The sequence below is a fragment of the Adiantum capillus-veneris genome, chromosome 1 (genome assembly GCF_014529385.1).
Source record: "Adiantum capillus-veneris isolate H3 chromosome 1, ASM1452938v2, whole genome shotgun sequence".
In the NCBI taxonomy this organism is placed as follows: domain Eukaryota; kingdom Viridiplantae; phylum Streptophyta; class Polypodiopsida; order Polypodiales; family Pteridaceae; genus Adiantum; species Adiantum capillus-veneris.
This window is the reverse complement of record NC_140931.1, coordinates 50,871,334-50,943,422: the sequence shown is the minus strand read 5'-3', so window position 1 is coordinate 50,943,422 and position 72,089 is coordinate 50,871,334. Positions and strand designations below refer to the sequence as shown.

At 41.5% G+C, this 72,089-nt stretch overlaps 1 pseudogene; it reads left to right on the top strand.

Moving 5' to 3' along the window:
• The first annotated feature begins 30,386 nt into the window (after positions 1 to 30,386).
• LOC147464718 (uncharacterized) lies at positions 30,387 to 55,672 on the top strand (annotated as a pseudogene).
• The last annotated feature ends 16,417 nt before the right edge of the window (positions 55,673 to 72,089 follow it).

Genomic DNA, 72,089 nt, shown 5'->3' with positions numbered 1-72,089 from the left:
ACTGATCGCAAAGAGCACCTATTTCTATATGACCAGTATTCAGGCTAGGTATCTGGTTTTGTGCTATCCCCATAGCTGATAACCCTATTTCGAACTCATACTCAGATTCATCATCTGTCTCACCCATAACCCTTAGCATGTAGTAGGGGACTATGTCATTCCCATTCTCATCGCAAAATTTTGTTGGCGTGGTCTCATTAACACAGACATCCAAAGTAGCCAATATCCGAGTCCACTCTAGCGGTTCTAATGCCTCTTCCGGAAAAGGTTCTCTTATGTAAGCATCATCTTCTAAGACCCTCTCTAAGGAATTCTCATTTCTCCCAAAGTCACTACACTCCGATGCTCCGCACATCCAGATTTCTTTCTTTTTGCCCATCCACAGATGGTCTGTTGATCCACTTTGTGTTGCAGAATCAAAATCTTCCACGGGCGTTCTAGTTACATCTTGGTAACTATGATTTCTCATATTTACACGTGTTGTGGTCTCAGCTGTTAAGTATGGAGCCTGATTTACCCTTGTAATTTTCTGTGGTAAAAGCGCACATTTGTAAGGCCCCCATTATGAGGAGAAGCCATCTTGCGTGAAGGAAAATCAATCACCGGAAACCAAAATTTTCATGGACAAGAATCAGGGGCAACTTTAGAGGCCCTCCGCCCCCGAGACTTTTTTTTGCCGGAATATTATGGCCCGGACAGCGGCCGGAAAGTGGTCGGAAAACAACCGGTCGGTTGGCCAGTGGCCGGTAGTCAATGGCTGATGGCCAGTGGTCGGAAGTCAATGGCCGGCGGTCGGTGGTCGGAAGTCAATGGCCGGTGGTCGGTAGTCAATGGCCGATGGCCGGTGGTCGGAAGTCAATGGCCGGTGGCCGGTGGCCGAATTCAAAAGCGGACTTGTCTTCTCAAGGGCGGCCACACATGGGCGGATTGGAGGGTCCGATTTGGACTTATTCGCACAAGGGCGGCTACACATGGCTGTCTCTCATAAGAGAGGGCAGCCCTTTTGGCCTATAAAAGGAGGCCATTTCTACACACATTTTATAGTGTGAAGTTGATGCAACAAGGTGAGTGTGAGGTGGTGAGAGTGAAGCAAGGCGGGAGCTCTATTAAGGGTTTAATCCCTTTGTAAACTACTTCTTCTTTTGAAGTGCTAAAGCCATTGAGTGGCTGCTTTCCCGTGGACGTAGCCCACATTGGGTGAACCACGTATATCGTGTGTACTCTCTCTCTCTCTACTCTATAATCTCTTGTGTGTGAAATCTATCTCTCTCCATTAAGTAATCTACTCAAATATCTATTTAGCTACGTCTTATTTCCTAACATCAGCATGTCTCAAGTATAGATAATCATAACCCCAATCTTGTACCATCTTGAGTTGCCTCATGAATGGTCTTCCAAGGATGATTTCATAGTTATTTTTCTTGCCAAAGTCAACTATGGCAAAAGTATGCGCATACTCTATACCACAAGAAGACACCACTATAGCTTCTAGCAATCCCATGGGTCTTTCCACATGCCCATCAGCTAACTGTAATTTTATTCTGGTTGTTCTAAAGGCGGGCCTATCCCATTTCTCCCATATTCGTTTTGTTGCTATGGCAATTCCTGCTCCACTGTCAAGTATAGCTTTTGTTTCAATCCCATTGTACTCGACAGGCAAAGTGGCATTACCATCTTCTCCTTCACAGTACTCTCCTACTTTGTTCAGAGGTACTAGTCTTACATTTGATCTAGGCTTCTCGATCTCATCGAGCTCTTTTTCCAGGAACCTTAACGGGCTTTTGATCCCAATTTTTTCCAAGCATTTTCCTATATCCGTCCACATACTTGGCCTGATTTTTAAAAGTTCTACCAACGTAATTGTGCACTTCACTGGCGTGGATAGCAAGTCAGTCAAAATTTTTGTGTCCAATTCTTTTGTCCCTCCTAGCCTCTGTGATGGAACTCTCACAGTCTAAGACTTTGCCTCAAAATCTCCCATGTACTGTGGCAAAGTTCTTAACGATGCAGGTCTACTGTCTTCGGAGGCTATAGATCCTATGTCACCATGATATGACCTCGCATCAACACTCATTTGTGGTCTATCTAATGTGATTTCAGGAAATGGGTGCTGGTCCAGCATCCTCTTCTCTTTTTTGGGCATCTCAAACAGCCTTCCATAACTCCTCTGGCCACTGCTCCTCAACTATAGGAACATAGGGTGGGAAATCCCTCATTGATTCATCTGTTGTATTTTGGACAACCCTCGAGTCTTGCGACCTTGGCAGTGGTTCTTCCCTATGATCCACCTCTTCTCTAGGAAATTCGTCTACTTTAATGCTCTCGTCTTTGTGCACTGGGGTGACTATCCTATCCTTCAATTCTGGTGGAGGTGGTTCTAGCAATGCTTGAGCAATTTCAATGAGCTGCTTACACATTTCTAGCCTCTGCTTCTCTAGTTCAAGATAAGGATAAGTCATCCATCTTTGTTCTAAGGTCTGTCTATTTGCCAATCTAGCCTCATAAGCCTGTAAAATCGTGTCTAAAGGCTCATTCACTTTGTCCACTAGGACAGATCCTCCTGAACTAGCACTCTTGGGTGCTTTAGCTGGTTTAAGGTTTTCAGCTTCCCTTTGCTGTGTCTGTTGCTCTTGAGTTGTTTCCAACTCAGTTGTAACAGCCTTTTCTTCTCCTTTTTCCCTATCTAGTCTCGCTTTCATTCTAGTCCTTCTTGCTCGTCTAGAGTTTCTATGGCTTTTGGAACTCTTACTAGTCTCTCCATCTGTAGGCTTCTGCTCTTGTACTTTTGCTTGTGCTCTTGTGACAACGTTTAGTGGAGAAACTTGCTTACTTTCATCTTCTTGTTGTTTAAGCACCTGTTATTTTGCAATTGTTTCTTGCTCTGTTGTTGTTGTCGTCTCTCCTTTTGTTGCGGCTCGTTCTTTCTCTGATTTGCTGGTAGAAGGAAAGGTAACATGTGGTTGCATTTTACCTTTCTTTCTTGGATTCTTAGGACAATCCAAAATCATATGTGTGATTGCACACTCATTACAATATACATTTATCATGATATCATGGTGTAGACAATCCTTAATCAAGTGATCACGACTACCACATCTGTCACATGGACGTATTGGTTGTTGTGGCAATACTTGATATTGACCTTGAAGTGGCCCCTGATCTACCACATTTCTTTCTATTTGAAGCTCATGACTCACATATGCATTTCTAGCAGCTATGGGTCTTTCACTTAAGAACACTTGTTCCGCTACAGGATGATATCTAGGCGGTTGAGACATAACATGCTCAAACCCTGGTGGAGTCTTAGGTCTATAGTCAGGACAATGTTGCGTCGGATGGTCCCCTCCACATGTCATGCACCTTCGTTGTTGAGGAATTCTATAGGCTGGTACTCTGTCAGAGTGGTTGATGCGTTGCATCACATTCTCTATGATTTTCTCCTCAACATTTACTTGGTTTTGTCCTAGATTCCCTCTTTGATCCTCAAGATCAGCGGTTTTCTTTTTCTCACTCGCATCATTCATCTTCTTCTGACTATCTGCATAGAATTCAAAATTGTCAACTAGGTCAACTGCCGCTTTGGTCACCTCCTTCAAGGTTTGGTATCTTTTCATGTATAGGTCCTTTTGGAGATTCTCATTCCTAAGCCCTCTGATGAAGCATAGGATCTGACGTTCTGGCGTGGGTAACTCTTGGGTAGGACATATAGCAACATATTGCTTGAAACGCAGTATTGCATGTCGCAATGTTTCTGTTTCTCCTTGTTTAAATTCCTGAATCTTAGGAAGGGTGTTATGTTTTGTGCCTCTCTTGGTGAATTCTTGAACAAATTCATCCAACATTTTCTCAATGGTTGTGAACTCTCTCCGGTTCAATAGTTCAAACCATGCTTGTGCATTGTCCTCCAATGTAAGTCCAAAACCCTCATACTGCGTGTGGAAGTCCTCTACTTGTTCTGCTCGTAGGACTTGCTTGAAAGCCGAGACATGGGTGTATGGGTCTCCTATGCCATTGTACTTTCTATTTACCTATTTTCTTAGTTGAGATGGTCTTATACTTTGGGGTGTAAAGCATGGAACCATACTCCTCTCTGGTATCGTTTCATCTCTCGTTATCGCTCTAGGGGGAAATCCAGGTGGTGGTCCCCTCTTTGGAATTCTCTTAGAGGTTCTTGTGTTTAGTGGATGTATCTGAGGTCGTTCATTGACCAAATATCCACTCATCTCTAATTTGGTTCGTGGATTTGTGCTTTCTACAGCTCTATATTCTCGTCCATACTTGTCAACAAATAAAGATGTCCATTGTCGGTCGACCTCGTATGTATAGACATATAAGAGCTTGTACTCTGTCAGCTCATCTAGGTAAGGCTCTAAGCAACTGTAAAGGTTGAATTGATCTCCATTAACATACCTATATATTCCTTCACTCTCATGGTTATACGTCCAAACTCTCTCCACAAAATTGGTCTTTATGTACTGTAGGTTTGGAAGATCTATTCTGGGCGGGTGCTCATCTATCCCTGCAATCCATGTGCTTGTATAAGCTGAGTCTGAGTCTGATGTAGACATGACTTCTAGGTTTAACAGATCTAGCTTGTTGTAGTAATACCTCTCTCAGTGTGTTCAAGTGTTTTGGTCAAGGAAAATCCAAAACTATGTCCAAAACCGTGAGCGTTTTCTCATAATTCTCTCAAATTGTCGGTTTTAGACACCCCTGACTTCCGGATGCATTTTGAGGTCATTTTACTCTAAGATCTGTAGTGCTGCTCTCAAGCTACGTTTTGATAAAAAAAGTTTTGGAATCGGAGTCCGTATGTGAAAGTTATGACCAAAACAGTGAGATGTAATTTGGAAAGTTGCTCTATCTGATGTTTTTGCAAGTGGTTAGTTTGAGCCCAAAATTGGTGTGTGCACTCCTTAGGCAATGATAAACCCAGTGGTATACTTGGTTTCAAAAAATTTCTCAAAATTTTTTCCTCAGTTGTCTATTGCGATAGACTCACCAAGTACCCCTTGCAGATGTCCAAATGCACTCAAACTTTGTGTACAGGGTATAATGGGCCTTTTGAACCCAAATATGAGGTCAGATTTGAATTTTGATTTTTCTAGTAAATTTTTGAGCCTATCGCGATAGACTCACAAGAATGTTACTGGGATACAGTTTTTCAACTGTTTTCATAGATTTGAGTTCCCCCTTCTCTTGAGATACTACTCACCAAGTTTCAACCAATTTGGAATACTTTTCCTTTGTAACTTGCATCAAACAACAGTCTCTTTTCTGATCTTGCGAATTAATCCTCTTAGATGCACTTACAATACTCCAAATTTACTCAAATTTTAACCATAGGCTCACAACAACATGTAGAACAAGGACCTAAGGTCAATTTTCAAAAATTTCAATTTTTGTGAAAAAACCGTTGTCTATCGCGATAGACTCAGCAAATTCTTCAGTTTTGAAAATTTTCCAGATTTCTCTTCACCACTGTGTTCCCTATGCTCTGTACACCTTGCTCACCAATTTTCACTTGTTTTGGACTTTTTCTTAGGTCTCTAACTTCAACTCTAGAATTCTAAGTCTATCTGATCACTAGAAAATAGACATAGGATGACTTCCCAATGTCCAAAATCCACCAAATTTTGTGTGTAACCTCCTGAGAGGCTAAACAAGCTATGCTCTAGAGGGTTTAAAAAATTCAGTTTCTTTGGCCCTGCTTTGAGTCTATCGCGATAGACTCAGCAAGTACCCCTTTTATAGGTCAAACTTGAACTTTGACTATACCACTGTGTTCCAACACCTCTCCTTAGTCCTCCTGCCAATTTTCAAGTGGTTTGGACTTTTACTTTGTCAGTTAGACCAGATCTGCCTAGTCTATCGCGATAGACTGATGAATTGGAGATAGACTCACAATCAGGCAAAACCCCTCATACCACATGTAAAACACATCAATACAAGGCTGCTCCCAAAAATTGAGTGTACTTGGACACCTACTTGACCACCAAACCTCAAGTGTGGTGTTTAGAGTCTAAGTTCAGAGACACCACACACACACACACACAGGAAAAGTCAACTCAAAATTGTGACTTCACTTTTAGATTCCCTTACTCTCTTGTGTCTATCCCTCAAATTTCATGCAATTTGGACACTTGGTTTGTGTTTTGGGCCATTTTTAGTGTTTTTGTCAGAACCTGAATCTCTATCTGGGCTTTAGATTCACTTCTAGTGATCCAAACACCTTGAAATTTGGTGTGTATGCTATGTAGGCTCTGCTTAAGCTATCCCTAGAATGGATTTGCAAAATAAGTTCCACAGCTAAATATCCCCAACCTATCGCGATAGGCTCATAAAGTTTCCCAGTTTTGGTCTTTTTACAAAGTTCTCTTCACAACTAGTTTCCTTATCCTCTGTATAGTGAATACACAAAGTTGTGCAATGTTTGGACTATTGGTCAAGGTCTTTTTACCAATGTGTCTCTGAACTTAGACTCTAAACACCACACTTGAGGTTTGGTGGTCAAGCAGGTGTCCAAGTACACTCAATTTTTGGGAGCAGCCTTGTATTGATGTGATTTACATGTGGTATGAGGGGTTTTGCCTGATTGTGAGTCTATCTCCAATTCATCAGTCTATCGCGATAGACTAGGCAGAGAGCCACTGGAAAGTATTTTTTTCTCTGTTTTTGGATAGTTTATCTCCAATTCATCACTCTATCTCCAATTCATCAGTCTATCGCGTTAGACTAGGCAGAGAGCCACTGGAAAGTATTTTTTTTCTCTGACCAATATAGAGCCAAGGATGGAAGAAGAAAAGGGCTTACAGACAGAAGACGACAGCATGGAGGAGATGTTGGATGCCTTCTTCCAGACAAGCGAGGAGAATGCTAACGAAGCAGCACCAGAAGTCGTGCGCGTATCTCCTGAAGACATGTTGAGGAAGTTGGCACATCAACCAATCTATGAAGGCACCAAAATATCTGTGCTTCGTACTTGTCTGGCTTTTTTGAATCTTCAGTCAGTGTATGGGTGGTTAGATGCAAGCATCACTGCTTTGTTTAGGTACGTAATTTACAAAAGAGATTTTCCGATTGCAATGGTGACGTGCTTAGGGAGATTTTTAATTTAATGTGGCTTAAATAGGTTGTTGCAGGAGAAACTTCTCCCGGCTGGCAATGAAATGCCCCCCTCCAGGCCAGACGCAAAGCAACTATTGACCTCAGTTGGCTTGGACTACAACAAGATTCATGCATGTCCAAATGATTGCATTCTTTTTTGCAATGAATTCGCAGATTTTTTGTCGTGTCCTAAGTGCGGAGCAATGCGCTACAAACAAGATGCGGTTGGCGAGACACTGCCAGCTAAAGTGTTGCGGCATTTCCCTATTATTCCTAGGATAAAAAGCATGTTTCGTTGTGGTTCCATTGCAAAGTTGATGCAGTGGCATTCTACGAATAGATCCACTGATGCAACATTTAGGGTGCCTGTTGATTCAAAGGCTTGGAGGCACATTGAAGATACCTGGCCACATTTTAAGAGTGAACCACGCAATTTGTGTTTGGACATGGCAATGGATGGAGTCAATCCATTTGGCTTGAGAAGATCGTCATGGAGCACTTGGCCTGTGTGTCTTATCAATTACAACCTCCCGCGGTGGCTTGCCATCAAGAAGGGTCATTTGATATTAAGCTTGATTGTACCTGTTAAGTTCAAGGCAAAAAACATGGATGTTTATCTAGCTCCACTAGTTGACGAGCTCCAGGAGTTATGGCATGGGATCGACATAGCAAATGCGGTTGAACCTATAGGACAAGAGCATGCAAAGATCCATGGACTTCTTGTGTGGACTATGCATGATTGTCTAGATACGGAGAAGCTTCTGGTAATGGTTCTTGATTTACAAAATTCTCGCTATTCGCAAGCACTTTGCCTTGGCCTAAATCATGCTTTAATATATGCAGGGCTTACAACTTCGGGATACAATGCATGTCCAATTTGCAGGCCGTATTTGGATGTGCGCTATTCTGCCTCGCTTCGAAATACAATTTATCAAGGCCACCACCGTTATCTTCCAGATGGCCATCACTTTCGCGAAGGTCAGCTTGGTCACTTCGAATGTCGTCCTATGCATGTACAAGAGTGGCGTCGCCGATGGGAGCAACATGAGGGGCAACCTATTCTAGGAATGAAACGTTTGTCCATTCTCCATACGTTGCCGTACTGGGGTGATCTACTAATCAACCATTTGTTGGATTCAATGCACATATTCAAGAATGTGGGAGAGCTCCTCTGGAAGACAATCATGGGAATGAAAGACAATCGAGCTTCACGAGATGATTTGCAGTCAGTTGGAAAGATGCCAAAGATGTGGCCTTTCACCAATGCAGCTGGCCAAGCAAAGCTTCCAAGAGCGCCATGGGTATTGCTAAAAAGCGAGGAGCCACAAGTTAAAAGGGTGATTTCAGAGTTCAAGACGCCAACATGATATATGTGATGTCTCAAGATAGCATTCACCGTGTGACGATCAACTGTCAGGACTGAAATCGCACGACTGGCATAAGTTCTTGCAATTCATTCTTCCAGTTGCAATCAAGGGGTGTTTAATGGAGGAAGTGCGGACCTGCATATACACAATTTCAGAGCTAGTGCAGTGGATCTCTTCCAAGGAGATACGAGAGGAATCTATTGCAGTCGCAAGGGCTAACTCCATTGAGGTAGTTTGCATGATTGAGAAGTATCTACCCACGAGCTGCCTAACTATCCAAATGCACTTGCTCGTCCATGTAGAGGTTGCAGTGGCAGGTACAGTCCACAGTCGTTGGATGTTCTTTCTAGAGCGGTTCATGAAAATACTTAAGGGTTTTGTTCGCCAAAAAGTGCGTCCAAAGGGGAGCATGGCAGAAGGATGGCTGGTGCAAGAGTCTCTTGTCTTGACGACCAAATTTCTATCCGTTTCTGACCCAGAAATGCCTCGATTGTGGAGCGATGAGGAGGATACAAGACTGGTGGGAGAGGAGCCACAAGGGCAAGGGGTGCCAAAGAAAATGAACGATGCCATGCGAGAAAAGATCATGAAGTTCTGTATACTAAATTCAGAGCCGATGCAAAATGGCTTGAAAGGTACGAAGAAGAGAAAGAGAGACACAATAGGGAGAGACACGATTGGAGGCGAAGCCGAATGACTAGAGGCTTACCCTTGCCATACTATCTCGCTCCTCTACCTGAATTCCCTACAATGGCATGGTTGGACAAGACAATGAGAGTAGCTCGACAGATCGGAGAACCCATATCTCTAGAAGAGGAAGAGCTGGCTATTGGATGTGACTGGAGGTATCATACATACATGGCACTGTGGTCGCATGGAAAGCATTTCAGAACACAACAAATTGACAGCAGAAGAAACACGTTTGACAGTGGGGTAATTGTTAGTTTCATGCAAAAGAGCACGGCCAGTGCCAGAGACACGAATGAGAGCACTAGCAACTTGGATTACTGTGGTCTGGTGTCAGATATCCTGAAAGTCAGTTAGGCGGTTTGAGATGTTTTTGTTGGATGTGAAGCGGTTCAAGGTGATTACTTCTGGTCACAATGCAATGGTACGCAGAGATGGAAACAAGCTTGTGCAAATAGATTCTACAAAGGTTTGGACAGATGCAAGCGACACATTTGCTCTCCCCGAACATTGCGAGCAAGTGGTCTTTGTACCGGACCCTCGAGAGCGACAATGGTGGTTTGTGGTTCAGGTTGCTCCAAGAAATAAACGAGTATTTGAAGGGCAAGAGCTCCTGGAGGAAAGTCGGTCAGACAACGCAGATACTATTGTGACATTAGATGAGATGGACGAAGGTATGGCAGAGGAAGCTGACAGATATACGAGGGATGACGTAGACGAGGCAGATATCACACCTGTAGATGAAGATGCAATGGATGAAGACAATCTGCCAGAACGAGTTGGGGCAAAGTTATTTCTGCGATTAGAGATAGACGATGATAGTGCAAGATCTTATCGATGATGCCTCACTCGTCGAGGCCTAGGCCTATAAGTGTTTGTGTGAAGACGTTGATTTAAAATTAAGCTTAAAGTTAATTTAAACAAAGGTGTTCTGACGCTTTCTTTTACTTTCTTTGTGCAGGACTTTAGTATGGCAGACCAGTTTTCAGATCCCGCTTTTATGAGTGTAGATGCATTTATGGGCTTCGTCACACAGATGACGCCCAGTCAGATGGTAGAGGCGTCTCAGTACTGGGTAGCCAGAGGCAAGGGAACTACGCCTCCGGGCTTCACACCCGCGGGTCCGACGTTGTCAGGAGTTTTTTGGAGCAAGGGATTGCACATATGTACATATACATGCATGGTGCATCAAATAAATAATTTCCCATTTTTCAGAGCCAGGTGGTTACGTGGCGCCCACATGTGTACAGGTAGGACAGGGTGTGCATAGTGCATCGATTTTCACTATTACCAGTACCACTGTGTTTTTTCTACAATAAGGAGGAGCTGGTAGCGCGTAAAACTTCTTGAGGAAGCTATTTGTGGGCTGACAACATGAGGTAAGCAGGTGCGTCAGATGGCATCGAGTGGCGTCAGGAGGTCGAACGGGGTCAATACTTGCACGCGGAGAAGTATGGACACGGCGTGGGTGTTTTCTTGTGATACTTATGCAGAAAGGTCATCATGAGGACCACTTTTTGGGGCCACTTCACGTGGTTGCGGGATGCATTATTTGGAAAAACTGAGTGCCAGGTGTGCGGACGATGCAAAAAGGTGACAACTATGCACTGCGAGGTCAGTTTTTGGCCTGTTCGGGGTCCGTTTGAGGTCATCTAAAAGGCCACGGGTGCCCAACTAATAAAGCTAAGTGTGGGAACTGAAAAAAATGAGATAAGACCATAAAAAAACGTGGAGAAGAGAGGCGGAAACGCCGCAAGTGTGTTTTTACTGTTTTTGGAGCATTTTTTGGCCCTAAACTGCTCATCCGAGGTCGGATTTGAGCACTGTGACATTGTACGGTGGGGTTTTTGGGCGTTCCGAACGCAATGGCACTGTCCATTTTGCCAAATTTCTCCTAGATTTTCTGCTATTTTTTTGTGTAATCTTCTCCGGTGAGTAAAGCCTCTGCTTAACTTTGTGGTTGTATCTGGTGTTTTCCTCAATACTGTGTAAACTATTTGCCCCATTGATGTTGGGCTGAGCTTCATTGAGTCTAAACAACAGCAATTTTCCTCCTTTGAGCTGAATTGAGAGTGTGTGTGTGAGTGTGTATGTGTGAGTGTTGAGTGGGCAAGTGGGAAATCTCTCTCTTCTCACTCCGTCTGTGTGTTTCCTGTCTCAGCCAGGCTGGTTGTGTAAGCGAGTGGTGCCCCATAATGTGTGTATGTTGATCCCAAAAGTGTGTGTCGGGTCATTATAGAGGCGTTGTGTGTGTTTCCATCCCGCTCACACGAATGGGGGGGGGGGGGGACCTACGAGCACGACGCCTGTGAGGTCTCATCACGGCCGCTTCGACAACTAGGGGTGCGGCAGAGGCGGGTACGTCTCATCTCAGCACAGGCTCACTCGTCGATCTCGGTGATCGTCAGGTGGAGGTGGTGGTTGCTGTGGAGGAGGGTCCACAAATGCTTCGACCCTCCTCGCTCCCACGCACCCCCCCGTCCTACCCAGGCACACCTCTCGACACCATCTCTTAGCTATATTGTACGATCAGATGGTTATGTTGACATGGATAGAGTCGGGACTGAGATGAGATAGCGGATTCGCCAGCTCGCGGAGCTACAGTTTTTTTACCAGCATTCTGACGCCTTGGCCTGAGCAGGATCGCGACAAAATCAATTATATAGTGGATACCACCATGAGAGAGTATCAGCCTGCTCCAGGTTCAAAGGATCTTCGGAGGAAGTGGATCAAGGGTGTTGCACGGGACAATCGACGAGATACAACTTGGCAGGCTTTCAGGACCGACTCACCGAAGCCTTCAGGCATCCCACACGAGACGTGGCAGCAGATCAGGGAGGATGAGCGGAGAGAGAATACACGGTTCAGACAGCAACGTCAGGCCGTGCAGATACGACAGATGATCAGGGGGACATCTCATCTTAGCAGCGGAGGCTTCGACACCTTTCACTATGAGTTTGTGAGTTTCCAATCCAATCCTAGCTATGGCGTTTTTTTAAACGTGATGAATCATGTATTCTTATTACTTTGATTTTTGTATAAACGCAGAATCTTGCAATGCATCGAGCCTCGATACGCCAGGAGGAGACAGATGGATATCGCAGAGGTATCTATGAAGTATTGAATGATCTTGATGCTTTAGGAGAGACTGTAGACTGGGAGGCCTTAGAGTCTCGCTGATCGATTGAGGTGAGACGTTAATATGTGTGAGTTGATTTAATTAAATAAGTATATGTGAAGTATATCAATACTAATTTTATGACTTGTCCTATGTGCAGGTTGTGACACGTAGTCATCAGTGGATTTCATATATATGTTTTGTGAAACACAGACACGCTTCTATCTCTTTTTTTTGTATAGACATGGTTATGGTTATTGTTCAGACATGGTTATGGTTATTGTCATTGTATAGACATGGTTATGGTTATTGTTCTTGTATAAACATGGTTATGGTTATTGTTTTGTTTATGGTTATGTTTAACTTTATGGTTATGGTTATGGTTATCATTATGGTTTTGATCAATATGGTTATGGCTGGTTATGGTTTTGCACAAAGTTCGTTATGATTATGGTTTTAAGTTGGTTATGGTTTTGCACAAAGTTCATTTCATTTCTTTCATTTGCCTTAAATCTCATGTGAGATCCTACATTGATAGCATGTAGGAGGCATATACATATGGTTTTCTTGTTTAGTTTATGTTAAAACGAGGGAGCTCTGCCAAAATTTCTGCGGGAGCACGATTGATTTTGGTGCTGCTCGCTTTCTTGGGCAGAGGACAGGCAGTCTGGCTGTGGCTGTGTCCATCTTTTCACTAGGCACAGGCCAGGATGCCTGTCCTCTGCCCAAGAATTTTTTTTTTCTGTTATGGTCGTTGCAATCTGCGTCGTTAGGCATGTCGAAATATGCGTCGATAACAATACCTTTTGACGCATATTGCGACGTTTTTGTAGGGATGCGTATTTCGACGGTTTTTTTCGATGGAGACCGTCGAAACCTACATCGAAGGCCCCCTTTTTTGTTGTAGTGCAGCCAAAAAAGGAAAGGTAACTAAACAGGTATTACATGAAGCCGGTGATTGCATACGCCATACAACAGGTTGGGATGACCATGTGGACTCTTTATCAGTGCATGCCTATCTTGCAAAATGCTATAACAATGAAGCAATTGTGGAAGAGAAGCGCAGACGTGAGAATGGAGATGCAGGTCCTTCTACTTCAAAGAGGGTTACAAGAGCTGGTGGAAGAAAGGATCCAGGACCTTCTTATGAGGCTCCACCACATGTGCCTCCTCCTCTTGAGATTCCTATGGAGGAGGCATCTACAGGAAAGAAGAAAGAGAAAGGAAAAGCTAAAGCAAAAGGCCCTGCATACAAACTACAATATGAAATTGATGCTGCCACAAACTTAAAGCAGGTATTGGAGGAAAGGATTTTGAATATCAAAGTTGAGTTTACCTTGGGTGAGGTTCTTGGCATTGCTAAATGCGAGTTTCATGAAGAAATTATAGATATCATAAAAAGAAAGAGGAAAACTCTCACTGAGTCTATTCATCCACAGTCTGAGGGTGAAGGGGAGTCACTTAAGGCACATGGAATACATGTCCAAGAGAGTGATTGTGATGAAAATATGGTAGGATGCTACCAGTCTTCTTGAAGAGATGCACATGCTCGATTTGCAGATGATGATTATGATGATGAAGCCTCCTATAAACCCACTACTCCAAAAGTCTTTGGGCAAGATCTACAACAGAAACCTTAGTCAAGGTGGGTGATCTTGAGGAGCGATATGTTGCATTGATAGATCATGGCGCTGAGATCAATCTTATGTCCAAGAGTCTTTCCATGAAGGGTAAGTGGCCGATAGACACATACCATGGGTGGATGATTAGAGCTGCAAATAACTCATCAGAAGAGTTGTATGGGGCTTGTCCAAATGTGAAAGTGACGATTGGTAATGTGAAGGATGAGCAAAATTTATTTGTGCAGGAGATGTCTACCTATCCTCTTATCCTTGGGTAGCCATACATCACAGCCATTCGCATGGAAACAAAGGTCTTGGATGATGGTTCTGCTTATGCTAGGGTAAAGAGAAGAGATGGGAAACGAGATGTGCACTTTTTTGATTGGGTGTGTGAATCATGAGAGGAACCACAATAGTCTTCGTGAGTATCCTCTCCAAAAGCGAACAAAGAGTTCAAAGAGTACAGGGAGACAAGGGGTTTTGTCCATGTACCATTGTGAAGCGAGATTGCAATGGTACAAGAAGAAAAAGATTCTCGCCTGACCCAAAGCAAGAAGAAGATTTTTCTACAGGTTTCCAGGGATTAATAGAGCATGGGTCAGTATGTTTTATGAAGCTTGATGATATGAAAAGAAGTGCGCAACAATATGTATATAGTGTACAGAAATACATGAAAGAAAATGGTTTCATAGAGGATACTGAATATATTTCAGGTTTCTTTGAACAAGTTTCTCATGTAGATACTATGCTTGAGCTTGAAGCTATAATGGATTCTAGCATGCAAGATGAAACCCACATTGTGGAAGTATGCTCTATGGAAATGTATGATGTGATTGAGGATTTTGAAGATCAGAAAGATTTCAATGCTAATGAAGGACCAGAAGTACGTGTGGAGACCAAGTACAAAACGGTGGCAAATAAAGTGAGACCAGTGGCCTTACCTTTACCATCAGATTGCAGGAAAAAGCTAGAGCAAGCTTCTTTGCAGCCGAGTCTTAGGGATCCAAAAAGAACTGGACACAAGTTCACAATGGAATCCCTAAAAGAGATAAAAGTTGGTTGTGAAGAGTTTTTAATAGAAGAAGAGAAGAAGAGTTTTAAAGAAATGCTTTCAAGACATGGTAAGGCTTTTGCTTTCTAGCCACATGAGATAGGGTGTGTTGATCCTAATGTTGTTGCACCTATGGTGATCTTCACTATCCCTCACGTACCTTGGAATCTACGCCCAATTCCTGTTCCAAAAGAACATTTGCCAAAGTTAATGGAACTACTCAATGAAAAGATTAGCATGGGTATCTTGGAGCCTTCTTGTGCGCCATATTCAAGGTGGTTTATTGTGCCTAAGAAGAATGGAGCTTTGCGGTTCATACAAGATATGCAACCTGTAAACAAGGTTACCATTAGGAATGTGGGTACAGGACCTATAGTGGATGAATTTACAGAGGCGTTTGCAGGAGTAGAGATCTGACAACTATGAAAACACCTTTGGGATTGGTAAAAATGTGTACCTTACCTCAAGGAGCAACAAATTCAGTTGCACACATGATGAATGGGATGAATATGGTTCTACGTGACTTCATACCTCAAATCACAATGCCATTTCTTGATGATGTGCCCATCAAAGGATGTGAAGACAAAGATAAAGATGAAGCTATGGATTCAAGGGGTGCTGTAAGTTTGTTGCAGACCATATCGAAGATTGTGAAAAGATTTTGTCAAAGCTTGAAGAATTTAATATTACCCTATCAGGGCAAAAATGTGTATTTGGTGTTAATGAAGTGTTGATTGTGGGGCATATGTGTGGTCCTTATGGTAGAAGACCTTGTCCAAAAAAGGATGCAATCAAAAACATGAAAGAAACATGTACAACTATAACTGAAGTTCGATGATTTCTTGGTGCTTGCGTCTTCTATCTTATTTGGATACCACATTATGCACATGTAGCAGATTCCCTTTATAGGTTGTTGAGAAAGAATCAAAAGTTTCGATGGGAAAGAAGCTACTTCTTTCATCGCCAACCTTGAGAAAGGTAGACTATGCATGTGAGAGACCTGTCATTGTGACAGTGGACACGAGTCCTACAGGGATAGGATGGGCAGTAGGGCAAGATGATGATGAAGGAAAAAGGTATGTGGTGAGATTTGGAGCCAAGATTCTGAGTTCTTGCCAACGCGATTATGCACAAGTAAAAGGGAACTATGGGGGGTGGTTACATCATTGAGGTGTGACAAGGAGTACTTGATAGGGGCATTAGTGGTTGTGGAAACTGATTGTTTGCCTCTACTTGGAATGATCACAAATTGTTTGACTTCTGATATTGCAATGCTGTGATGGATAGACTACATAAAGTCCATGAATCCTGAGTTCAAGCATATTGCAGGGAAAGACAATCCAATGGCAGATATGCTATCTAGGGCAAGGTATGAAGATGAACATGACATGATTATTGAGGGAGATGATGTTCGCACGAAGTTTTACACTATTGATCATGCAAAGAGTAGTCATGCATGTTTTGTGTCTTCACTTGAGTCCTTTTCAGAGGAACTATATGAGGATGAATGGCTCTTGATAGGTCGCTACTTAAGTACTCTACAGAAGCAGGATGATTGGACTGAGAAAGAATTTAAGAGATAAGAAGAAAAGCATACGGATACTTCTTCAGGGATGGCTACTTATAAGAGCATCCTAAACGAAGAGATGGAACACCATTGCGCGTAGTATACGATAAGGTTACTCAGCAACAAATCATCAAGGAGTTCCATGAAAGTTTATGGGCAGGACATCGAGGTGTATGGGCAACATTTGCCAAGGTAAAAGAAAGGTATTGGTGGAAAGGGATGTATAAGGATGTGGCTGAGTTTGTGGAGTCTTGTGTGACATGCCAAATGTATTCAAATGTACGGCATCGTGATGGACTACATCCTACTTATCCATTAGCCATGCATTACAAATGGGTTGTGGATTTGGTTACAATGCCTTTGGGACTTTGGCAAATGAGGTATCTGGTGCTTTCAAGAGAAGATTTGTCTAATCAAGTTGAAGGGCGAGCATTGAGGACAAAGAGTACACAAGCTGTATGTAAATTTCTTCTTGAAGATGTGATCTGTCGCTATGGGTGTGTGGGAAAGATAACTGCAGATAGAGGAGAATTGGATGCTGATGAATTAAGGGAATTCTTCTCTAGAATGGGCATCAAACTAGCTTTAACTTGTGCGTATAACCCAGAGGGGAATGGCAAAAGTGAAGGAGGACATCCTCCAATAATCAAAGCTTTAGCTAAGGCTTGTGAAGGTAATCTTGGAGAGTGGCCAAGGTTACTGCCATTTGCATTGTGGGCTGGCCGTACAACACATGCGTGTTGAATTGATGTATGGTCAAAAACCTGTGAAGCCAATTGAAGATGTAGTTCTTACATGGAATGTATTGCCATGGGAAGATGGAATGAGTAGAGAAGACCTTCTTGCATTGCGCATACGGCAATTGGAAAGAAGGCCTGAAGACATTGAGCTTGCAAAAGCTCGACTAAAGAATGCAAGGTTGAAAAACAAAGACAGATTTGACAAGATGCATAGGCTCATACCAAAATACATTGAAGAAGGTGATTGGGTGTTGGTGTACGATAGTAGCCTTGAAAATTAGCACTCTACAATCAGGAAGCTTGCAAAGAGATGGTTTCCTTATGTTGTCAAACATGTGCATGGAAATGCAACTTACACCTTGCGTGAACTGGATGGGACTGAACTGAAAATTCCCATTGCAGGAAAAATAATTAAATTATTCAAAAGACGAGGGGATTATGATCCATTTGATGCACAACCAAGTGAAGAGGATGATGAAGCCAACTATATGCAAACTGAGAATGAAAGTGAGAATATGGCGTCTGACCGTGAGTTTTAATGCTCTACAAATGTTGTTGTGGCACATACCAGAGGATGTGCAGGTTCAGAGGGGGTGGCTGTCATGCCGTGGCACGTACATAGTGTGAAATAAAACATTCACCTCACTCTTGATACTTCTCGATGTATGCAAATAAAAGCAATCATGTGCATATTGTGCTATATGTTGAAGTGTCTATTGCGGTCATTATCATGTACATACCTATCCGAAATGTCATGGCCCTGGATGTGGCACATTTGCATTCTCTTCCACATGATAAGATGCTTAATTTGGTTTTACAATGTATATATTCCAAGTGTTTCATGGTGGCACACTCATCTCGCCTATAAAGATTGATGCGGGTAAAAATTGCCAAAAATAGTAGCTAACAGGCACCGTTGCAGAATAGCATGGAAAGTGATCCAAAATGGTATATTGATGGAAAATGATGCTTATCTATGCTTTTTATGCTTATACGAGTGATCCCACAAATTTAGGGATTTTTCTGACTCCGTTTGGGATTTTTTGCATCAAAAATGGCATTTTTTTGGTAAAAAATGAGCTGAAAATGGCCTAGTTTTGGTCCAAAATGGAAAAATGGCCTAAAAATTGACACATCAGCTGAAAATTCCGTGGGGAAGAGAGAGAGGTCTGCTTTTTACAGAGAAAAAACCAGAAATTTTTCTCTACTGTGTAATAGCTTCCATGGTTGCCCAATCTATGTGTGTTGCAGTCCCGCCTCTTCGCAATCTTGTAACTGAGCTTGTGAGGGAGTGAATTAGGGTTTCCCCTTATCAAAATGGTGTTTGGGCTTCAATATAGAAGCTCTTAAATCTCTGAAAAATAAAAAAATGGTCTCCAAGAAGGTGGAAGCTTGAGCATTCCTTTCAACTATTTGATGCTACGACTATGTAATTGGGGGCGAGGCTAAATGATACCATGAAAGAGGTTTGCGTTTTGATTGAGAATTGTGCTTGTATGAGCATCAAGGTTTCATGGCTGAAACATTAATGTTTTTCGATGGTCTTTTTAAGTGAAATTGAATGTGATTTGATGATCCTCTCATCAGACTCTCGACTACGAAAACAAGCAATTTCCAAGCACGATAGGAAAGAAGGTTTGTGACTTTGCTGTCATGAACGCTCTTAGATTCTCTGTCACCCTTAGAAAGAGGGTTGGTGATTCTCCACAAACGCTTTCTTGCAAAGGGTTTGTGACTCTCATCATGAACTCTCACAGCCAGAGGTTCTGCACCTTCCCAGCTAGACCGCACACTTTTCGACAACGTGTCAAAGCAAGGGACTTGCCGTACACTATGCACGAGCCACAAATGGCTGCAAGCACACAACCGGACTAATCTAGCAAGCTCAAGAGAGCAAGGGTGTGTCACTCACCGCCCTACACTCGCCTTCGTGGAGGATTCCTCACCGCGAAGAAGAGGGAGCTACCATCGTGCCACGCTCAACCGTCTCGCCACCGCCAAGCTGTCGCAAATATGCTCGACGTCTCCCTCTCTCTCTCTCTCTCTCTCTCTTGCATACACACACACAAGGAGATGAAGAAGAAGATGGAGATGGAGCAAGAGCACTCTTCAATTGCACAAATGATAGAATGAGTGATTTTTAGGTTTAGGTGACTTTTATATGAGCTCACCTCATTCACACTTGGGAGCCCATGCTTAGCCAACTAACCCTTGAATGTTACAGTTAGAGTGCGCCTCTCATCGGTGATCACTCTTACCCTTTTCCTATTGGACCGACAAGCCCGGTCCATGACTCAATCAATTAAGGATAAGGCATCTGTCGAAGGTGATAGGATGTCCGTAAGGGTTAACATGCCCCGCTTCCTGATGTAGATTCCATCCTTGGAAGCTATTGAGATGAATCCTGCTCGTTGAGGTGGAAGAGCATCCGAGTTTGAGTCTTGAGCTTTCTTGCAAAATCAACCATAAATCGCACAGTAATTGCATTCTCATATACAATAAAAAATCATATGCAATTAATAGGCACACAAATTGATTGGTAACAAAATATTTAAAAAATTAGCATTAAACATTAAACTCTAATATAATGAAACGCATAAGCACTGTTTTATAGAGGTAAAAAAATAAACAAGTCTGGGGTCGCTAATTCAACGGTTGAGAGGCACTAGAGGTCAACTATTAATACCATGGGCAAGCTTCTCAATTATCTCCAGTCAATTAAGTTGTTTAATCGCAAGAGCAAAGTATTGCATGTTCAAGGGCTGACTAGAGGCTATACCTAGAAGACCTTCTAGTTAAGCTACGATAAAAGGAATTACTTATGAAATCATTGCTTGAATTATTCCCTTTTCTTTGACCCCCCAAAGTTTTTTCACATTAATTCATTCGATTTGTGTGCTTATTTTGTATGCCTTAGTCTTTTTGCTTTTCAAAGGAAAGCGCCCACACTGGGAACTTGTAAGGCTTTAGTACCATAGGCAATACATATGGGTGAAGTACCGAATTAGGATTTTACATGTGTTGGCACTTTTGTTTTTTGTTTTTCATTGCCTTTCAATTTTGTAACTTTGGGGGGTCATATTGACACGGTTACCCTCCCCAGGCTCGTCATACTAGTAAACTCCCTTTATAATACTTAAGCTAAAGGTCAATAGTGACTAAGCCCACTAGAAAGCCCTAGTACATTGCACACAACACTGCCTAAATCGGGTTAAGAACCTAAAGTAACGATTGATTATTAGGAAGGCATTCTCCATGGTATTAAGAGAAGATATTTAAAGCCTAACTTGATCAAAATAGCTTAATCAGACTGCTTGATTCTTAAACCTAGACAAGGAATCATGATAGATAATCATATTGAATCTAATGTTTTAATACTAAACAAATGTGCTGAATATTGTGCTACCAATCACAGTAAAAACAAGCAAACATGGATGCTAGAAAAGACTTGAGGCAATGCAAATGGACATCCGCATCGGGTTGTGGTTGCTTTGTGCTCTACCTGAACTCAGCTGAGCTAGAGTGTCGAATTGTTTTTGAGGTATTTGCTGGTCTCTAGAGAGGATCTCAAGTTCCCGTTTTGTATGCCAGTCAAAGGGCGAGCCATCGTGCTCCAAACCCCTTTCTTTTGCATTGTAAAGCTGTGTTGGTTCATCGAGTCGAGGAGAGTTTGTCCCTCACTCGCTACCTATCTATCGTTTTTGGATTACTGGTGTGGCCGGCCACTATAGATCCGGCCATAGTTTGCTCTCGGGCTCTTGTGGAACCCCGTATTCATGGTATTGCGCCCCTTTATGATAGGTATGCATAGGTTGTTTTTGGGTGGTGTGGAGGCTATAGAGGTTCTGTTTTTTTCGGTTTTGCTCTCGCAAAGTGGCACATCCTGTGGTTCTGATTGCCTCGGGTTGTGTGTCCTCTTCAATGCACCAAAATAATTACAATCATTGGTGGGATGGGTCTATAAATATTGCCTTTCTCTTTTCCTACTTAGTACCCCTGTCGTAGACAGTGCTTTCAAAGTAGCCTCCTCTTTTTCAAAGATTTGTTTGTCTCCTTTTACAAATGGATCCCTTCAAGATTGAGATAGAGGAGGATTTGCCTTGCTCTAACGAGGATCCAAAGGACAAACTATTCCATTTTCTCTATCGAATTGTGCTTCAGCAGCAGCAGGAGCAAGAAATAAAGCCAATCTTTAACCCTCACTTCTCATTGCAAGAGTGGCTAGCTTCTACAAGACATTTTCTTGAAGAGTTTGAGCAGGCATATGAGCAACAGATGGCCGAGGGCACTTTTGAGTTTGAGGACTGCCGATATGTGCATGTGAAGGATATATGTTTCAACCGCTCCAAGAAAGATGTTATCTATAGAAGCAGCCTCAAGCTTCCAAAGCATTTACATAGGAATGACATCAAATGTCCTGTACATAGACGGAAGTGTCGTGTCGTGGAATACTATGCTAGACTCGTACTATATTTGAATGTCAATTTAAATGACCACCGGGACATAGCGGAGGAGGCAAAACGCAGCCGGGGCCTACTGGTGATGAGATGGCGCCACCTCAAACTAGTTCTTTACGTGTTTTGGAGGGTGTTCAGCTCCCAGAGGGGGATTTTCCAACAAATTTTCTCCCTACCATCCCGATCGGTGATCACCATTATGTTATGCTAAATGATATCATGGAGTTGTTTGACTTGAGAAAGGACTATTGCCTTGCTATAGTTTCTCAGAATCTTCAAGAGGATGTTAGTATAATCAACCCTGTCGATGACAAGTATTCTGTCATGGATGCTCATGTAGCAGAAGATGAGTTTGTTGAACCAACAAAGGCACTATCAATGGTGCACAAGGATGTTGTCGCCTGTGCAGAGACATTGCCAACGGAGTCAGAGTTCAAGGAAATTCAGGAAAGTCTTAGAATCACAGACTTGGGTAGAACTGCTCCATCAATGATTTGGCCCCATCCTCATGCTCTGCAACAGAGAGAACACTGGACTTATGGAACACTGCATTAGTTGAAGAAGATGAAAATCAAAAGGTATATTTCTCTTCTTTTTAAATTCTTGGCCACCATGCTGGTAGTGCATATCGCCCTGCTACTCTAGAATAAGGATTTACATAGAGTGTAGCTAGCTAGCTCGAAAAAATAATAGAGCACAAATGTAGTGTTCAGCTATGTGTCCGACTAGGTGGATGCTCGTTCTGTCAATCCGCTAACATTTCCCCCTTCCTAGATCGTGGCATCCCTTGACATGACCATGTGCAATCTTGTTGTTAGTGTGGTCTTTAATTTTGTCTTCAAGGTTGTCTTTAGCATGGTATGCTTTGTTGTTGATGATGCTTTCCTTTTCTTTGAGTGATTCATATCTATTGTGTTCTAGCTAATGTGTGTTTTGGAATTTGATTCTTGAGGCAGCTTTACAATTGTTTGTGCATTCTCCTTTTAGTGGCCATTGTTGGTCATTAAGATATCTTTGGTGTTGTCTGCCTCTATTGGAACTGAGCTTCTTTTGTTGCTGACTTGATTGATGAACCTTGCACTTGTTTTTGATTTGTCATTGCATGTTCTCTACAATGTTTTGCTAGCTGTGAATCCTTGTGTGATATACTTACAATGGCTACTGTTAGCTTTCTTGCTAAATGATTGTAGTTGTTGCTCAAGTCATTTCAATTGATTTGGGTAGCAATTTCTTATTGTTAATGTAGAAAGAATATATACAATAGGATGGTGATGGGTGGTGTCTCTAGATTAGGATGGTCTTAAACTTGGATGACCAAAGGGAAAAAACCCAGTGGGAAAAATGTGCCTTTGGTATATGCTCTTATTAGAGTTGAACAGTTAGACTTTAAGTGGCTTTGGGGTAGGTGTATCCTAGTGAGGGGATGGTGTTCCTTAAGTTTCATACGATTCTGGTATGATTTGGTGATTTTCCTTCTGTTTGTGTGTATGTGGGCTCGGTGGTGTGGTTGAGAGCATTGAGATTCTTGATTTTGGTTTAGTTTACCTTCCAGAGTGTTGTATGTTGTGGGATGGTCTCAGTCTAACAAGCTATATAGACTGCCTCCATGCGCCTATTGTGTCATCTGTGTCCTCGATTGACATTATGTTGATCTAGGTAGTGTTGCATGCACTTTATAGGTGGTGTGGTTTGCTCCCGCAACACTGTTGAGGACAGAAGGACTTGAGTAGGTAATCCTACTAACACCCGTATGATGGTTGCTTCATTTGGTCTCGGTAAAGAGAGCATTCTTCTTAAGTGGATCCGAAAGAGAATATTCCAAGATCAAGTGGATAGCCAAGAAGCGTGTGTCTTGCCGAGGGTCTGTGACTAGATAGATTTAGTTAGAATTTGTAGTACTAGTTTTAGATTAGAGTAGTTGTTGGTGGTTGAGTGATTTGTGAGGTGATAAAAGCATTTGCTAGTTTGTGTGTGGCAGTGAAGTGTTTCTCTATTTACAATTGCAACACCCCATATGATGAGTAGGAGTAGCTTTAGGTAAGTGATCTAATTCTGATCTAAAGGTATTCATCACTGAATTATTTTTTGAAGTGCTTGTTTGTATTTGAAATCACGAAAAAGTTTGGTTTTAACGGTAAAAATGCAATGAACAGGCTTTTGTTGATATTTTTTCATGATTGATTGATGTTGTGAATACAAGAGGACATTTGCAAAAGTTCTGTGAAGAAAAAAATTGAAATTCTGTAACCTTGGACATCATACACGTATGATGTCTCAAGAGGCATCTCGAGACCAAATTTGACAAATCTGACTACACCAGAGTGTTCAAAAGGGGTGTGTTACCTTGCAGTAGTATTATATAGTAGCTCACCCATCATGCATGGAATGCATAAAAAATTCCTATAATGTAATCCACCGGCTACCAGTCTTCTTTGTTTGAGGGATAGATATCTCCAATAGACAAGTTAAACACAAGTAAAATATTGTTTAAAAAATCTTTAGTGGAGGTTAGTAAATGCATAGTTTGGTTGGTGAGACAAAAAAAATATTGACGTTTCTCTCAGACGTAGCTCTGAGTGCATATATGCATGTTCAATGAGCACCTCTTTGACTATTTTTCTCGTTTGTGACAAGCAAAAGTCTTTCACCCTGCCTTTGCAGCTGTTCACACTTTCAATTTTTGTGCACTTTCTCTTTCTCGTCTTCCAAATTCTAATGGTAATGGTGGTGGAAATCCAATGACCATTGTTCAAATTGAATTTGTTGAATATTTCCACATAATAATTACTTGCGGATGGTCATCGAGGTCTTTTCTCCATTAGTGTTTTTTTTATGGCATTAAGATGCACTTTCTCTTTCTCATCTACCAAATTCTAATTGTAATGGTGGTGGAAATCCAATGACCATTGTTCAAATTGAATTTGTTGAATATTTCCACATAATAATTACTTGCGGATGGTCATCGAGGTCTTTTCTCCATTAGTGTTTTTTTTATGGCATTAAGATGCACAACACAGTAGAGAGAGGGATAGTGTTTAGTAGTGTCATTGAGGACAAATAGCATGCAGTTTGATGTAAAAAGAATAGTATGTTGAGTGCAAGTGGATGGGACTGAGCGGGAATAGCATGAAATCTCTCATATCAAAAAGGTGTGCAAAAGTGCATTGAGTGTGAGTTATACCACATTTGTCTTGTATTTAGTGTTGATAGAAGAGAGATTTGAGCAAATCCAAATGTGTATTAGTATTTACATTTTTGAAACAACTAAAGATTATTTTTTGAAAATGAAAAAATTTGACATAAAAATAAGGAAAAACCGAGCTACCGTTACAGTTGCCCGCCATCTATTGGTTGCACAACATTCTCTCTCTAGTGCTAAAAAGACCAAATTTGAGTCTAAAATTTTCATAATGTGTACATATTCGACCTCAAATCAATGCATCAAACTCAGCCCCATAACATAGATTTTCACATTATCACATCATCCATATGAGACCCCATACAAACAACCGTGACACAAAAAGGAAGTCACCTTATGCATATTTTCCCATATGGTTCGGATTGACTAACCATCCACACATGAGTTTATGGGCCTCAAACACTTGAAATTAACTCACCAAAACAAACCATGAAACATATGTAGACCACTCATCCAACTCACGATGCCATAGGAAACTCCCCCTAGGTAGCACCCCTACATGTATAGGTAATCTTGATCAAAAATTGCGATTAATAACCCGCACTCAGAAAGTGATATCAAAAATCTAAATACATTTATCAGCCTATATAATCAATATTTGATTTAGTTAAGCAGATTTCTTCATCCAATGAATCTATATAGTGGTTCTCCAAGGTGGTTGGGGTCCAAAATATTGATTGTACAGTGGACAACAAGCTATAATTTGAGCATAACGCTTTACTCATGCGGATTTCTACATGATACATAAATTACACAAATGAGTTTTAGTCGTTCAAAGGAAAACGTGTGACTCATCTAAAAGATTATTATTTTGGGGTCAACTTTTGCATCTTAAAATGAGAAGCTCTAAAGAAATTGCATACAATGTTAGTTTCTTTTGATCCAATGCTCTTACCCCCATGCTAACATAGAATATTAAGAGCCACTAGGGTCACTTGGTTGTGTTTGAGCAATCACTTTTATCTCCAAGAGACATTGATAGTGAGGTGAAGTCCATAAAGACTTGATCAAAATCCCATCAAATGACATATTGGAAACATCTTAGGAAGTAGGTCCCAAATCAACAAACTTTGACAAAGTTATGCTTGATTCTTAGTACTTGTCATCTCCACTAAAATGGGGATTTGAAGAAGATTCTTTTTATAAGATGGATTTTTCACATGAAGAAATGAAATCTTTTAAAATATGAAGAATCTCATGGAGTTATATAATATATCAATAGAAAGATCTCAAAGAGTACAATGAAGAATATCATGGCATTATATATATCAACAGAAAGATCTCAAAGTGTACATTCTAACTCCAAAAGGCTCGAAAAGTTTTGAGTTCATTCGTAAAAAATTTATACTGCTTATATGTCCCCTTCAAATTCCAAAATGTTGGTAAAGCTAGGTCTGCTCCCCAAAAGATGGAGGATATGAATAAAGATTCATTGAGTCAAAATTATGACAATGGTCAAGTGTGTGACAATTCCAATACTTGAAGCTGAAAATGGGTTGCCTCTTGAGATTTCAAGAAATCCCTAGCATTGTAATAAGGCCACTATGTGTGAAAGAGAGAATTATAGCCTCGTGGATGGCTATGGTTTCAAATGTCCGCCCATTGCAAGCTTTCACTAGATTCCTTATGTAGAACATGTTCCTCCATCCATATCCATTGACCTTGGTTTTTATCAATTTTCCATAGTGCCCCTCCCAATGTCTATGGTCTCTGTGAACTCAATGAGTGTGCATCATAGTGTGTGGAACACTCATGCAAGATTGATAAATGTCAACTGAACTAAGCCTTTTACACACCAAGATGGCCCATATTGGTTTTTCAGCTAGCTTCAACCTGGATATCAAAGGTAATAGATTCCTAATCCATATAGGTTTGCATCACCTTCTTCCATGTGAAGCTATTAGGTTCATGTATACGCTCTCTTCCACAAAGCAACGCTCCACTTTCATCACCTTTCCAATGCCAATCATAATGTGGGTATAGCTTGTATTATGCACAAGAAAGTAGGACTCTAATAATAAAATAATATATCTTGGTTCTCACATTTAGATCCTCAAACATTCAATCAAATGCATAATGTATGCAGCTTTAAGTGAGATCGTATTTAATGTGTGCAAATTTAAGTGCAAGAGAGTCTGATGTATGCAATTTTTGTTGCACATACTCTAAAGGAAACGTATAAGAAACAACATGTTCAATATGAAATTTTAGGATGACCTAGGTGCAATGCATCTCATAAAGTAAACATGACATACATGTAAAAAGAAACAATAAGCAGTTTGCGGTGTACCCTCTTTGTAAAGAATCTAGGCCCACCCAAGACTATAATGTAGGGACATTTAGCCCCTTTGTAAGAGAAAGGGGTGTATTGTCAATCCATACATCAAGAGAGAATAATTTGAAAGTTCACCAGAGAAACGTATGAGAAAAACTACCCTCCTATACTAAGAACCAAGGCTAAACCAAAGATTGTACACAACATAGAGAGAAGCTAGAATCTTGTAATATCGAACATGTTGTTAACTGAGCCGATGTTAGTGAACAGAAGATGTTAAAGTCCCAAGCCTTGTAAATGCACATCAAGGATTAATGCAAAGAAGCAGTAAAGATTGGAACTACACATTTTTTACGTTTTCTCAAAATGGCCATGTATTGTAATTTCTACATTTATTTCAAGCCATTCTAATAATTGTAACGTGTTACGAGCTCAATAAAAGTTCCAAGCTGTAATAATACATCAATTTCTGTGCCTAGGTTGCAGATATAGTAATGTACGGACTCTTACATGCCTTGGATATTTATTTTGTAAATTATGGATAAATTTTATAATTTTGTTTTGCTAGTTTTTGCATTAATTTCTAATACTTTCGTAAAAGTTTGATAAAACATGATCTTGATGAGCTCTTTTGGATGCATAATGACGGCACAAATTTGGAGCACTTTTATGCCCTCATTGGTTGAGCTTTGTGTGATTCGCTCTTTTTGTAGGTCAATTAGGTGATTTTGTTGTAATTAGTGTTTTTGATAAAAAAAATTGCTAGTTTTGGCTTGCTTGTGTATGTCAAGAGTGTTTAAATGTGATTGTGGATTATTTTTTGTGGTTTATGAAAATTTTCAAGAACTTTTATGACTTTTTGGCATTTGTTTTGGAATTTTTGAGTTTTTGGCTAATTTTAGGCTAATTTTGGCATTTTTTGAGATTCAAAAAAAAAAAGACAATTTTGAGAACTTTGACCACAACTCAATTCGATGGTTGATCACAAGCTTTGGTGTGCGGCCCAACAATGTTGCAAGACAATCTATGATGAATGCGATGGTAAGCTTTGGCTTTCGATGAAAAATTGGATTCGACGACTCATATTGGTGAGAACCCCCTGTTAATTTTATTAAGGTTCAAAAATTTTAAAAACAAAAACTCTCCCTCTCAAGAAAGCGCGCTTATTCTCTCTCTCTCTCTCTCTCTCTCTCTCTCTCTCTCTCTCTCTCTCTCTCTCTCTCTCTCTCTCTCTCTCTCTCTCTCTCTCTCTCTCTCTCTCTCTCTCTCGCTCGCTCGTGGGACCCGCCACCCTTGAGATTCTCTGTCTCTTTCGCTTTCCATCACGTTGATTGCAAGGAAAAAAAGCACCACACACACACACACACACACACACCTCTCTCTTGTTCTCTCTCTCCCTCTTCTCTCTCTCCTCTACTGCACATTGACAAGCTATTATTCTCTCTCTAGCCTTATAGGCACTGTTCTTTGATGATTGACCTACTCGCATACACACACACACACACACACGCACAAAAACAGAGCAGCATCCCTCTTTTTTTCTCTCTTACCCCCTTGCCTCTGTCGCTTCCTCTGTACCGCGTTCAAGGCTACACACGTCCACAGGTAATAAACTTTTGTTTAATTTTTATTTACTTTGATCTAATTTGTTAGAAAATTCAACTTTTTTTTAACTTTTAAAAAGTCAAATAAATGCCAAAAATAATGAAAACTCACAAAACAATTAATTAAAAAATCAAAAAATCAGTAAAATGTTCAAAAAATATAAATCAATTAATAAAATAAAAATAGAAAGAAAAAAAATTTAATATAAAGAAACTTTTTAAAAAAATCAAATAAAAATTAGAAAAAACATCAAAAATTAAAAAAATCAAAAAAGTAGAAGAAAATTCAAAAAATAGAAAATCATAAACAAGTTTTAAAAAATGGAAAAATCACTAAAAAGTTTCCTAAAACAATCTTAAGAATCATATGAAAACATGAAAGGTCCTGAAAATTCATTAAAAAGTCAAAAAATCATAATAAATCACGTAAAAACTAAAAATCATAAATAAACTAAAAATCATAAATTTCCTAAAATTTGCAAAAGTATCAAATAATTAAAAAAATATAAACAAAGAGAGAGATGTGTCAAAAAAAATTTGCAGACGTATCACATCAAGAGCAGACCGAGTTTTAGTCCAAAAAGAGAGAGAAAACGATTGAATCAAAGCCGTGTGGTAATGAGGTAGAAAAATGTAAAACTTGTCAAAAAAGAAAGCAAATCAAGTCTGCCTGAAACAAAGTGATCTTGCAAAATACGCCAAAAAGTGACCAGCTAGAAAACGATCACAACAAGATCCAATTCAAAATCATTTATCGGTAACACCTTGCAATTAAGGCTAATGTCACAAGCCAAATTCACTAATTGAGCCGCTTTTGGAAAAAATGGGCAAAATTCGAGTTGTAAAACTCAAGAGAGCTCAAATTTTTCCTTAGAAAGTTAGAAAATCCTCCCAACTGTGTCCTAACCCCTTTTGTGGAAATCATCAGTATTCTAGCCAATTTGGAACGTGTTGTTGTTGTTCAATCAAAGAATGCCAGAAGTTAGAAGTAAGCCTGTCAGCCAAAAATTGGAAAATGCAAAGCAGGAAAATCCCATTGGACAACATGAGACTTTGCTACGAGGAAGTGATATAGATTGAGCCAACATGGACTTGAGTCGATCCAAGAGTTCAATCGTATCAAAACCAATTAGCAACAATAGCATGGAGCATAGCACAATAGAGCAAATCTTACAGCTCCATGGCTATAGTAAAGACAAGGTTTCTTATGCTGATTTACAAGGCCATAGGTATTTGATGAGCAATAAAAGTAGCAGAGGAGCCAAGATCCTATTGATTAGAGTGAAGATAGATAAAGAGAACTCCTAGATGTTTACAAATTTTAGTGGAGCCAGGTATTGCAACCTCAAAGATGAGGTGGAGAGATAGAAGTTTGCAAAATTGACCAAAGTGGTTATCCAAACATTTGCACAAGCCAACAGACCATACAATTGGTGCATGTGTAATCACAATCATTATACATGGACTACAGTGGTCGAGTCTACAATGGAGAGCCACAATTGGAAGACCCAATACACCAGCCAATAGAAGTCAATCTTATCAGATAAACAAGCCAAACAGAGTATAGAGGTCAAGATGGAGCAGTCTACAACATGCTGCTAAGTGTTCTAAAAGAGGATGGCGACAACTTAGCCAACGTAGAAGCAACAACTTCTCAGCAAGATCTTGAGATGGAGGAGATAATTGAAGTACCACCCGTAATGGTGTACCACTCAGATTATGGAATAAAAGGTGGACATTTTCTAGAGGACTGTCCCAAGAATCCATACAATAGGAACATAGTAAATACAAAGCACAACATGAGTAAATGGGAAAGGAAAATTTTGGTGTAAGTGCATCTAGCTTACCATTTTTGGTGCAATCAAATGTTCTTGCATTAGCATGATTAGAAACACAAGTAAAAACACTTCAAGTTCAAAATATACATGAAGATGCACAGGCACCTGAACAGCTTAAGTTGGAGCCCTTAAACAACAAGATCATGCATGAATTTAGTTAGACTCTTCAGTTATCATTGGAGGTCAAAAATAGTGCTAGGCTCACAAATGATCCTATATCCACAATGAGTAGTGTGAAATCATTTATGAGTCTAAGGTGGTCAAAAAGAGTGCTAGTCTTTCAAATGAACCTAATCCATAGCAAGTAGTGTGCAATCATTTATGAGTCTAAGGGATATATCAAAGTGAATGCTACTAGCATTGTATGGCATACATAAATCCTATACACATTATGTAGATCAAGAAGGGAAATTGTACAAAAATATTTGACCAGTGTTTGAGAGGTCTACATACCATCTCATAGAATTATACCCAATGATAGATCAATAATGATGGTTTATCTCTGAAGAAAGAATCTATCATAGCACATCCTCTCTAGAGCTAAATGACATTACTGCGTGAACCCAAAAATCTGTCCAAAGCCAAACTCTCACCCATCTCAAAAGTCAGTCTTCAACATTGTGATTAGACAAGCATATATTATGACCGAAATCCACATAGATATAGACAAGCATCTAAGATCTATGATTTCTTAGGTCTTGAAACCATAGAAGTTCATGTCATACGAGACCCACAAGATAAACAATATCAAGGTAGCACCATTTTAGATGAATTGAGAAAATCTGAGGGTATCCTAGGTGAGTGGGGATAGATGAGGCCACGTAGGGTCTTGTGATTGGAGAGTTATCAAGTGGAGCTCAAAAAGCCGCCCCTATAAAACTTATAGGGTGGTCATGAGTGGAGACCTCGTTTCGCTCACCTACTCCCGCTTTGCGAGACCTCTGTGTCTGCATTGCTTTTGGGTTTCGAGCCCGTGTATGAGATTGCACGATGAAGACTAAAGCTTTGTTTGTTATGTTTTAGGTTAGGCTTCTGTTTGTAGAATGCTTGCCTACTCTTCAGTGAAGTCCATGAGCTTGCTTGCACAGATGGCGTGAGTACATGCTGGCCTTGTTTTTTTTAATTTGCTGCTTGTGGTAGCCATCTAGGCGTTTGAAGGCACGCGTGTATCCTCAGTCGGTCTTTCCATGTGTGTCTTGAGTCGTTGTTTGACAGGGGATGTGTCATTGCTCCTCGAGTAAGCTGCCGAGCTCTGCGCACGTTTCTCTGCTTGTGTTTTGGTGTTCTGTGTTAGGTGCTGCCTGTGTTAAGCGTTAGGGTTTTCCATGTGGACAACAATGGTTTCGCCCCTGTTTTGTTCCCGAAGCACTGTTGTTGGTGCTACGACTTGTTGATTCCGGCCAATTTATGCTTGCCCTCTGCCAAAGCACTGTCTCTGAAGAATGCTGCTTCGGTCCGATTCATGCCTGCCCTCTGTCGCCCTGATGTGTGCTACCCGTGAGAAGAATGGTGCCCCATTGTTCCATGCGATGGGAGGCATGTCATGCTTGACCTCTGCTCGTCTGATGTATTCTAACCGTGAGGAGGATGGTGCCGGCTCTGTTAGATAGCGGAAAGCATGTGAAATAGGCTGATGCAGGTGGTTGTTTAAGTCCTTTTTGGTTGTTGCTAAAAGGTTTGAGCATCTGAATGTCTACATGTTTGTATATTGGTAGTGAGTTGCTGGGTATCAGCTACAATGCGCACGAACAACAAAAATCATGTGGATGGAAATCTTTCAAGATGGTGCAGCTTTCGCTTCGTTTTTGTTCTATGATTGTATGGAGATTATTATTACAAATATTGGGTTCTTTTCTGGATGGAGGGTTATCTGTACCTTTTCCAGGTTGCTGGCAGAATTAACAGGATTGGAGTATCTATGTTTCTTACTCTGTCTACGGCTTGTTGATGTAATATGGCTTTGTTTTGTGAAAGTCTCACATTCATATCTGTCAATTAACATTGTTTATATATTCGATGTCGTGCAAGTTAGCTGCTGGGTGAAATTTGTGTATGGTTTGTGTTATGCTTAACATGCTCTGGTTTTTCTATGAATTTTGTAACAAGTTTCTGGCTTTTGTGATTTGGCATGCTATATAGAAATGTAATTTGGTGTTCGTTTGAAGCCTTCAGTTTTGGTGTATGGTATATGGAGGTCTGCCTCACTGCAAGTAGAAGTTGTGATACTCGGGAAAGTCTAGCCCTGAGCTGCCTTTATTTGAATGGATAATATTTTGAAGAAGTAGTTTCTATTTTCTTGTTATTATTTTTGAACAATATTTTGGATTGTTGTTCCTACTGTGGGTTCGTTGCGGATATGAAAGTGACCATATGGTGTTTTGATTGAGCTTGGGTTTATATTTTTAAATCGAGTTTGGTCCTTGATGTATTATATCTTTCTGTATGTCTGATAAATGCCTTGTTAACAGTGAAAAATCTTATTGGCTTTTGTTTTTAGCTTGGATATTCTCATATATCTCGGTGCCAGTTGTCACCCACCGTAAAGAAGAAACTTTTTTGCCTCGATTTGCCAATTTTGTTATTATTATCTTCTCTCACTAGAAAGTGGCTTTTAAAAGACCTGAATTGTAGCCTTCTCTCTCCAGAGATCCGCTTTTAAGACCTGGATATTTAGCTTATGATTGTCCAGATTATTGTATTAATATCCATCACGTTTGCATTCTTTATAAAAGCCTCTATCCATCCAGTTATATATAGAGTTTGCAAGGCGTTTTCTGCTCCTTTGGTCTTCCTGATAACGTGCTGGGATATTTCTTCTGTGTTGCTATTTCCTCACTTCGGCTCTCCCTTTTGTGGACTTGTACTATCAAGTCTAAGCTCTACCTACATACCAAGTCTCCATGGATCATACAATGTCTGGTTAGGGCCTTTTGAACTTGTCTCTATTGAGTTTTGAGCTATTGTTACACGTTTTGCCTTGATTTCTTGCTCAAAACTTATAATACATTCTTACAGATCCTAACTTGAATAAGGAGGAACTTGCTTTTGATTTTGAAGACGACTTTGAGTGTTCTAATGTGGGTAAAGAGGGTGTGCAAGCTACGATAGACCTTCCTGCTTCCTCTGGTTTGTTAAAGTTACCTGAAACACATTTCTCTCCTTCTTTCAAATCCGATTTGTCCCCAAAGCTTTCGAAAAATCTTTCTCCAAAGTTGAAGAGGTCATCCCCTTATAAAGCCTTAAGAAAAGCTCTAAGCTATGCACGTGGTAATGTATTTCTATTATGTCCACGATTTGAAGCTTGTTTAAGGTTGTGAATAACATATTTATGTCACAGGCCTCTCTGTACAGCCTCATGACTCGAGCTCCGTTTTTGTCACACCAAAGGAGAGTGATGAACCAATAAGTGACAACTTTGGCTCGCAATTGGCATTAGTGCCTTCTCTTAGGGTTTTGTCCATATCAGAGCTTTCTGATGCTATTACCTTTCGTTTTGCATTTAAGGGAAAAGTGCTATGCAAGTATGGTACTTATAAAATACCTAAAGCTAGCTATGCGCGACATTTGAAGCCTAACTTAATAGACAGAGAGTCCAAGAACATTGTCACCTTTGTTGTCATAGAAGTGTTTTTCAATGAGTTTGTTGAATCTTTTGAAGTCGGGGAGTTTGTGCGTTGTCTAGGGATATGTGTTCGCTACGTGAGCCGGGCAGTGCCGGGCCTCTGGCTGTGAGAGGTGTGAAAGAGAGAGAATGAGAGAAACAGATGCAACTGAATTTGGAAATCACCGTACCCTTCAATTAATTGATTAAAGCTTTGAGTACAACTGAATTCTTAGCCAAGGCGGGCTGTTAACAGCACCGTCACTTGGATAATCTGCTAACTAGGAGTTTAAGCTCCCGTTACAGGATTAACCGGGCCGTTAACGACACCGGACTTAACAAAATTCTTAATCAACCTTCAGACTGTTGTCAGTGATGAGATTCCCTTTTGTCGCTTTATCTGACTCATTTACCTAATTCTGCTCATTGCCTCAATCTTTATGCTTCAATTATTGCCAAATTCTCTGCAAGCTATCTCTATGTAGCATCCTTTGATCGCCTCTGTCGTCCTTTTTATGCTTAATTGAGGGAAAGATTGAGAGAGATCTTTCAACATCCCCCCCGTCTTTCTCGGTCTTCACCCCCTTCACAGATTCCTCAGTTTTACTCCTTCACTTCCCTTAAGAGATCTGCCAAACTCGCCCCGATAGCTTAGGGGTTTGTAGTCGTCCAAGCTCTTCCTTGCTTAGCTTCAAGAACGAGATCGAAAGAGAGTTTGAGAGAGCTTTGCCTTGGTCAAGCTTGCTTGCTTCGACAAGCTTCTTCTCGACCTACTTGCTTGCCTTGACAAGCTTCCTCCCTTGCTTTGCTTGCTTGCCTCGACAAGATCTTCTAGACCTACTTGCTTGCCTCGACAAGCTTTCTCCCTTGCTTTGCTTGCTTGCCTTGACAAGCTCTTCTCAAGCTCCGCTTGCTTGCCTTCTTCCTCCTCGCCTTGGCTTGCCCCTTGTGAAAACTCGAGAGAGAGAGAAAAAGCCTTCGTTACCGTGTCGTCCCCAACACGAACGAGAGAGAGAGAGAGAGAGAGCGGAGAGAGAGAGAGAGAGAGAGCGTTTCTTTTTCTCCTAATCGAGATCCTCCTCATGCCTCTCTTGCTTCGCTTGCTTGCCTCAACAAGCTCTTCTCGACCTACTTGCTTGCCTCGACAAGCTTCCTCCCTTGCTTTTCTTGCTTGCCTCGAGAAGCTCTTCTCAAGCTCCGCTTGCTTACTTTCTTCCTCCTCGCCTTGGCTTGCCCCTTGTGAAAACTCGAGAGAGAGAGAGAGAGAGAAAAAGCCTTCCTTGCCCTGTCGTCCCCAACACGAACGAGAGAGAGAGAGAGAGCGCGGGAGAGAGAGAGCGTTTCTTTTTCTCCTAATCGAGATCCTCCTCATGCCTCTCTTGCTTCCCCCTCGTAACCCTATATTTTTTTCTCTTTACTCACCCCGTCTCACTTACCCACAACCTGCAACGACGGCACCGTCGGTGACGTGGCGTGGGAGTCCTATTTATGACGTGGCAGGGCCGGGGTTCGGACCAGCATGAAATTCGCCGGGACAGGCTTTGAAAGTGGTTGCCCTGGGCTGCTGAGGAGTTTCCGCTTCACGAGCATGCTCGTCTGAGCCTCAGGGAAGGCGCTGCGAGCATCATCTCACCCCCTACGCCCCTCGCTGTCTGCTTGCCCGCCATGCTTTGCTTTTTATTTTTCCCTTACACACTAAAGCCCTTAGTTTATTAAGTGGGCGGCCAAGGTTGTGGCCCTTGGGCGGCCATTTGAATTGTGAGTATGGGTGGCCATAGCCTTTGTAAGGTCATCACATTTAGCATACATGTCGGCCAAAGCACTGCCAAGCACGACATCTCTTTCGAGTAGCTTAGCTTGCATTTTTCTTCTCTGTTTCTCTACATGGCAACAGAGCTGAACGACATCCACCCCCTCTGAACCTGCACAGCCTCCGGTCTGTGCCAACTACACTTCAATCTGCATCTGCTTTAGGTACCTTAAGCTCTTTTCCATCATCAGACTATCGTAACTAATAAACTTACAAAAAAAATGAAATAAGGCTTATACCCTATCATCAATGTTCTAGCTTAATCATTATGTAGCTGCCCATCAAAAGTCTCTGAACTGTATCTGCCGTATCTTCAAAGCATTCAATTATGGAGAACCTGTTTAGTGAACCCCGCCAGACTCAAGTGCTCCAGTTAATGATGCACACGGCTTGACCATTAAGCTCTCTTTAAGGAACCCTGTCAAGCTCAAGTATGCCTTACTCTATCTGCACACGGAATGGCCGTCAAGTCCTTTACCTCAAGTTCTGGTAGCAGAACCAACTCAAAATATGTAAAGATACTTCAGCAATTGTTCAAAGAAGTCAGCTGGAAGCCAGCCATGTTACCTTATTGAATGCATAACCAAACACTCTTCTAACTTAGCATAATCTAGAAAACAAAACCTTGCATCATGCAGCGTGCTACATCAGGCATCTAGTATCCTCTACATCTGCAACTTGCACTTTAGTAACTCCCAGTATCAAATGGGATAACAAGAAATTGCTCGCACACTGAAGCATCATAACATCCACATGCGCATACATTTCTTGTATCAATCAACATCAAGAATTTTTGGTGTAGATATGCTACCCCTGGTTCAAATAGCACGCAATTACTATGCATACTGATCAATATCCATCCATATTGAATCTTCTTATGAATATCCTTAGAATCTCTTGGATCAAACACCATCGAGATCACATAACATTGATGGGCTCCGCAATATACTAGAGCTTCATCTGAGCAGCACCCACATACTGTAAACTGTTGGCAACTTAAGCGCATTACCAGAAATCATTAAAGAAATCTGGCTCCCTTTTACTGGCAGCCAAGACATCACTGACATAAGCATCAATAGGCATAGCATCCAAATCCAGCCACATCTGGCACATTGTCCAAGCAAATGAAAACCCTGTGCATTTTATGCCGTATCAAGGATGATTTAGCATCATCACCCCCTCTAGATTCATAGCCATCAAGAAAAACTTTGGGAGTCTCTCGACCTGTATCATCAGATGAATTTTCACCTGTTGGGACTTCAACTTGATCATGAAAAATAGCTTTATCCTGTAGATCTTCATCCATAGCATCCTCGGGAAAATCACTCTTAGAAGTCTCAACATTAACCAAAACTGTAGGAGTTACCTCCTCATGTAGTCCATGTACAAGCGTATATGTAAAATCCCTGTCGATAACCTGTTCACAATCAATATGATCCAAGCAATACTCCTCGATATCACCCTCTGCTTCCTCATCTGCATCCATGTTACTTATCAATACATTATAGAGCTGTAAAGGCTCATCTGGTACCCCCTCTGAAGAGGTATATGCATCAGAAATCTCTTCTATACTGTCGTAAACATCTCCTTCATATCTAGACACAAATTCATCGATTATATAATCCTCTTTTGTGATAGCAACATCAGCAAGGATATTGTTAGTAGCAATCATAGGTTCATTGACATCCTCAGGCTCATCCTGTGCTGGGTTCATAATTTTCGTCACTTCATCAGCTACTGTGTATATAATAGCTTCGTCATCTGCAACAAACATGTTGCCCTGCTCGACTATAGTGCTGATAGTTTTAGTAATTTCCTGTAGAGGCTCATCTGCTTGATGAACTCCTTCAAAATAACCCATATCAAGGTCAACAGCTTGTGAACCACTTGCTGTACAATTTATGTCTTCACTGGAACCATTATTAGAGATAGCGTCCATGCGAGCAATCTTTGAAAAAAATTCATATAAATCTGTTCGAGCATTAAATTCATTTTTTACCTTTTCTTCCTTGCTCAAATTAAGCTCCTCTGAAACTAAACCTGCTACTTCCAGCTTAGCATTCTCTTTGGCTTTACTTCTTGCAGAAATATGCTCCCAGAATTCATCATAGTTGAGGATCTGCATCTGATCCCCTTCACCCTTACTCAAGACAACCTAAAATGTTCAGTAATTGTGAGGTCCCCACCCCGCCGTATCAAATGGGGGATCTGATGGTGAACCTGGTGGCCACTAGATCTATAACGGAAGCAAACAAAGTGGTTCAGGGTTCAACTAACGGACAATCTCTCATCACAAAGTGAATCGAGTTCGAGCCTACTAGCAAAGAGATCTAGCTCCACCTCGCAGGGGAAGCCTACTTAAACTATCTAACGGACAATCTCTCATCACAAAGTGAATCGAGTTCGAGCCTACTAGCAAAGAGATCTAGCTCCACCTCGCAGGGGAAGCCTACTTAAACTATCTAGCGATCCTAAGACCCACCTTCCAAGAGGAGAGAAACCTCGAGTGCCTTTTTTCCCATGTTTCAGAGGCACATTCACTTGAGACTTCGCCGCTCTAGGGGCAATGAGTATTACTAGTATCGATATTAACACTATGGGGACAAAGAGTTCCCGACCAATCGGGACCACCCTTCTCATAGGCATTGGTAACCTGAGCCAAACCCCCACTTTCCACCCCCACACTCACACTTCCTTGTGTGTCCTAATTACTACCACAATGGTTGTTCAACATAGAGATTCCTTGATTAGATTCCGAATCACATTGTTCGTTAAGACAGCCCTTCAATCAGTATTGCAAACGGCACCAAGACAGTATTCTAGAAAAAATTCTACTCAAACTTATTCATTAAAATTCCAATGTTCTGGAGGTACAACATCCCCCCTCCAGCAAGAGTTTACTCCTCCCGTTGTCGCCTAGCTGCCCATACAACTAAGTATGTCCACCGCATAGAAAGCACGACATGGACACTCCCACCGCATAGAAAGCAAGACGTGGGTTCCCACCGCATAGAAAGCAAGTCGTGGGTATCCACCGCATAAAAAGCAAGTCGTGGATTCAAGAGACCTTAACGAGGAAATCTGCCCCCTGTGATCAGTAGGGGGGTCAGGACTGATTCAACATTGGAAATAGAATGAACATGTCGAGCTAAATTTTTCCTAGTAGACATTCTTTCCTATTGCAAACAACATACCCATCAATCATTTCTTTCCTACTTTAGACTTTAATGTACAAATGAATTTAATGCCGAGATTTCCGTCGGATTTCTCCAACATTTTTGGGGATATGTTCATTACTAGCTAAACGTGTGCAATGTTAAATTAAACAACTTGAATGAAATTATGATCTACCTCTTCCATTTCTTTGTCAATGGCCCATGAGATGGCTGGTATTTGTTCATCCATGGGAGCTTTTCCCTTTCCGTTCACATTGCTCGTTCCCGCCTCGTGGTCATGGGCACCACCGAAAGGGAGTTCTCTTAACCGGGGCCCTTTTACTCACTACTTTAAATGATAAACTTGAAAAAGAGATAAAGTCCGAGAGCATCATAACAAACCAATTGGCAGATTAGAATCATTAAAGAATCCTCCTTATGCAAGAGATTAGACGTTTCCTTCGAGACCTAGCAATTTTGAGGGTAATTCTTTACTTACCCTATGGGAACTGGTTCTAAGGTTAATCACTTGGCTTAGATGATTAAGAAATTCAGAATTTTACTAATTGATTTACAAAAGATATGAAGGAAGCAAGCTCAATCATTTTCTTAGAGCAATTTGAAGATGCAGAATTACCGCAGGCATGTGTGATAGAAAATTCTCTTCTTAATGGCCTAATGACGGATTAATTTTCAACCTTAATCACATTTTAATGTGGGAGAAGATTGATTCTAATTTAATTACAACACTATTGAGTGGTAAAAGAATGAATTTCATCAAATCTACACTATTACTGGGCTATCAATTTATTAACTATGCTGCCTAGAGAGATAATCTTTCATAATCATGTATTAATCCTTGATTAAGGATGATGAATGGCTGCATAATTTAGCTAATTGAATGATGATTATGTAATGGAGTATAGCTATGTAAACTTAGAGAGCAGCTATTGGGAATTATAGCTGAAAGTAGGCATAGTAGACGAAGAATATGGGAGAGTAATGATGAGATTTAAGAAGAACCGTAATTAAACCATAATTACTGTGATTAGGGCTGAGAATCCTTTGATTTTTCTGATCCAATGAATCCTTCAGATGAGAATTTTGGCAGCACCTCCCTCCTTGCTTCTTCAAAAATTGTGTGTGTGCCGGCAGCACCTCCCCAAGGTGTGTGTAGGTGTGTGTGTGTGTGTACTAGGTGTGTGTGTGAGCATGTGTGTGTGTGTGAGCACACCTTTAAATAGGCCTCTTCAAGCTGAAAATCGAACCTGCTTGCTATTTTTATCTGGGAGCTACTCCAGTTAAGCATGGCAAGTCCAGTTGCCTACCCACCAAGTGTCCAGTTGGCTTGGTTAACTTGCTCTCACACTTAGTTGCAAGCTTGGAAACTCTCCCAAGACTCCCACAAGGACAAAAGACGCCCCCCAGCTGCTAAAGCTAACCTGGAGTGGCCTGGAACCTACTCCCACACAGCCTCGAGTCCCCGGTGCCTCCCCGAACAATTTTGGGAAAAATTGATCTTAGGCTAAAACGGGTCATACGAGTCGGAATTTGATGCCGAAAATTTCTATAGCAAGCTCTAACTAAGGCGTACTGGCCCAAGTACGTGCCATATTTAGCAGCCCCCGGGGTTCGAAAATGCATTTTTTTGAAATTCGGGGTACAGGTGCAGTTTTTCGAGACGGTCAAAACTGGACGGGTCAGGTGACCAAAAACTTACTATTTTTGGAAATTTTTTTACAAAAATTATTTTAATTCACATTTCGAAGCTTTAAAATATTCTAAACATCATGGCACTGAGAAAGAATTCGGAAAGCTAAAAATAGTGACTTTTTTCAGTATATTCATTTCAAGGTACAATGATGCTCTTTTTGATCGGGGTCAGAGACCTTACAACCTCGCCAACGTGAAAAATTTGAGATGTCCTCATCTCAAGAATGTGTTTGGGTAATCTTTTATGAGTGTTGGTTCGTCCTCCCAAGTTGCATTTTCTTCAAGGTAATCCTTCCACTTTACTAGATGCTCTGTGATAGTTCTATTGCATAACTTTCTTTCCCTTATTTCAAGTACATAGTCAGGTTGGAGCTCGAGAACTCCTTGTGCTGGCATGACTATCTGATCTGAGTCCAAGAATTGATCAGGGTTAGGAATATAGGGTTTGAGTAAGCTGACGTGGAATACATCATGAACCTTCAAGTTTGCAGGTAACTTTAGCTTGTAGGCTTGGTCACTCACAACCTTAATGATCTCGAATGGCCCACAATACCTTGAGATTAGCTTTTTATATCTGCCTAGAGATAAGTTTCTTTTCTTTGGTCGGACTCGTAGAAAAACCTTATCCCCTTCTTTGAAAGTTCTTTCTGAACGGTTCTTATCCGCATAGTGCTTTTGCCTATCCTGAGCTGCCTGAATGTCCTGGCGAATAGCTCTAGTATGAGCTTCCATGTCTTCTAACATCTTCCTATAGGCTTCTACCCTGATGGTTGGATCTGAGAAGTTCAGTGGTGCTAAACAGTCCTGTCCATAAAGAGCTTTGAAAGGTGACATTCCAATTCTTCTGTGTTCGGAAGAATTATAAGCATACTCCACCAAAGGTAGATATTGTAACCACTTCTTTGGTTCTTGCGAACAATAGGATCTGAGAATGTCCTCGATGACTTGATTAACTCTTTCAGTTTGCCCATCTGTCTGCGGATGGTATGCTGTACTGAAAGCTAATTGTGACCCAATAGATTGGAAAAGAGAAGTCCAAAATTTTGATGTAAACTTGGCATCTCTATCACTGACGATACGCTTGGGTAGACCATGTAGCCTAAAAATCTCCTTGATGAATACCCGGCTAACATCTGAAGTAGTAAAGGTTGTCTTTACGGGTATTAGATGAGCCACTTTTGTGAGCATATCAACAACCACGAAAACAGAATCATAACCTCCTGTAGAAGGTAATCCTGTAACAAAATCCATACTGATGCATTCCCATTTCATCTGGGGTATGTCAAGAGGTTGAAGTTGCCTTGGTAACTTGATCCTTTCGGCCTTTATCCGCTGACAAGAAAGACATTGCCTCACATAGCGAAGTATGTCTCCTTTCATTCCATACCAAAAATAACTCCTCGTGGCAGCATGAAGAGTTTTAGCATAGCCTGGATGTCGAAATATAGGGCTATCGTGTGCTTCATACAAAATGGACTTCTTTAAGGCTGGATCTCTGGGTACACAGAGTCTATGTCTGTAGTAAAGACATCCTCCCATAAGATAGTAATCTTTGGCTTTAGACATCTTATTCTCCTGAACTAATGATACTATACGTTGGTACTCTGGATCTACCAAGGATGCTTCTTTGATTCTATCCCAGATAGGGTTATTTGGAATAGAGATAGCACCGAGAAAATATTTTCGGCTAAGACCATCTGCAACTGCATTCTCCTTCCCTAGTCTATACTTTATGTCAAGGTCATATTCTTGGCTCTTGTGGTCTGTCACTAGCTGAAACTTGCGCCCAAGAAGATAATGTCTCCATAACTTCAGCGCATGTATAGCCGCTAAAAGTTCCAAATCATGAGTAGGATAATTCTTCTCATGATCCCTCGGCTTTCGCGAAGTATACACCACCGGTCTTCCTTCTTGAGTAAGAACTCCGCCTAAAGCAGATTTGCTAGCATCGGTTGCTACTTCAAATTCTTTACTGAAGTCTGGAAGCTTTAAAATAGGATCTGAGAGCAAGAATTATTTTAGCTTAGCAAAGCTAGACTCGTGCTCGGTCTTCCATTCGATCCTCATTCCTTTCTTCAGGAGTTCCGTCAAAGGTGCAGCAATACGTGCATAATCCTTGACAAAAATCCTGTACCATCACGTTATTCCAAGAAATCCTCTTATTTCACTGACGGTGGATGGTTGAGACCAATCAACGATATCCTTGACTTTGTCTGGGTCTACTGAAATCCATTCAGCCAATATGACAAATCCAAGATAGTTGACCTTTGGTGAGCAAAAAGTGCACTTGCTCTCTTTAGCGTAAAGTAGGTGTTCTCGAATAAGATCAAGTACTTTGCGAACATGTTCTTCGTGATCTGCCTCGTTCTTAGAATAGATCAGAATGTCATCAAAGAAAACCAAGAGAAAATCATCCAGGTAAGGTCTGAAAATATTCTGCATAAGTCGATTGAAGCTTGCAGGAGCATTTGTTAGACCAAAAGACATTACTGTGAATTCGTAGTGCCCATACCTAGTGTTGAAAGCCGTCTTTGGAATATCTGATTCCTTGATCCTGATTTGGTAATATCCTGACCTTAGATCAATCTTTGTAAACATTTTGGCGCCGTGGAGCCTGTCCAAGAGTTCGTCAATCCTTGGAATTGGATACTTGTTCTTGACAGTTACCTGGTTCAGTCCACGGTAATCTATGCATAACCTTAAGGTTCCATCCTTCTTCTTCTGAAAAAGAACTGGTGCACCCCAAGGAGAAGTACTGGGTCGAATGAATCCTTGCTCAATGAGTTGCATAAGTTGTTCCTTGAGTTCGATGGCCTCTGGAAGTGACATTTTATAAGGTCTTTTTGAGATAGGTTCACATCTAGGGATAGTCTCAATCTCATGATCAACCTCTCTATGTGGCAGAAGATTCGTAAGGTCTTCAGGGAATACATCATCATACTCCCTCAACCAGTTTGGTTGAAGTGAGGTAACTGATTGGTCCACCTTGTTGAGCTTTACCGCATAAATTTGCTGTCCCTTTCTTAGTCCCTTCAAAAGTCTGCTGGCCTTAACTAGAGTAGCCCTAGGTCTCCCATTTTCCCCCTGGATTAAGGCTTCATTACCCAAGTTATCTGTAAAGGTAAAGTTTCCTTGTGCACAATGTATGTGGGCCCTATTTTTCTTTAGCCAGTCCATCCCTAGTATCCCATCAAAGAATCCTTAGGGTAGAGTTCGGAATCGGGTAGAAGTTGGGTGTCCCCCTAAATCAAAGTCGATTTTTCCTGCAGAATGTTGAGATACTACTTCCTTGCCATTTGCTAACTCTACAACTAGCTTGCTTGTTGGATACTTATCTAGCTTTAGCTTCCTCATGCATCTGGGTGAAAGAAAGGAAAGATTACTACCACAATCTATAAGGAAGTTAAATTGTTCACCTCTGAAAGATCCTGGCATATGAATGACTGCGTATTGCTCGTAACCATTGAGATTGTCAATTGCAGCATGTAGGGTTGCTCTCTCCACTGCTTCATCACCCACAATTGGTTGTACCACTGCGGCATTCACTCTAGCGGTAGCTCCACGCCCTCGCCCATCCTTCCTCGTCCTCCTCTTCCGTTAGCTTGGCCACGCCCATGGGTATTCAAGGGTATGGCATTGGTGTTGGTTGCCTGAATGTTCCTGGGGCACTTGGATCTGTAATGTCCTACTCACCGCAACCATAGCATCGAACATCTCGAAACTCCATGGTTGTGGCGGTAGCCACAATAGGGCGCTGGTAGCAAAGGTGTGCTCATAGTTAATTCCACATGAAGTTACAACTATTTGGTCCACGATTCCCAATGGTCTCTCTACATACCCATCTGCGAGTTGCAGTTTCATTCTCGTTTTCCTGAGAGCTGGACGGCCCCACTTCTCCCAGATTTGCTTGGTAGCAATCGCCACTCCTGCTCCACTGTCTAGGATGGCTATCGTTTTATATCCTGATATTCAACAGGTAGGGTTGCATTCTCCTCCTCACCTTCACAGTAATCTCCGACCTTGTTTATAGGCACTGGTTGGGCTTTGGGTTGACTTTCCCGTTTGTTTTCTTCTCCCGTAGGGTTTGTCGGAAGAGGAATCTTTACTCCTTTGTGCTTTAAATGTTTCCCCATGTCTTCCCATAAGTGTGGTCTGACTCTCAAGAGTTCGAACAGCGTGATTGTGCATGTTATAGGTGTGGATAACATCTCTTGAAGACTTTTTGAGTCAACCATATGTGGAATAGTTCTCGTTTGGGATGGAACTAATCTTATCTCCGATTGTGCCTCATGTTCACCTATAAATGAAGGCAGGGTTTTCAAGGATTGGGCTTTGCTTTCCATCAAAACCTTTGTTTCCGCATCCCCATACAACGATTGTATATCGGCTGGATAAAATCCGTTATCCAGGTTAATCTTAGGAATTGAAGCAGGCTGTAACGTCGCGCTTCCGTTCTTTCTGTTTCTAATGGTTTTCCATAAGTGTTGGGGCCAGTGTTCTTCAACTTCTGGAATTGGCATTATCGTCATTGACTTAGCGTCATCAGTCGTGTTTGGCACCACTCGATGATGCAGTGACAATATCATTTCAGGCTTGGGTTTGTTTACTTATTTTGGTTCATCAATTTTTAGTTTTTCTCGCTCTTTGTGAATCAACACTTCTTGTTCTGGGGTTCTAACCATCTTAGGTTCTATCAACGCCTGGGCTGTTTCAATGAGGTGTTTACACATTTCCAAACGCTTCGTTTCCACTTCTGGTTGAGGATAAGTTAGCCATCTTTGCTCTAAATTTTGGTTTGTTTTTAACCTTGCTTCGCACGCTTGTAATAGAGCATCTAACGGCTCTAGCACTTTGTCAACCAAGACTGATCCCCCTGAGGACGCTTTCCTCGGCTTGTTGTTATCCTCAGCAGTTCTACTCTCTCTCTCTTGTTTGAGTTGCTCCTTCATTTTCTGCAATTCGTTTTGCATGGCAATTTGGCTGTTCAATTTTCTTGTTTTCATCCTGTCTCATTTCGCCTTCCAGGATTTTCGTTGGGTTCTCACGGATAAACTCTCGTGTTCTGTGGGTATCAGAAACTCGACCTTTTCCTCCACGGACTCGTTTTTCCTTAAGTCCTTGGCTTGGGCTCTGGTTATCACATTGATTTGGATCATGGGATCGGTTTTGATCCGCTGCTTGCACTTGGTATCACCCCCACAATATTCATAGTCGCTTTTCCCTTGCTGTCCGGATTTTTTGGGCAATCTGGCAATATGTGATTCACACCACATCCGTCACAAAACCCAAAAAATTTTACTCTTTCGCCTTTGAAAGGAAATTTACGCTCCCAATGATCCGTACTTCCACAGCTACAGCACTGTCCAATTAGAGTTTGATTTTGAGGAGGTGGTCCCATAGGTTGTCCTGCTCTATTAGGATATCCTCTTGGTTTGTAATTCTGGCTCACAATGAACATTAACTTTCTTTCGTCTACCAAATATTGATCTCTCGAAGGTTGTGCTACATACGTTGGTGGTGCCATACCCTCGCTATTTCCCCATGGTTGATAGGCTTCGTCTATGTATATCGGTGATTTGGGTTCTGTTGTGTAAGGCTCATTCGGTTCCTCGTAATAAGAAACTTGAAGTGTACTATTTGTTCCTGGTGATGCTTCACAAGGTTGAGCATACCTAATCATGGCCCTATTTTCCTGTGGTAATGGAGTTTGTTGACCCAATATAGGTTGAGGTCTGTCTGCTCCTGTTACCAGATTCATATTTGGTCCAACTTGATATCTTGGAGGAGGTGGTTGGGATGGTCCTTCTGGAGGCCCATACGGTCTTTTCCTCACATAGTTTTTGTTATAAAAACACTCTTCCGTGCTATGATTCGTCCATTTTTATTCTATGGCGCACCATTTCAGTATTCGTCCATTCGCAACTGGTGCTTTTGGCTGTTGTGGGCACCACGGCGTCGGATGATCCCCCCCTCATGTGTCACACTTCCTCGTCTGAGACTGTCTCAACACCGGATTTGATCTCATATGTTGTTGCATTCTCTTCGTTACCTCCTCTATCAATTGATCAGCTGTCGGCATCAAGGATGCCTGGGCATCTTTCTTGGTAGAGGATTTGCTTTTTATCGATGAAGAGCCACTGGTTACTGAATCAGTATCCTCTAACACTTCCCTATATGCTTTGTAGTTATCGACAAGATATAACGCTTCCCTTGTAACCTGTTGAAACGTGCTACAGGCTTTCAAGTGAAGGTCCTTTTTCAAGATTTCATTCCTAAGTCCTTCAACAAAGAGCATAGACAATCTCTCATCCTGCGGTAATTCTCTCCTCAGGCACCTCTCAATGTATTGCTTGAATCTCAAGGTTGCTTCCTTCACTTTTTCATTCTCCCTTTGTTTAAAAGCGTATATCTGTGATACAATATTATGCTTTATACCCCGTTTTGAGAATTCTTCTACGAACTCGCACAATACGTGTTCAATATTCGGACAAGTTTCAGGGTTTAAAGGTTAAAACCAGGTTAAGGTCGTCCCTTCCAAGGTTAGCCCGAATCCCTCGTATTGAGTGTGGAAATCAGTGATCTGTTCTGCTCTTAGGACTTGCTTGAAGAGCGATACATGGGCATATGGATCCCCCTATCCACTATACTTCTTTGGCATGCACTTTGCTACTTGGGATGCTCTGATCCGTCTATGGCAGCGGTCAATCTCATTGCTCCCATGTCTCGACTTAATCGTTCTCGTGCATCATGGAGGTCGTAGGTTGCTCTCGTTGGCTCCCCCGCCCCAAATATACTACTAGGTGGTAAATGTGATGGGGTGGCTGTAATTGTCGGACCTACAGCCGTATGTGTAGAGATAGGAACTGAACTACCTCGATTCGTAGCCATTGATTCTCTAGAATGTAACGTTCCCATGGGGCTTGGCATTGAATAATGAGGTCAACTGAAAGAATCAGCTACATGAGTCCACCCTCCACCTGTGGTCAACGGTTATGGCATGACAGTTGTAGGTGCTGGTCTTAGTGGGCTTGGAGTGACATAATACTGATGAAGTGGTCCCCCAAAGTACGTATATCCTTCCAATTATTTTTTATCGATTGCTGCATATCATCTTCCATACTTGTCGTATGCTGCAATTTTTGTTTCCGCTCCCTCTATGTAGGTGAAGACATAAAGTCTTTTCCGCTCAGTCATCTCCCCGACGTAGGGTTCCTCGCATCTATAATAGAGATCTTGCTCTCCATTATTATACTTGTATAACCCCAAGTAGACATTACCCGTGTTGATTCTCAACGTATCGTTTTCTCGCCTTAATCTCGCATTAGGTAAGCTCATTGTTGGTGCCTTTTCCTCATGTTCCTCGTCTATTTTGGCTTTTGTGCCCATCAATCCCCACTTGTCTACAATGTTAGGATTCGGGACTACCAAGTACATGATACCCTCGTCATCTAGGTACCTGTCTCCGCTATAGCTTATAGGCACTAAGTCCCTGAACTCACTTGGTCTATCTTCTATTTTCACACAGTAGCGGTCCATACCATCTTTGTATATCTTGGCACCTTTCTTGTTGTCATATTGATACTTGATGAACAATAGCTTTAGTGTGGCCGAGGGGTCTGATGGTTCTGCTGCCATGTTTTTTCTTCCGTTTAGTTTTATTTGTCCCAAGTGTTCTATGAAATACTTGAAAGATATCTCTAAAGAAGTGTTGGAGTTGACTTCTTCAAGGATCGGCTCTAACGGTCGCACTATCCCTTGGTTTACACTCTCCTCCATTGATGCAACACTCGTTTGATCCGCTAAATTTAGGTGTCTGGTGTTGATTTGTTTTCCTGATCTCAAAAACATGAAGAAAGTGTGATTTACTGAGTGAATCCAAACCTCTTACCTGGAGATGGAAAGATCTTCCAATTCCTGCGACTGCATGGGTTGTTACTTGATCGGTCTCTGCAAATGAATACACTGGATGGCTATGAGATCACTGTATCATTCCAACTGTCAGCAGATTCAACACTTCAAAATGATCTCAACACAATTTTGCTTGCAGATTATTGACAGTATGTCCAATTTGAGTTTTGAAAACTCCTGGTATCTTGTATAACCTAGGTCTATGAGCAGGTCAAAAATGAGCTGGATCTGGGCCAGAGGTACACCGATCGCAATCGTACTTCTAAGCCCAAATTAGATGAAACTTCACCAGCTTGTTCACTAGGCTATTTTAAGACTACCTGCCAGACACTTTTGTATTTGGACTCAAAAAGGTGAAGTTTTTACTGTTTCTTGGTTGGAAGTGCCTGTTTTTCCAAATTTATCACTTTGACTGGATTTTGATGTTTGATTTGGGATTTGAGAGATACCTGGGTTGTCCTGTGTACAGCTATCCCTTTGTATGGTTCCTTCTCAGTTTTGATGTGTTTTGGTCTACTGAAAGTCAATTTCTAAGCCAGTTTAGCAATTTCTGACTTGGATCTGTGTTCAGATGGTTTGACAGTTATTTTGAGGTTTCTGGCTCTAAGTCCTTTAGACTTTTATGTTTGTATACACCTGGGGATCCCACATATGAAATCTGGTCCAAATCTGGCACTTAGGTACACCGATCGCGATCGTACTTCTGAGCCCAAATCATACCAAATTTGCCATGCTTGTAGACACTGATGTTTTAAGGCTATCCCCAAAGTCTTTTTGCATTTGGATCACCAAAAGCCAAGATTTTGCACTTTCTAGGTCTGTCAGGCTAGTTTTACCCAAGTGGCCTGATTTTCTTGATTTTTGATGTTTTTGAGTGTGGTTGCTATAGACAAAGTTGTTTAGAATTTTATCAAGAAGGCACATGTCAAATCTTGTCCAAATCTGACACTGAGGTACACCGATCGCGATCGTAGTACCTGGGCCAAATCTAATGAAATTTTGTCTACTCCCTCTGACAAGTGTTTCCTAGTGTTTTGTGCTACCACTTTGTGATTTGAATCAATATCAATCCTGTTTGGTCAGATTTTCAGAATTTCAGAGTCTTATGGCTTTTTTGGCCAAAGTTATGGTTTTCTGGTTTCTTGGCTCTGACTTTTGTCCCAAATCTGACTGGAATGTGATTTACTTATCCTACTCCTAAGTACAGAAATGAAAAAACATAAGAAAATGAATCAAACAAAACAAACACGACGGATTTCGGGTGAGATTTCAGTACTCAATTGAATTAAAGAAATTGAAGAGCAAAAATGCTTTAACACACTCACTCACAGCTCCCTAAATCTCCGAAGAGAGGATCTAGCCGGTCCACTGGCTCTAGACTCCACTAAGCTCTAAACCCTTGTCTAGCAGCCTAACTGAGGTGTAAAATGGATTTGTGGATTGATCTTTTTTAAGGAGTCTAACTGCGCACTCGGTCACTCATCACCTAAGGTGCATTCCCCGGAAACGGCGCCAATGTTTGCGGGTCGCCGCGACTGACGTCCATAGCATAGCTCTCAAGCATCAACATATTTATCAATACAGGGGAAGCGACTCGGATGAGGCATGGGAACTCACTAGGGTGTCAATCCTAATGAAGTGAACTCGAAGAGATGCAACTACTAACTCTATAAGTAAATCAATCGCATTACCACCAAGTAATCTGCCTATGTCCTCCTACACCGTTCTTCAGTCATCACACCCGTTTACCATGCAAATCATATCGAAATCGCACGAAACTTGAAGGGAAGCTACAGGGGACTATCAGGAATATATCCTATCACTGTCACAGCATTCTGGAGAGGTACAACGATCGCGGTCGTTCGTCCCAAAGTCAACAAAAACAGCGAACAGGTGATCCTAATGGGTGTTTTAGGGTCCCTAAAGCCCCTCCTAGGGTCAAAACAACATAAAACACACATATAGACACTCAAAACAACGATTTAAGGCCTCAAACTCGTAGTTGAAAACCTACACCGAATCTTGAATGATTACACTTGAATGAAAGAGTGAGAGGAGAAGAACACAATGCAATAATCAAATCTGAATTTGGATTACCATAGCCGCAATGGCAAAGATTACAAGGTTGAACAAGAAGGAGCTCTCAAATGTACATTGTCCTCTCAGTTCTCCATTAAAAGATTATCTTCAAACTTACAAAAAATGACCTTTATAGATTAGGTCTACAAAATGGCTTGTCCGGCCATAAGCTCCCAAACCTCTAACTAGCTCTCTAATATACAATTGCTCCCATAAGAATAATCATACATCCTTTGACAATTTCCCAGCTTAGAGATGTTTCTTTACAAAAGAATTTTACAATGGTTTCTCAGAAAAATATGGTCCTTTTGGCAACGGCTGCTTGTTGCTTCGTCCGCCAAACAATGTGTGTGTGTGTGTGTGTGTGTGTGTGTGTGTGTGTGTGTGAGCACACCTTTAAATAGGCCTCCTCAAGCTGAAAACCGAACCTGCTTGCTATTTGCATCTGGGAGCTACTCTAGTTAAGCATGGCAAGTCCAATTGCCTACCCACCAAGTGTCCAGTTGGCTTGGTTAATTGGCTCTCACACTTAGTTACAAGCTTGGAAACTCTCCCAAGACTCCCACAAGGACAAAAGGCGCCCCTAGCTGCTAAAGTTGACCTGGAGTGGCCGGGAACCTGCTCCCACACAGCCTCGAGCCCCCGGTTGCCTCCCCAGACAATTTTGGGAAAAAATGATCTTAGGCTAAAACGGGTCATACGAGTCGGAATTTGATGCCGAAAATTGCTATAGCAAGCTCTAACTAAGGCATATTGGCCCGAGTACCTGCCATATTTAGCGGCCCCCGGGGTTCGAAAATGCTTTTTTTTTTTTAAAATTCGGGGTACGGGTGCAGTTTTTCAAGACGATCAAAACTGGACGGGTCGAGTGACCAAAAACTTACTATTTTTGGAATTTTTTTATAAAAAAATATTTTTATTCACATTTCGAAGCTTTAAAATATTATAAACATCATGGCACTAACAGAATTCAGAAAACTGCTTTAAATAGTAACTTTTTCCAGTATATTCATTTCAAGGTACAATGGTGCTCTTTTTGATCGGGGTGAGAGACCTTACAGTAATCTCCTTTATTTCCCGATCTAGAATCCTTGAGCTTTCGTAAATAAATTCCTCTGCAAAATACTTCCACCGTGTGGGATATTCTTCTGCCACTTCTTGAACGTGCATTTTAAAATCAGAGTTTACAACCTCCTTAAAAGCTGCAATCATCCGATCTTTTGGAGCATTTCGGCTCTTCATCTCAGCTTCGTAACATGCAATAAAACCTTCTGGATCATATCCCTGAAAATTATAATACTGCTCTCGAACAGCATCAAGTGCTAGCTCTACAGCATCATCGGTCTGCTTTTTTATCTGCATGGCTTTTTCTTCCTGTAGATACCCCTGAACCAATTCCATCATTTTTGGCAAATCTGTAACTGCCAGATTTTTATCAAATCCATTGGCACTGAAATCTTCAATAAACTGCTTTAACTGTTCTGGCATCTCCAGCTTTACCTCCCACCCCGGCTCGTTTCGCGTCGGGTTCACCAAAGATGTCTGGGGATATGTGTTCGCTACGTGAGCCAGGCAGGCGCCGGGCCTCTGGCTGTGAGAGGTGTGAAAGAGAGAGAATGAGAGAAACAGATGCAACTAAATCTGGAAATCACCGTACCCTTCAATTAATTGATTAAAGATTTGAGTACAACTAAATTCTTAGCCAAGGCGGGTTGTTAACAGCACCGTCACTTGGATCATCTGCTAACTAGGAGTTTAAGCTCCCGTTACAGGATTAACCGGGCCGTTAACAACACCGGACTTAACAAAATGCTTAATCAACCTTCAGACTGTTGTCGGTGATGAGATTCCCTTTCCTCGCTTTATCTGTCTCATTTACCTAATACTGCTCATTGCCTCAATCTTTATGCTTCAATTACTGCCAAATTCTCTGCAAGCTATCTCTATGTAGCATCCTTTGATCGCCTCTGTCGTCCTTTATATGCTTAATTGAGAGAAAGATTGAGAGAGATCTTTCAAAATCCCCCCCCGTCTTTCTCGGTCTTCACCCCCTTCACAGAATCCTCAGTTTTACTCCTTCACTTGCCCTTAAGAGATCTGCCAAACTCGCCCCGATAGCTTAAGGGTTTGTAGTCGTCCAAGCTCTCCCTTGCTTAGCTTCAAGAACGAGATCGAAAGAGAGTTTGAGAGAGCTTTGCCTTGGTCAAGCTTGCTTGCTTCGACAAGATTCTTCTCGACCTACTGCTTGCCTTGACAATCTTCCTCCCTTGCTTTGCTTGCTTGCCTCGACAAGCTCTTCTCGACCTACATGCTTGCCTCGACAAGCTTCCTCCCTTGCTTTGCTTGCTTTCCTCGACAAGCTCTTCTCAAGCTCCGCTTGCTTGCCTTCTTCCTCCTCGCCTTGGCTTGCCCCTTGTGAAAACTCGAGAGAGAGAGAGAGAGAGAAAGCCTTCGTTGCCGTGTCGTCCCCAACACGAACGAGAGAGAGAGAGAGAGAGAGCGGGAGAGAGAGAGCATTTCTTTTTCTCCTAATCGAGATCCTCCTCATGCCTCTCTTGCTTCCCCCTCGTAACCCTATATTTTTTTCTCTTTACTCACCCCGTCTCACTTACCCACAACCTGCAACGACGGCGCCGTTGATGACGTGGCGTGGGAGTCCTATTTATGACGTGGTAGGGCCGGGGTTCAACCAGCATGAAACTCGCCGGGACAAGCTCCGAAAGTGGTTGCCCTGGGCTGCCGAGGAGTTTCCGCTTCACGAGCGTGCCCGTCTGAGCCTCAGGGAAGGCGCTGCGAGCATCATCTCACCCCCTGCGCCCCTCGCTGTCTGCTTGCCCGCCATGCTTTGCTTTTTATTTTTCCCTTACACACTAAAGCCCTTAGTTTATTAAGTGGGTGGCCAAGGTTGTGGCCCTTGGGCAGCCATTTGAATTGTGAGTATGGGCGGCCATAGCCTTTGTAAGGGCGTCACATTTAGCATACATGTCATCCAAAGCACTGCCAAGCACGACATCTCTTTCGAGCAGTCCTTGTCAACAGTCTCATCAAGGATTCTCTCCCCTCAGGGTCAATCCCGCAATCAATGCTTTCCATGAGTTTACATGAAGCTCTTCAAGCAGTTTTTGTACTTAATGAGACGTACACCACATTTGACGTACATGTAGCTGCTATCAATGCACTGTCGGAGATAATATTTTGGACAAGATTCTCTTCGAGCACTTACTTTGTTGCACTCCAATCGAGCGGACTGAACTGGTACGAAGCCCCCAGCCCCCGGTGAATCTTTAACGGCTAATATCTTGGCGACCGAGACTCCGATCACTGCTCTGAAAAGACCGACGCGCTCCACAAAGTGAGCACTTCAGGCCCATGCATTCATTTTATTTTTGTCACCTCAATTGTAGTTGCCCAATCCGGTACGGATCTGCAATCGACTCAAACTTCAATATGCCATAACTTCTTCACCGTAGCTCCAATCGACGAGCTGTAAAGACACGCCAGTAGAGCACTTCAAGCACTACAGTTCTAGATCATAAACTCACATCTGTGCTCATTTCAAGCATAGTCATTTTTGGAATCATTAAGGTATCAGTTGGCCTTTTAAAGCCGCATTTGGCATATATTAATCATTAAACTTGGCTTGTTAACAAGCCCTGATCATTGACCATTAAATGTGTAGACTTCAAAGAAGCTTAGCTTGCATTTGTCTGCTCTGTTTCTCTACATGGCAGCAGAGCTGCACGACAGCGTATTGAGGGGGTGTATGTCAAGAGAAAAGTGTGGAAAGATGGAGGTACTAGCTTGTGGGCTCTCTATGCAAATGCTGCCACTACTGTTGTAAAAGTTGAAAGCTTTGATTGTTGTTTACATGTTTACTGTGAACATAGAATTAAGGAGTTTCTTACTGATAAGGCAGTGATTGAGTTCGCTCCCACTATCGCATTCACTCTTGTGAAGGTTGAGACCTCCAAGGTCCGATGGTGGTGATAGTTATCGTTTAACCATCGCAGATGGCCCTGCATCAGTGATAGAGCAAGTGTGAGTCATCAATTTGATCAACTTTGCCTTGATATCTTAAGGCTTATCTCTAATCTGGATTATTTGTGCAGTTGCTATTTGTTCCGTCCAGGCGTGTCGATTATCATCTCATGGTTGATGCTTTGAAAACCAAGGGTTCTTTTTCATGTGTTGCGCACAACATCAATGTCTTCAAAGCAGCATCAATCATATTATCTGTGGTGGAGGCAACTCTTATTTGTGCATTGCCAAAAAATTTAAAGAGTGTTTTCTCGCAGCATCTCTCAAAACAAGTCACTAGTATGGGATTTGGGAAGAAGGTAATCTACTTTAACTAGATCTATTTGCGTGAGCATTGCTTGCAAGTTGTAATCTCATAATTGTTTGTAGGTCTTTGGAACTTTGGAGATGGTTAACATCAAAAGTTTGGAGGTGGAATATGTGTGTGACATGCAAAGGCAGAAATGTTAGTCGTCAAATTTGCAACCCCTTTTGTTACTCGTGTGGAAAGCGTGTGCAGATTGTGAAGTTGCCTTCTCTTCAAGCTAAAATCTGTTTGCAAAATGGAGAAGCTGTACAAGTAATTCTGCAAGGAAATATCGTGGATGTAGTTCTAAATTTTCCCAAGCCTTTTCTCAGCCTTTTTGATGAGAATTTGTTAGACTTGAAATCATCTCTTGTTGCCTTTAGCAAAGCTGGAACATACTCTATAGACAAGCACGGTTTTGTGATTGATTACAAGGCACCCGCACCCTAAATTGTATCTTTCCTCCTAACCTTTTGCTTGAAGAACGGTAGTATGGTTGCCTATCCTTCATCCTTTTTTGTAAATGACAAAAAGCTTTATGTTTTGCCAAATTTTTTGTCTACATATAATAGTAACAATGATGTTTTGCAAGCTTTGATTTGTCTCTTCAATTGTTCTATGTCTCTCATTGAATTGGAAAACATCTTCTTGACCTTATAATGCTTGACCTTGCTAACAATAAAAATGAAACACGAGCTGTATGGATTGCACCATGGACAAATAGTGTTGTTGATAGCACGCATTGCATGACCACTTGAACACTTTGATACATACACAAGGAACATCTCGGCTCTTGAGCATGCACTTGGTTATCTTGTTTTGCCGACAATTTAATGTGACATGTGTTGTCCATGTCTTCCAAAATAAGAAGTTTATCAAATCTGTTTTTTGTGGAGGCATAAGCATAGAATCCACATCTGCAATACCTTCACTTGCTTCCATTATTTCTGAACCAAAATGTGTATGGCTTCCTATGTCGTCAAAGCATTTTAAATAGCCACGTTGTGTTTGGAGCAAAGATGACATTGCTTGCTTGACCACGTTGATTAATGAGAATCCATTTGCAAGTGCTAAAGATATTTTTCAGCTCTTTCAAGCGTCCTATCCTTCTTCATTCTCAAGCAAGCAAATTTTAACTAAGGTTTATAAAATGTGGAAAGACCCGAGTTTACAACCAAGCAGTGACATGAGGGTGTCAAAATCACGAACAACTCTTTACGCAAGAAAAATTCTAGATGCTCCATGCTATCCATGTGCCTCTTGCAATGGTTTGTTTTTTCGTAAGAATTTGAGGCTACTATCAGACGGTGACTTGCTTCTCTTCAAGGAGTTGAGAGTCCTTGTCACTACTTCGCACATGGAATCTAATGCATGTGTTGCTTGCAAGCGGGCATTGAAATGTCAACAAATTCCACCTTTTTGCATGCAAGGGCTGCTAGTTTTCAATCGAAGTATGGAGAGTGTTTCGCAATTGAATGCTATAGAGCGCCGTCTTGTGTCTCTTAGAATTCCATTTGCTCAAATAAGAGAACTTATTTATGAGGGGAAATATGGGTTGCGAGGAAGCATTGTCAACGTTATGGCAGATTTGTCTAGGGTGCAAACTGTATTGCCTCGCTTCGTAGACGATCAAGCTACTCTCCTTGTGGAGATCAAGCGAAAATTAGAATATGATCATGCATACCTAAGTGGAGCTGTCCGGCCCGCATTTGTGCTACGAGAATTGCATCAACTTGTGCTTAAGCCATTGTATCTTGAAAATGGTGCCACTATCAATTCTTCTTGGTCATCTGCCTTCTCTTTAAGCTCCGACATTGCTATCTCTACTAACTTTGATAACTCTGTAGATGACCAAGAACCATCTGACACTCTTTTCCATGGCCTTTACACTTCTCAGCAAGTTGTAGATCACAATGCACAAGCCAAGAGTGTTGCACCTTGCGAGGGGTTTGCACCATTGAGCCTTTTTGACGATGAATATTGTGAAGAGTTATCTTTCCCAGCATTGTTCTTTGGCGAAAGAAGACAATATCATCTCTTGGCAAAAAAAAGGTATCAGAAAGTCACACAATGGGAGCTTAAGAATGTGGACAGAAGATTTGCACGAGATATCGAGAATATTTTTTTCAAGACAATTAAGATTATCATCAGCAAGGTCCTCGTCTCTATATGGGTGCGTTTACATAAAGGTAAGCTGCGAGGCAAGCAGCTGCAAGCTAAAGACGTTCAATCAACAACCAATGTCGAGCAACTACTTTCATCCCAAGTCGGATATAGTGACTTTGAGAATTTGTGGACTTCCACTGACTACAAAGCAAAACTTAAGCGCAATGTTTTCGCCATGATTCGACCATTAGGACAACCCACGTTCTTTATTACATTCTCATGCGCAGAGCAAAGGTGGAAGCCGTTGATGGATTGCTTGATTAAACTCAATCCACACATTGCTGAAGACAATCAATCCAATAGGTGTGCTTACATGAGAAAACAGCTAGTCCGATCAGATCCTACTACAACAACTCGATATTATGTCCACAGATTTAGAGAAACTAAGAAAGAACTAAAACGTGACAAAACCATTCTCGGTGAGCTGATGGATTATTTCTTTGTCACTGAGTTCCAACAAAGAGGAAGCCAACATGACCATGGGTTGCTTTGGATAGAAAACGCACCTGTATTTGGCATTGCTTCGAATGAAGAGGTGGTGGATTTTATTGATTCATATATAACGACGAACAAGGATGATCTTGAGAATCCTTGAGAGCTGTCCAGATTCACTCACATCGCAAGACATGCAAAAAGCACAAAAATTTGTGTCGATTTGGCTTCCCACGACCACCCTCAAGAAGGAAAATTATCTTATGCCCAAACAATGTGAACAACAAGACACAACACAACAAGACAATAAATTGTCGACAGGAAGAGACATATCGATCAGTAGCTCCTTGCTTTAGAACGTGAACCGACACTGTCGTTTGATGCTTGGTTAGAAACACTGAATATGGACGAAGAGGACTACCTCCAAGCACTTTGCATAAACATAACAGAGCCAACACTTCTTTTGAAAAGAGACCCCAAGGACATTTTCACAAATAACTTCAACAAGAAACTTTGTGCATTGTGGGATGCAAATATTGATATTCAATTTATTTTCAATGGACACGGTGCAGCTGCATATTGCACATCATACATGACAAAAAGTGACAGTTCCGTAAGCAAAGCAATCAAACACGTGGTTGAAGCTTGCAAGAAGAACAACTTACCAATGTTGGAACGCTTGAAAAATATTGGTGGCGCATTGATCAACGCACAAGAAATGACATCACAACAAGCAGCATACATTGCATTGTCGCTACCTTTGCAGAGTGCTAGCAAAGAATTTGTGTTTATAAATGCTGATTGGAGCGCCGAGAGGACATTGTTGTTGAAAAGAAGAGTCATGTTGGATTATTTGCAGCCTGAGGACACAAATATATTCTTTGATGACCTAGTCACAAAGTACGCACGCCATCCACCTGATCTACAGTGCTTATGCTTGGCTGAATACGCTAGCAACTACAAGCTCGTTCGTGGCTGTCCTCAAAAGAACAAAGAAACTCGCATTATTAGGTTTATCAATTTCAAATTGGAGAAGGACTCTGAGAGGCATTATCATGAGCTTTGTTTATTGTTTTTACCGTTCATTGGTGAAGAGTCAACCTTTGAATCGACACCTAGCTCTTGGAGAGAGAAATATATCACACACTCTAAAACAATAAATGAGAACCGTAAAAAATTCTCAAGCTTGGAGACCACAACTTCAACCATTGTGGAGTCCTCAATGAGCACTTCATCAAGTGCAGAAACAATGGAAATTCACAAATACAATCTAGATCTTGATCTTCAAGGACCTCCACTTGTAGCGAGGTCGCTCCCTCTTTCTAAGAATCTCACACTACCGAACGAGCAATACGATTCATTAGTTGAAAAATTAAACACTGATCAACGATCCCTTTATGATGACATTTTAACCAGGAAACGATTGAAGCCAATGAAGCCTATCATCTTTTCTTGACGGGAGGTGCAGGGACAGGGAAGACTTTCGTGCTGCAAACTATAGTCCAAGGGCTGATTCGACACTACAACTTGGCGATTCAACTTGACATTGAACTCCCCACAGCTTTACGACTGGCATATACTGGCAAAGCAGCACTCAATCTTGGGGGGACAACAATTCACTCTGCATTGCGTCTACCACTCGTGCTTCAAGCTAATGCCAACCTCTCTTCTAGCAGCCTTGCTGAACTTTCACAATTATACAAAAACCTCAAAATAGTTGTGTTTGATGAGGCCTCCTTGATAGGCAACAGACTTCTAAGAATCATAGATACAAGACTTCGCAACATCAAGCATAACCAAATTGAACCATTTGGTGGTTTGGAAGTAATTTTTTGTGGAGATCTCTGTCAAGCTAGCCTAGTTCGGGACCATTGGATCTTTTGCGAGCCAGAAGAACCAGTTGAATTGCTCACACCCTCTTTTTGGCACACACATATCAAATGCCACGAGTTAACACAAATAATGCGCCAATCAGACACAAATTTTATTTCTGCTCTCAACAGAATACGAAGGCTCAACAAACAGACGAAGATTTGCTCTATGTGAACTCTACTCTTAGAAACAAATTGTTTGACAAATTTATGACACCTCATCTATTCTACACAAACAAATTGAAGAACGAACATAATCGACTTGTTTTCAACGGCTTGGCTACCCAGACATACATAGTACATGCGAAAGACACTTTCCACAAAACATGCTCTAAAAATCTTGTCGTTCCAAATGATCCTCAGATGACTGCGGGTTTGACAACCACCTTGGAGCTAAAACGCGAAATGATAGTTGTGGTTTCTAGTGGCAACATCTATATAGACGACGGTCTAGTGAATGGTGCAGATGGTATTCTCAAACACGTAGAAAAAAGGAACAATTCGCATATTGCATGGATACATTTCTTTGACATTTCAACAGGGGCAAAACAACAAGCTGAAAATGCACGTCTCTACACTCAATCTATAGAACACCACTGGACACCCATCTTTGAAACAACAAAAGAATTCCAGGTTGGGAAGAACTTGCTGAAAAGCGTATCTAGGACACAGCTCCCCATTCAAGCAGCAAATGCACGAACTATTCATAGGTCACAAGGCTTGACAATGCAAGCGGTTTCATTTGATCCAACAGCAATCAATGCGCATGGCTTGGTTTACACAGCTCTTTCTTGAGTCAAGGATCATGTTAATCTTCACATCCTCAAACCAATACTTGCAAACCAAATCAAAGTTGATGCAATCGTGCTCACTGAGTTGGAGAGACTAAAAAACAACGCCAAATGGGAACACTTGATCTCCTTGCTTTCCCACTTCCAAGAGACACACTACATCATTCAATCCCTAAATGTTGTCTCCATCCAGAAGCATCTTCACCAAATTAAAAGTGATCCAAATTTAATGATGTCACACATTCTATGCCTCCAAGAAACAAGACAAAACACTTTCTTTAACCCACTTGCACCAGATTTCAACCACATTCATTATTACAACAAATTTGGTATGTCAATCTTTCACAAGGACCATGTCATTGTTCACTCCACAAAGAAACTATCAGCCCTTGGAATTGAAGTCATTGAAGCTTTCGTTTCTATACACGGAGAACTTTTGCTCCATGTAGTCTAAGTTTACAAATCACCAAAAATTCCATTGGATTCCTTGCTACTAATACTAAAGAGTGTGATCCATGCAGCTGCCGACATTGAAACAAGCATCATCATTGGCGACTTCAACATTGACAACAACCTCAAAAAATACTCACTATCAACACTTGGAAATGGAACTACACTCTCATGGATACAAACAAAAAATCCATGATGTGACCACAATGTACAACTTGAAGCTCGATCACATTTAGCTAAAAACTCCTATGCCATCCACAGTATTAGGGACGAGATTTTGCTTTTGGTCAGATCACTCTTCTATACATCTTTTGCTCCCAAAGTAAACCCCCTCTCCCGCCCCCCGCCCCCCCCCCCCCCCCTCTCTCTCTCTCCCTCTCCCCTCCCTCCCATTAAAAAAAAGCAAAAACACATGCAACTACAACATTCACTTCCTTTGCCAAGCTTTTTCCAGATGTATACACAAGCATGAATTCTACTTTGTATACAAGTTATTTTAACATTTGATATTCCTCTTTATCACTTGCGAATCTTTTCCTATTGTCTCGATTTCATATATGCATGCCTCGTGAATTTTTCACTCTTTTCAATAACTGTAGAGCTTGGGCTAAACACAATTGAGTATGAAATATGATTTTTTGAAACTCAGTGAGAAAGAAGAGCAACTCTACTTACATTTGAGACAGAGAGTGCCGATTTAGTACGAGAGTTTTTTGTTCATTTATCAAGGGCAGGCCTCGTGATTTTATCACTTGTTTAAATACAAAACATTTAATCTAAAGTGCAAAAGTGAAGGAGTAAGACTTGTAGACTGGGGCACTTATGGGACGGTGACAACAAGAGTTGGAAAACCATTGACCTTCTAGTTACCCAGTACCAACTAAATAGCTTGGAGGTCTTGTTGGTCCACAAAGTGAGGAAAGAGCTTGACAATATAGTGATGCCTATCTGTGATTCGGAGTTAAACGGGAATGCCTGGAAATGGCCCAGAAGCAGTCTCTTATGGAAACCCCATCCTAAAGACATCTATCAGACAATGATACATAAGAAGAATTGGTCTAGCCCCCTTAACAAGATATGGAAAAAACAATGGCCGGAGGAAAGGTGGGAGCAAGTAATGGAGAACATCTGGAAGCCAAAGGTTCCGCAGCACATGAAGGTTTTTTTGTGGAAGGTAATCTGGGGTGCTCTACCGACGGGGGTGAAGATTTAGGAAAGAGGGATTGGGTCAAATCGATGCTTGGGATGCAGGTTGGCTAGTGAAGATCTGGCTCACCTCTTCATGGATTACCCAACTATCAAAGGCCTCACAGGGAAAATATGTAAGTGGGTCCAAAGAACATGAAAATTAGTTTTTACAAGACTGATCTCTTCCTTGGAGGGAAGAATTCGGGTGATCCTGACATCCTCATCAGCATTCAAATCGTCAGGTACGTCTTCTTACATAATGTATGGTAGACAAGGAACCGCCGTGTGTTTGAAGGAGGTCTTGAGGTGGCAAGCTTCGTAGAAATTATACAAGAAAGCAAAGTGCTAATATGGACACTCGGATGCAAGAAACACTCGGAGGATTGGTCTAGAACTACTTGGGCTTTGTTGATAGTAGAGGGCACGCCTAGGACGGGGGAAAATCTTGGCTATCGGTAATTAAAAGATCTCAAAAGAACATGATAAGGGACCCTTTGTATCAAGGATAAGTGGGCGAGTTGGGTGGGATGGCTGCCCTGATAGCTGTTGTAATTATGGTCCCTGGATGATGTCATGGCTCAACATGAGCATGACAAGACCTTGTAATTATTTGGGTTGATAAATATAATTTACTCACAATTGTGAGTTCTGCTATTAAAAAAAAAAGGGGGGGACTTGTGGAATGACCTCCTTTTGACAATGAAAAAAAAGATTTACTTTCTTTCTTTTGCCAAAAGACTTTTCACTCTACATAAAATATGTCTCATACAAAAAAAGGTAAATTGGAGGGGAATTTTACTCCTCAATGGACATTTGACTTTTGAATTTGAAGATATATTAGGATTATTATTTTCAAGGGGATTTTTTCAAGATCAATATTGATATTATTTTAATAAATTATGTAATTTTGTATTTTAAAATTTTGAAAATTCCTCTAAAGAGACACTCATATACTCTTTCTTAAAGTTCTAGAAAAATTGACATCTCCACAAGTCATGAGGAAACGTGCTATCCCGTCCCCTCTCCCACCAAGTTGTTGATTTTTTGCGATGAGTGTGTACGTACATGAGAGAGTGAGAGAGAGAGAGAGAGAGACAGAGAGAGACTAAGGAAGACTCGAAAGTTGAGTATCTTTCTATGAATAGAGGGGGGGTTTGCTTGCTTATCGCAAAGTTAAGCCAACCACATGCCAACTCCAAATGTAGTTCACCAGCGAGAGAGAGAGAGAGAGAGAGAGAGAGAGAGAGAGAGAGAGAGAGAGAGAGATCAGAGGGCATCAATCAATGAGAAGAAGAGAGTAGATAGAGGTTGTGTGTGTTAAAAGAGAGCCAATCAACAAGAAGAAGAGAGCAAAGAGACATTGTGTGTGTGATATATATATATATATATATATATATAGAGAGAGAGAGAGAGAGAGAGAGATATAGAGAGAGAGCCACTGATCAATGAAAAGAAATAGGGGGGGGAGAGAGAGAGAGAGAGAGAGAGAGAGAGAGAGATCATAGAGACGTTGATTTTCCACAACTACTCACATTAAAATATCCTCAGTTTTTAGTAAAAGATAGATAGATAGTGATAGCCGTTTTTCAGCTTTCCATAATTGCCATAGTAAGCTACCTCACCCTATCAAATCACTCAAACATTTTGGTTATCCCTACCATTTCATTGTACAAAGGTGTGTGAGTTAGGGACTTTCTCCATATTTTCTTAAAAACCCTCAGCTAGCTAGTCACTGGGCTAGTTCAGCCAAAAAATTAAATAAAATCAAAAAATATATATATATTATGGCCCATTTGTGTGTAAATATTTCATTGTATATAGGGCCTAAATAAAAGGATTTTTCATAATTATTTTGGTATTTATTTAAATATTTCTACCTATGGTGTGTTATTTATGCTATGTACATTGACTCAACATTACCATATTTTTTCTTACCATTTTGCATACTCTTTATTCCATATAAAAATAATTTCATACAAGCTTCTCTTATTTTTGGTGTAACTCCATCCCAACAAAAATCCAAAAAAAACTAGTTTATTTATGTGTATATTTTTTCACTATTGTCATTTTTTCCTTCCTACATCTATTCTCTATTACTCTCATAAATTAGACCACCAAAATATTCATCTTTTTATGGTAGACTTATAATGAGAGAGATTTATTTTGACCCCTTTATATTTTTTCCACCTATTTTATTTATATTTGACATGTACATATTTTTTTAGACCCCTCAATATTTGATTTTCTTAGTTGTACTATTCACTTATATCATGATCTCAACAATATCTTCAATTATAGACCTACCAAATAAGGTCAAGGGTATGTGGCATGCATGCATGCACTATGGGAGGCTCACTCTTGGAGGTATTCAAAAGAATCATCCAAAGAAGGACCTCACAAGGACTTTGTGCAGTGAAAAAAACAGTCGATTTTGCTGAATTTTTAAAGATCACATGCTCCCCGAATTTGAAAACGTGATACAAACAAAAGTTGTAGCTCGGGAGCTGAACTTTTACCTCAAATTTTTTCATATGCTTTTGAGCTACGAGCTGTGAGCTATGATTTTATTGGTGGACCCCAGTTTGCCCATGCTATGCAGCCACACTCCCTCTTCCACTTTATCATTTTCCTCTTTCACACACACTTCTCCACTCATCATCCCCACCTCTCTCACCACTCCTCTCTACACCCTACTCACCTTCTTCTCAACCTTGAAGAATAAGAGAAACCATGGTGAACTCATGTCTCATACACACACTTCCATTCCAAAATTGACCACATAGTTTCATTTTTCCTCTTCCATATTACTCATATCTATCAAAAAAACCATAAAATTTAGCCTCTTCTCTTGAAAGACAGCATCATGGCGATTGATTACTCATGTTTACTTACCTTGGCTTCCAAGGAAGGTCAAGAGTGGAGAAAAAACGTACTGTCAAAGCTAGTGGACCGTCAACAAGCGTCAAAATTGACCCTACTCAAGACTCTTGGAGCATCAACATTGTAAGAAACCCATGTTTTCTTACCTATTAAGAGTTTTTTCTTCCTTATTTGTATCCTACATGGATACTCCCATTGTAAATATCGAATTCCATTTTTAAATCAATAAAAATACTAACTCTACTAATTTACTAACACTAACTTACTATGAAAAGTCCTATCACCTCCACTTCTCTCCTCTCTCTCTCTTCTTCATCTATCCACACCAACTTCTTGATAATTCCAAGCAAAAGAAATTAGATAAGTGCTGAAAATCTAACCCAACCATGGTTAGAGGAGTAACCCTAGCCTTCAAAATTGCTATAAAAGCAGGGTGTAGCTAGCACAAAAGGGGGGGAGCCATAAGCAAGAGCACTATGCTATAGCTTGAGAATCCAAGATCAACCTCTCTAGAAGGAGCTCTTGAGTGGAAGCTCATTGTCTTATGCATATGCATGTGTTGTATTAGGGGTGATTAGCAAGGGAACTCTATGCCATTGTAAGAGAGAGTGATCATTCAATTGAGAGTAGGAAATCTATCATTTCTCCTACTAGTGTAAGCCCAACATTTTTTGAATCAAGGAGGGTGGATTTGGAGTAAGCTTGGATACTTTGTCTCTCTTCCAACGTGAAGTAATGGACAACAATGATGTGTAAGTGTCTTGGTGTTTTTTTTAAAGTTCTTGATAGCTTTTTTCTGGGTGTTGTTATCAATTTAGCCATAAATACCACATACTGTAAGAGGGCGACACGGTGGAGAGGACTCCCCTGGATTTAAGACAGTGATTGGGGTGGCTTTTCTTGTGATGTGTTGTGGTGTAATTTACTCAAGCTATGTTGAACAAATACTAATCTCACTTTCATTGGTCATGACAGATTTGTAAGAAGATATTAGTGCAACAAGCACCCCCTCCCCCTTCCCTCTTTTTCTTACATATATAATTGTGTTTTCTTGATCATTGTCGAACATTTCAAAGCAGCCCGAGAACTCTCTCTCTCTCTCTCTCTCTCTCTCTCTCTCTCTCTCTCTCTCTCTCTCTCTCTCTCTCTCTCTCTCTCTCTCTCTCTCTCTCTCTCTCTCTCTCTGCGCGTCCTAGTTCGCATCCAAAACTAGGTGGTGCCCCAAATTTGTGTATGGTTAGGTTGCGGGTTTGTGTGTGTGTTTGCTATTTTTTCCAACCCTAACCCAATTGAGCAGCACGGGAGCCTAGAAAAGTGCTTAGAGGCCACTCTTCTTGTTGCCCGCCCTGGATCGCCTCAAATTGGTGCCCCCACTGAGGACGAGCAGTTGTGTTAGCATACACAAGGTAAGTCTTCAAAAACTAGTTGTGTTTACATGAACAATCCACCACCTCCTGATCCTGCTCATGCAATTCAATTTCATCAGTTTCATTGGGTGCAAGGGTTTAGGATAAATGTTCGCATTGATAGAAAAATCTTTTTTCAACAACGTATTGTATTCCTCTTTGGTGTTGAACCATTAAGAGATATTCTACAATCTCCAAATCCTATTATACTCCCACTTGTAGACTATAATGTCTCTTTTGATGTACATGTGTTTATCTTGTTTTAGCTAGGTTAATGAATCAAGAGGACTTGTATCGTACATTCATTCCTTTGGCTAGACAAGACGTGCATGTAATAGTTGGCACAAAGTTACAATTTCAACGTGTTTTCCGTCGTATGTTTGAACCTAGGCAAGTAGCGGCTATCAATGCCTCAGTCAATCCGTTCATTTTGCCATTGATTCACTACGATCTAAGATTTGGCGTTTACATTTTCATTCTACTTTGAAATTTGATTTTGCAAAACAAAAATAAAAAAGGAAAAAGAAATTTTTGAGTAAAACCAACAACATGGATACAACTAGGCAAATGAGTGGCTACCCCTTGTTCTTTGGAGAGCCTGGGGAGGATGCAGAATTATTCTTAGCAAATTTCAAAATGTCTTGCCGTATCAAGAGGATAGTAACTGATCAGGAACGTGTAGAAATGTTTGAGCTAGTCCTTAGGAAAGATGCTAGCACTTGGTTTGACTCTTTGTCTGAGGAAGTTAAGGGTAATTACACAGAAGTTTTGAATCGTTTCAAGAAATACTTCTTTGATCCCCAAAACACTCAAAAACTATGGCAAGACATTGTTTCTCATAAGCAAAAAGACTTAGATGACTACTACTTGTACAAGCAAGATTTTCTACGTCTTTGGGCTCTATGGATACGAAATGTTGCTAACCCTGGTGATGGTGCAGAATTTCTAAAGAAGGAGAGGTTCATAGTCGGACTCTTTCCTGACCTTAAGGTAAAGGTTGAGGTGGGTGCACCTGCTACCTTTGATGCAGCTAAAACTAGGGCTGTTGAGAAATATAAGAAACTCAAGTGCTTAAGGGGGGAGGTGTAAAGAATGAGGATGCAAGAGAGCTACACAAGACAAGCACAAAGCACACAGAGATGGAAAGCTTCTTCTTCTTCTTCACAGAAAAGACAGTACAAAATGACTAAGTGCTAAAGCTGAAAAGTAGCACATATGTACATGCGGTCACTAAGTGTGAACTCGCTAGAAGCGTACTAGGCTGGCACTATAAGTGTAGTCCACCAGCTGTAGAATCACTGGCAGAGATCCTCCGTGTCGGTCACCTAACGCGCCAGTGAGTAAATGCCGTAAGCGGCCAAGACCCGTAGTGGATGCCAGCTCAAGGTGTAGAGCTCGACATCTCAACACTCCCCCTCGAGCTCTACATGTCGCAGAGTCCAAGCATAGTCCGGAAACGTCGAAGCTTCTCAGCTCCGAGGGCCTTGGTAAAGATATCCGCTATCTGCTCCTCTGTGCTGACGTAGACCAAGTCGATGTCGCCCGCCAACACTCGCTCTCGAACGTAGTGGTAATGGACCTCTATGTGTTTGGTCCTGGCATGGAACACTGGGTTCCTAGCCAACTGCATGCTGCTGAGGTTGTCACAATGGATGAAAATCTGCTGGTCCACCTGCACTCCCAAGTCCTCAAGTAATGTGCGTAGCCAAGCTACCTCGCACGCTGCAACTGCTGCACCTCTGTACTCGGCCTCTGTGCTCGATAAAGCAACCGTAGGCTGCTTTTTGCTGCTCCAAGTAACAGCAGCACTCCCAAAAGAGAACATGAAGCCACTCGTAGATCTCCTATCAACAATGCTACCTGCCCAATCTGCATCTGTATACCCATACAATGCTAATGGTGCATCTGCTGCATAGAACAATGCGTAGTCAAGAGTACCTTGCACATACCTAAGTGTGCGTCGTACTCCATCCAAATGTGGCTTCCTCGGAAGTTGCATGAACTGACTCTCCAAGCCTACTGTGTAGCTCAAGTCTGGCCTCGTGATAGTCAAGTAGATTAGACTACCCACAATCTTCCTGTACATGTTGACATCCTCAACAACATCACCCTTCTCTGCACTCAGCTTTGCATTCACATCCAAGGGAATAGAAATTGGCTTACAATCAGCCATACCATACTTTGACAACATGTCCAAAGCATACTATCTCTGTGATAGCCATACACCCTCTGGAGTCCTGATCACTTCAATGCCAAGAAAGTAGCGCAACTCGCCTAAATCTTTCATTTCAAACTCCTGTTTGAGAAGACCCTTCACATGGTCAATCCATAGCATTGTCACCAACAATAATAAGGTCATCTACATATATGGTAATGACCACAATCCCCACATCACTCTCACGTACATAGAGTGAATGATCAGCATGAGCTCTCCTAAAACCAATACTGACAAGATACTTGGCAATCCTGTCATACCATGCTCTAGAGCCCTGCTTCAAACCATACAAAGCTTTGAGAAGTCTGCATACATAATCTGGGTAACCTGGATCGACATAACCAGGTGGCTGATCCATATACACTTCCTCTTGCAACTCACCATTCAAGAAGGCATTCTTTACATCCATTTGATGCATAATCCATCCTCTAGATGCAGCCACTGCTATGACAACTCTCACTGTCGTCATCTTTGCCACTGGAGCAAAGGTCTCCTCATAGTCTATGCCATACGTCTGTGCATAACCCTTTGCGACCAGCCTTGCCTTGTGACGCTCAATGTTACCATCAGCCTTATGCTTGGTTTTATACACCCATTTACAGCCAATAGCTTTCTTGCCACTTGGCAATGGCACCAACTCCCATGTGTCATTTGCTTCCAATGCAGCCATCTCTTCATTCATTGCATCATCCCAATGCACATTTCCAACTGCATCCTCAAAACATGTGGGCTCCACATCCTGTATCACCTTAGCCATGTAGGCTTGGTGATGCGCTAGATACCCATCATAAGTCAATTTCTGAACTGGATTTCTGACTCTATTAGATCTGCGCGGTCCTGGGTCACTCCTTTGCCCTCTAGCATCTTCTTGTACTTTCCTTACACCAGGTGTCCTGACAGCCGAAATTCCAAATTCCTCATCAAGACTTTGTTCAGAACCATCTGAATCCATGTCTACATGTGAAAAACTTGATGATGCATCAACCATAAAGGGAGGTTCATCAACCTTTTCCTTTCCTTTTCGTGATACATTCCCTGTACCTATTGGTGGAGTAACCTGCGTACGTAGTCTACCATTCCATGGTTTCTCAACAGAGCCACGAGAAGAGGACTCTTGTGGTCCACTCAAAACCTGTGACTGTGGCCTCACATTTTGTACAACCACATCATCTTTTACATCAGCCCCAATAGTGCCATGTGCATAACTGTACCAGCTGCTCATCTCATCAAAGACTACATCTCTGCTCACTCGTAATTCTCGTGTAGTAGGATTGTAGCACCTGTACCCCTTTTGTTCAAGGGAATATCCCACAAGAATACATTTCTCTGCTTTAGGATCCAATTTCCTACGCAACTCATCTGGTACATGCACGTAAGCTATGCAGCCAAACACTTTCAAGTGTGCCAAATCAGGCTTTGTACCTGTAAACTTTTCCTCAGGTGTTACATTATGCACCGCAGCTGTAGGTGTCCTGTTCATAATGTACATAGTTGTATTTACAGCTTCAGCCCAGAAATGATGAGGCATGTTCTTCTCATTCATCAATGCACGTGCAACCTCTGCAATGTGCCTGTTTTTCCTTTCTGCGACCCCATTCTGCTGTGGAGTATATTTGCATGTAAACTGCCTGTGTATACCATGCATTCGCAGAAAATCTGAAAAATCATTGGAGAAGTACTCTCCCCCTCCATCTGACCTCAATGTCTTGATTTGCATATCTGTCTCCTTCTCAATCATGACTTTGAAGTCTTGAAAGTGACCAAACACTTCACTTTTGTTACGCATGAAGTAGACCCATACTTTCCTTGTATGGTCATCAATGAAAGAGACATAATACCTGCAACCATGTATACTTGCAGTATCGGTTGGACCCCAAACATCTGTGTGCACCACCTCAAGTGGCTTTTTACATACATTGCGCTCATGTGGAAATGAGCCCTTTGACTGTTTTCCAAACTGGCATGCTGCACACACTTTATGCATACCATCCACCTTGAATTTGGGCAAACCTTTTACGATCTGTTTTGATTGCATGCTGCACAATCTCTGCTCATTGACATGGCCAATGCGTTTGTGCCAAATGTCAACATCAGCCACAACACCTGTGCCCTGTGCAAATAATGCAGCTTTTACCTCAGGCATGTCTACATTCAGCGTAAACATTCTGCCCACACATTTGCCCTCTGTGATCAGCTTACAGCCATTCTGGAAATCTTCTACATAACAGCCATTTGGATTGAAGTGAACCTGCAAACCCTGCTCAACCATTTGTCCAACAGAAACAAGATTCTTTGTAATGTTTGGGACATGAAGTACATCTGCTAAGTACTTTGATTTCCCACTCTTCGTATTTAGAGGTATGTCCCCTACATGAGCAATGGGGTGAGCTGTGTCATCTCCTGTCTGCACATAGCCTGACACATCTGGTTTGCGCATATCTCTAAACCACTCTCAACGAGACGTCATGTGATTAGAGGCACCTGAATCCACATACCAAACATCATCTTGGGTGGAATTCTCTGCAGTCATTGTATTCATTACATGTTGCATAACAAACATGCGCTCGTTTTTGCTATCATCTGCATCTCTGCTAGTAGATGCATAGTTGCCCTGTTCTCTCTTTCTACTTGCTTTTCCCTTTGGACAGTCACGTGACATGTGACCTCTTTCACCACAAGTCCAACATTCTCTACTATCTGGAGTATGTTGCTACCTGCTTGATCCTGCACCACGACCTCTTTGACTCCCCCTGCCTTGAGACTGGTTTCCCCTGCCACCTGTATTGTTTTGATTTGATTGACCTTCCAGAAATTGGCCCCTGCAACCCCTTGGGCCTCGACCACGACCTCTACCTCTACCTCTGTTGGAGTTAGAATAGAAGGCCTGTTCAGAATTATTTCTGCCATGAGAAGAAGATGTGTCAAGGTTCTTCTCCTCAAGAATAAGCATAGAAATCAAATCTTGGAACACGGGGATGTCGTCTCTTGTATTCATGGAAGACCTAAAATGTACATACTCATCTCCTAGACCATCCAAGCATGCACGGACAATGTCATCGTCTTCCACTGAGACTTTAATAGATCCAAGAGCCTCAATGATACTCTTGATCTTCAAAGCATAATCATTGATGGAGAGGTTGTTCCTCTTAAACTGATTTAGCTCCGACTTTAGTTGAAGCTTCCTGGCCTTGGTGTTCACCTCGAACACACTGCCTAAGTTTTTCCATGCAATGGCGGGGGTTTCAGCATCCTGTAGATAGCCCATCATGCCATCGGTGATGCTCATAGAAAGCCAATACATCACTTTGCTCTGGCCTTGTTGCCGGTCCCTCAAAGCTTTCCTTTGTTCTGCTGTAGCATTTGCCTCGGGAATCTCTGGTTCCTTTTCATTGTCTCCTTCTACATAGTCCCAATAACCTTTTCCTTTTAGGAAATTTGTTATTCTGAACTTCCATGCAGGGTAGTTAT